Raw genomic sequence first — 72,089 nt, 5'->3', positions numbered from 1 at the left:
CTATGAGGTTTATTTAGCACATGACAACATCTAGAAATGTTTTGTTTTCGCAGGTTCACGCGGAACGCGGCGCTCCATGACTATATATGGGAATCCCGTCACTTTAATTCCAATCTGTCGTAAGTAAAACGACTTCACAGAGGGAGCAGTCTGGAGGAAGAGACCTGGAGCAAAAACGTAACCTGACAGGCGACAATTTAACATTCCGCCATATTTGATGACATCACACTGTATAGGATTTCTATATGTTGTATAGTGTGAGTCGTCGTGATTTCACATATAGTTCTGATGTTCTCTTTGGGTATGTGCACACACACTAATTACGTCCGTAATTGACGGACGTATTTCGGCCGCAAGTCCCGGACCGAACACAGTGCAGGGAGCCGGGCTCCTAGCATCATAGTTATGTATGATGCTAGGAGTCCCTGCCTCTCTGCAGGACAACTGTCCCGTACTGTAATCATGTTTTCAGTACGGGACAGTTGTCCTGCAGCGAGGCAGGGACTCCTAGCATCGTACATAAGTATGATGCTAGGAGCCCGGCTCCCTGCACTGTGTTCGGTCCGGGACTTGTGGCCGAAATACGTCCGTCAATTACGGACGTAATTAGTGTGTGTGCACATACCCTAAGGGTACGTTCACACGGCTTATTTACGGAAGTAATTCGGGCGTTTTTGCCCCGAATTACGTCTGAAATAGCGGCTCAATAGCGTCGGCAAACATCTGCCCATTCATTAGAATGGGTCTTACGATGTTCTGTGCAGACGGTCATTTTTTTTATGCCCCGCTGTCAAAAGGCGGGCCGTAAAAAAAGACGCCCGCGTCAAAGAAGTGCCTGTCACTTCTTCAGACGTAAATGGAGCCGTTTTACATTGACTCCATGGAAAAACAACTCCATTAACGTCCGTAATGGACGCAGCGAAAGACGCCTGCACATGCCATTACGGCTGCAATTACGGTGCTGTTTTCTCCTGAAAACAGCACCGTAATTTCAGCCATTACGGACGCTGCCGTGTGAACATAGCCTTATGAGCCGCACAGTTGTAGGGGCCAAGTTGTGTCTATTACCTCTGCATGCTCCATAGCTGTGGCTCACTGCATAGGTGCTCGTTACAGATGATTAGGCTGCGTAGACTTTGCAACTTTTTTCCCTTTGCTCTAGAATAACAAATAAAGCAACTTTGTAAATACTCTTGATTCAAATCTCCTATTCATTTGTGTCTACAGCTCCTATGCAGACGTATGTGTTTCCATGGCTCCAGACTACAAACAATATCTGAGTAGTCTGATCCTGCAGTCATGTATTACTTTTTTCTGTGTCTTGCTGATGTCCTCCTGGGCTCCGTGGAGGTCTCGGTGGTCGGTTTTATTCACACACAGCAGGTTATGTAACTCTGAGGAGACTTCTGAGCTGCAGCTTCTGCTAGAAATCTCCGCTAGTCAATGTGAGAGGGGGAGGGGGAGGAGACGTGTATATGGGACAAAGCAGGGAGAGAAGGAAGGACTTCACAGGGAAGGCCCACTGAGCGCTGAACCTGCAGCTCCACAAGCAGCATGTCAGAGAAGGAAAAAGCCAAACAGGATCAGCCAACAGCACAGAGCGTATCTCAATCATTATCATGTGCTGTGGTGTTACATGGGACTGCAGGTAACCTACTTTTTTATGCATATACGTCCCTGGGTGAGAGATAACACTTCATACCCTTCACAGCCCTGCTGGTCTTGGGTGACGGGACCTTCACCTTTATACACTTTGGTCTTGGGGTATGACATTGTCCTCAGTGAAGTATCTTGGCGCCAGACTGGTCCTGCCCGGTAATTACTGGAATAGACAGCAGTATATTTCTATTTCAGCAGCTTTGCAGCGTTACCTGCCGCACACACAGCTGCACACGTGAAAATGGCCTCATCGAGACAGGAGCTATTAGGGAAACATATCATTAACTTCTCTCCTGACCCATGACCCCCTCCCTGCAGGTCATTTACAAGCAGCTGCTGCTCAACCTGTGCCTGGTGACCCCCTGTACTGCCTGCAGCTCACACCTGTGCCTGATGACCCCCTGTACTGCCTGCAGCTCACACCTGTGCCTGGTGACCCCCTGTACTGCCTGCAGCTCAACCTGTGCCTGGTGACCCCCTGTACTGCCTGCAGCTCACACCTGTGCCTGGTGACCCCCTGTACTGCCTGCAGCTCACACCTGTGCCCAGAAACCGCCTTATACACAGCTGCCAGGAGGGATTGTAACTGTTCTGTATATCTGGTGTGATGTTCTGCATATTCTGTACTTATGTTGCAATGTTCTGCATATTGTGTATCTGTGGTGCATAGTTCTACATGCTCTTTATCTCTAGTGCAATGTTCTGCATATTTGTTATATATACGGTGCAATGTTCAGCGTGTTCTGTATCTCTGATGAAATGTTCTGTATCTCTGATGAAATGTTCTGTATGGGCATGACCACACATGGCGGAATTCCTCCGCAACTGTCCGCATCAATGCCGCACCTAATCCGGGTTGCGGATTACGGCTGCGGATCTGCACAAAATGTGCAGAAAATTGATGCGGACTAGCTGCTGCGGACTGCGGGAAAAGTGCTTCCCTTCTCCCTATCAGTGCAGGATAGAGAGAAGGGACAGCACTTTCCCTAGTGAAAGTAAAAGAAATTCATACTTACCGCCCGTTGTCTTTATGACGCGTCCCTCCTTCGGCATCCAGCCCGACCTCCCTGGATGACGCGCCAGTCCATGTGACCGCTGCAGCCTGTGCTTGGCCTGTGATTGGCTGCAGCCGTCACTTACACTGAAACGTCATCCTGGGAGGCCGGACTGGAGACAGAAACAGGGAGTTCTCGGTAAGTACGAACTTCATTTTTTTTTACAGATACATGTATATTGGGATCGGTAGTCACTGTCCCGGGTGCAGAAACAGTTACTGCCGATCGCTTAACTCTTTCAGCACCCTGGACAGTGACTATTTACTGACGTCTCCTAGCAACGCTCCCGTCATTACGGGAGCCCCATTGACTTCCTCAGTCTGGCTGTAGACCTAGAAATACATAGGTCCAGCCAGAATGAAGAAATGTCAAGTAAAAAAAGCAAGACGCATCCGCAGCACACATGACATGTGCATGACAGCTGCGGACTTCATTGCGGAACTTTGAATCTCCATTGAAGTCAATGGAGAAATTCCGCCATGAGTCCGCCACTGCTCCGCAACAGACAGAGCATGCTGCGGACACCAAATTCCGCTCCGCAGCCTATGCTCCGCAGCGGAATTGTACGCATCGTGTAAACGAACACTGCTAAATTAAAGTGAAAGTCAATGTAGAAACGGCTCCGCTGCGGATTAACGCTGCGGAGTGTCCGCAGCGGAATTTAAGTGCAATTCCGCCATGTGTGAACCCGCCCTATCTCTGGTGCAATGCTCTGCATACAGTATTTCACCTCCTAAGGGCATGACCACACATGGCGGAATTCCTCCGCAACTGTCCGCATCAATGCCGCACAGAATCTGCGTTGCAGATTCTGCAGCGGATCTGCACAAAATGTGCAGAAAATTGATGCGGACTGGCCGCTGCGGACTGCAGGAAAAGTGCTTCTCTTCTCCCTATTCAGTGCAGGATAGAGAGAAGGGACAGCACTTTCCCTAGTGAAAGTCAAAGAAATTCATACTTACCGCCCGTTGTCTTGGTGACGCGTCCTTCTTTCGGCATCCGGCCCGACCTCCCTGGATGACGCTCCAGTCCATGTGACCGCTGCAGCCTGTGCTTGGCCTGTGATTGGCTGCAGCCGTCACTTACACTGAAACGTCATCCTGGGAGGCCGGACTGGAGACAGACGCAGGGAGTTCTCGGTAAGTATGAACTTATATGTTTTTTTACAGATACATGTATATTGAGATCGGTAGTCACTGTCCCGGGTGCAGAAACAGTTACTGCCGATCGCGTAACTCTTTCAGCACCCTGGACAGTGACTATTTACAGACGTCTCCTAGCAACGCTCCCGTAATTACGGGAGCCCCATTGACTTCCTCAGTCTGGCTGTAGACCTAGAAATACATAGGTCCAGCCAGAATGAAGAAATGTCATGGTAGTAAAAACAATACGCTCCGCAGCACACATAAGATCTGCGGACTTCATTGCGGAATTTTGACTCTCCATTGAAGTCAATGGAGAAATTCCGCCATGAGTCCGCAACCAGTCCGCCACTGCTCCGCAACAGACAGAGCATGCTGCGGACACCAAATTCCGCTCCGCAGCCTATGCTCCGCAGCGGAATTGTACGCATCGTGTAAACGAACACTGCTAAATTAAAGTGAAAGTCAATGGAGAAACGGCTCCGCTGCGGATTAACGCTGCGGAGTGTCCGCAGCGGAATTTAAGTGAAATTCCGCTATGTGTGAACCCGCCCTATCACACCCCAGGATTGTATAAAGCAGTAAACAACACGCAGGATATTAATGATCTTGATGGCAGGATTTCTCCAGGTTGATACATTGTTTGTCTTGGTTGATACTTTGTTGCGCCTGGTTTTTCTGTTGAGGGGGATGAATCTCATCCTTATGTGATTTAGTAATACACCTGCATCATGCATGAGCGGGCACCGAGCGTCCCGGGGGAATAACGGAACACATAGCGAGTAATGAAAGCGGCAGACGGAGGAGGCAGCGAGGAGAAGTTCATTATCATCCCCCGGATATTTTGTGATTAATAGAAGAGCTGCGGGTCCTGCACTGTCCCTGCGGAGAAGCGTCACCTCCGCCAGCCTCTTATCCTTCCTCCATATATATCTATAAGTTGGGGCCATGACCTGGGAATTTATGAGCCTGTCTATAGGGGACTGTCATATAGAGCAATACTGTGAAAGTATCCAGCACTCGGGTCCGCCGAGTAAATCTGACCAGGGGCCACATCTGTATGAAATCTGTATGATCTCACCATGTTCTCAGGTTTTCTACCGCACTCCAGATAAATATCAATAGACTATATGTCTTTTCAAAAGGCATGTGATGTGCTGAAGGGAGGGGGGAGATAAGAGGCATGTAATGTGTGATGTCCTGTACTACAGGGAGCGGGAGAGGGGAGATAAGAGGCATGTGATGTGTGATGTCCTGTACTACAGGGAGGGTGGAGAGATGAGAGGCATGTAATGTGTGATGTCCTGTACTACAGGGAGGGTGGAGAGGGGAGATGAGAGGCATGTGATGTGTGATGTCCTGTACTACAGGGAGGGTGGAGAGGGGAGATAAGAGGCATGTGATGTGTGATGTCCTGTACTACAGGGAGGGTGGAGAGGGGAGATAAGAGGCATGTGATGTGTGATGTCCTGTACTACAGGGAGGGTGGAGAGGGGAGATGAGAGGCATGTGATGTGTGATGTCCTGTACTACAGGGAGGGTGGAGAGGGGAGATAAGAGGCATGTGATGTGTGATGTCCTGTACTACAGGGAGGGTGGAGAGGGGAGATGAGAGGCATGTGATGTGTGATGTCCTGTACTACAGGGAGGGTGGAGAGGGGAGATAAGAGGCATGTGATGTACTACAGGGAGGGTGGAGAGGGGAGATGAGAGGCATGTGGTGTGTGATGTCCTGTATTACAGGTGGGGTAGAGAGGGGAGATGAGAGGCATGTGATGTATGATGTCCTGTATTACAGGGAGAGGGGAGATGAGAGGCATGTGATGTGTGATGTCCTGTACTACAGGGAGGGTGGAGAGGGGAGATGAGAGGCATGTGATGTGTGATGTCCTGTACTACAGGGAGGGTGGAGAGATGAGAGGCGTGTGATGTCCTGTATTACAGGGAGGGTGGAGAGGGGAGATGAGAGGCATGTGATGTGTGATGTCCTGTACTACAGGGAGGGTGGAGAGGGGAGATGAGAGGCATGTGATGTGTGATGTCCTGTACTACAGGGAGGGTGGAGAGGGGAGATGAGAGGCATGTGATGTGTGATGTCCTGTACTACAGGGAGGGTGGAGAGATGAGAGGCGTGTGATGTCCTGTATTACAGGGAGGGTGGAGAGGGGAGATGAGAGGCATGTGATGTGTGATGTCCTGTACTACAGGGAGGGTGGAGAGGGGAGATGAGAGGCATGTGATGTGTGATGTCCTGTACTACAGGGAGGGTGGAGAGGGGAGATAAGAGGCATGTGATGTGTGATGTCCTGTATTACGGGGAGGGTGGAGAGGGGAGATTAGAGGCATGTGATGTGTGATGTCCTGTACTACAGGGAGGGTGGAGAGGGGAGATGAGAGGCATGTGATGTCCTGTACTACAGGGAGGGTGGAGAGATGAGAGGCATGTGATGTGCTGTACTACAGGGAGGGTGGAGAGATGAGAGGCATGTGATGTGTGATGTCCTGTATTACAGGGAGGGTGGAGAGGGGAGATGAGAGGCATGTGATGTGTGATGTCCTGTACTACAGGGAGGGTGGAGAGGGGAGATGAGAGGCATGTGATGTCCTGTACTACAGGGAGGGTGGAGAGATGAGAGGCATGTGATGTGCTGTATTACAGGGAGGGTGGAGAGATGAGAGGCATGTGATGTGTGATGTCCTGTACTACAGGGAGGGTGGAGAGGGGAGATGAGAGGCATGTGGTGTGTGATGTCCTGTACTACAGAGAGGGTGGAGAGATTAGAGGCATGTGATGTGTGATGTCCGGTATTACAGGGCGGGTGGAGAGGGGAGATGAGAGGCATGTGATGTGTGATGTCCTGTACTACAGGGAGGGTGGAGAGGGGAGATGAGAGGCATGTGATGTGTGATGTCCTGTACTACAGGGAGCGGGAGAGGTAAGATAACCATGTGTTCAGTGTACCAAACATCAGACATGCAGAAGATAAACACTATGAGTGTGGTCATGTGACTGCACGTGAGATTGGCTTACAGAGAAACCTCAGCTACAGACAGCAATTAGTGATAAATCTTACTGCATGTAAACCATCTGCACACCATTTTTTTTACATGGGAATAATCCCTTTAATTGTCTTTCTATCACATTGGCCTCGGTGTGTGTTTGGGTCTGAGATTCAGAGATCAGATTTGGAGCCCTTGGGGACAGGGATGATGAGAGTGATACATTCTATTTAACATGGTGAGATTAGATTGTGAGCTTCTTGAGACAAGAATGATAGTAGTAATAGGGAGATTGGAGTGTAATTTCCTGGGAATGATGGGAGTGATACATTGCGTGCGAAATAGTGAATTGAGATAAAATTCTACAGGCAGGGATGATGAGAGTGATACATTGCAAAGAGATTAGGTTGTAAACTCCTGAAAACAGAGTGATACAATACACTGTGTGACATCCTGGGGACAGGGATAACGGGAGCTAAACATTGTGTGTGAGATTGGGAGATTTGATTGCAAGCTCCTAGGGACAGGAAGTGCCGTCCTTGTCACTCCTTTATTGTAAATATCTCCAATACTGACAACCTCCAGAGACATTTCTATCCAGTGGCGGATTATCATATGGGCGATTCGGGCGGCCGCCCGGGGCCCGAGGCTCCCAGGGGGCCCATGGCAGCCCGAACCGCACATTATCGTACAAAACTATTCAGCGCGCTAGCGCTGCTAATTTCCGAAGATGAGGAGGGGAGGAGCAGGGAATTGGCCGGGAAAGGGGTAGGACACGCCTCCCTGACAAGTGCGGGCGCCGCCATGAGTAACAGAACAGCGACGGACGGCTGTTCTGTTGCTCTAAAGCTGCAAGAGAAGACCCGGGCGGGCGTTCACCGGCGCTGAGGTTAGTCGGCTTATCCTCCTGCCCAACTGGTTCCCGACCGCTGGCTGTATTTTTACGGCCAGCGGTCAGGGACGGGTCCTTAAAACCCGAGCCATAGACTTTCTACGGCTCGGGTTTTAACTTGCTGCCCGCGCGATTCGGCAGCTGTATGTCGGGTCTCCGGCTGTCAGTGACTGCCGGGGACCCTGAGGAGAGGATAGAAGCAGCTTTCGCTGCTTCTGTCTTCTCCGATGTCTTCTTACACAGCGTTCAATGAACGCTGTGTATAGGAATAGAGACAGCAGCAGCGGCGCTGTCTCTATTCCTCCCGGTGATCATGTGACTGGTCACATGATCGCCGGGTGCCGTTAGTGGCAGACTGTTGCTGGGTCTAACTAGACCCAGCACAGCCCTATTAGTGACAATCGTCACTATGAGAGGGCTGATTTCCCCTGTAACTGGGGCTGCTGTGCAGCTCCAGTTACAGGGGAAAAGATGGTGTAAAAGAAAGAAAAAAAATATATAAAGTTCCCCAAAGGTCTTTTTTGACCTTTGAGGAACAGACCATAGTAATAAAAAATAATAAAGTAAAGTGCAAAAAAAAATTAAATAATAAATACACATAAAATACCCACCCCAAAAAAAAACGTTCCCCCTCCCGCCAAACATTGTTGTAACGCTAGCGCTGACCCAATTACCCTAATATAGACATGTAATATATTAAAATTTACGGTAAACAATGACGATCACAAATAAAAGGTCTATTTTAGGGTAAAACTATGTTATTACCAAAAAAAATAGCTGAAACGTAAAAAAGCTTATTTTTTTTACTATTATTTTCAAACTTTATGAATAAAAATTCTAAAATAGCAAAAAAGTGTGCATAAAAACGATAAAAAAGGAAACCTGCATTGTCTACGGAAAAAAACGTTGCAAAAATCACGTCTTTTTTTTTTTTCTTTTTATAAAAATGTGTGTTTGGTGCAACTTTGTAATTCCGTTTTATTAAAAAATATTTTCACTTTTTGAGATACAGCTGCTTTGTATCCTGTATCCGTCAGGTCAGCAGGACTGACGGGATCAGTGAAACGGGCCTTGCGCTAAATTATAATCTTAGATGTGATAGATTTGAGGTGGATCCTGCGTGTCACTGATCCTGTCAGTCCTGCTGACCTGACGGATACAGGATACAAAGCAGCTGTATCTCAAAAAGTGAAAATATTTTTTAATAAAATCAATCACACACATACTAATATATATATATAAAATTATGATAACGTTTTTAAATGTGTACATAACCTTGTGGCACTATATACAAGGGGGAGCGCTGTGTGCCACTATATACAAGGGGGATATATACAAGGGGAGTGCTGTGTGGCACTATATACAAGGGGGATATATACAAGGGGAGTGCTGTGTGGCACTATATACAAGGGGGAGCGCTGTGTGGCACTATATACAAGGGGGAGCGCTGTGTGGCACTATATACAAGGGGGAGCGCTGTGTGGCACTATATACAAGGGGGAGCGCTGTGTGGCACTATATACAAGGGGGGGCTGTGTAGTGCTATCCACAGTGGTATGTGTGTGGCGCTCTTTATAGGGGGGCTTTTTGGTGCTATTTACAAGAGGGGGAGGGCTGTGTGGCGCTCTCTACAGGGGGCTGTATGGCACTATCTATATGGGGCTGTGTGTAACACTCTCTACGGGGGGGATGTGTGATATATAGAGGGGGCTGTGTATGGCGATATCTATGGGGGTGTGTAATATCTACAGGGGCTGTGTGTGGCACTATGTACAGGGGGCTGTGTGTATGTGGTGTTTTACAGTGTGTGGTATTATTATATTCAGGCGCGCAGTGTTTGGTGCTATTATATTTAGGGGCACAGTATGTGGCACCATGATAACTTTATTTTCGTTTATAGGTGTGGAAATGTTGGAAAAGTGAGGAGACGTCTGAGTGGCAAATTCTGCAGAAATGAGTCATGGCCGGGAGAAGTCGTCATGAGCGCTGGACCGGATGGAGAAGAAAAGAGGAAAAAACTACTAGAATCTGAGACGTCGTCACCTGTGAGTCACTAGATTTATAGAGAATCTGTCACCTCTCCTGACATGTTTATTATAGGAATCCTTGTATTTCACAAAAAGTCTGCAGTCCAGGACTGATAGACAATTCCCCTTGTCAGGAGGTTGTGTCCCTGCACAGTGTGATACTGTCAGTATGTAGGGACACCGTGCTGTGACAAGGGAAATCGTAACACTGTTAATGCTTGCCCAAAAAGGTAGTGTTAAAAATAGTTACGGCGCGGCAGGGCGGCGGTGAGGAAGGGGGGCCCAAGTTTGGGTAACAGCCCAGGGCCCATGGTCTACTTAATCCGCCACTGTTTCTATCCATAGGTGTGACTGATATCAGCCGCTCCTCATATAATGTTATTGTACTGTTATAAATTGCACTGCAGGGTTACCGGCCCTTTAAAAAATAATCGGCTGTATTGGGCATTTACCGCCCGCGCTTGGATTATTTATACGTTCCTGTTACTTGGTCATTTTTACACAAGAGGAAACTTTTAATATCCTTTAAAGAAATGAAAAGAAACCTGAAGACGCGGCGACTGCCTCAACCACGGCTCTAATTGGATGTCATTTATCTGGGAGAGTAGACAGCGGATCGCGCCTCGGAGGGACAACCCCCATCATCTTGCTGCTCTTTTGTATACGGTTAATCTCATGTCTGCTCTGGATGGAGCAATGCGATTCTTCGGATAATATCTGCCGCACAATTACATAAGAATGTATAGCCTCTCTGCTCCGCGCCGCCGCCGCCACGTACGTTATTACACTCCAGGGCCCTTTATTAATGACGACTTGGAGAAATTCAGGCACAAGGAGCCAATCATTAGAACTTTTCCATTTTGTGTCTTCACATTAAACTTGAAGGCTGAAGCGTAAAAAGGACGACGCGGTTATGAGTCTGTGGATCAATATCGTATTTATAGGGTAGAAAAGCAGATTTAAAGGGAAATGAACCCATTTTAGCAGCTGTGCGAGTCCCGGAGCGCTGACCTGTGCAAAGTCTTATCTAAGAAGATTTCCCCCTTCTGGGTCCTGGAAGAGCTGGGTGAGAACCAGTGTGAGAGTTCTAATAATCATGTTAGATTCTAATATTTTTTTGTTTTCACTCCGCTTTCCTTGCTCCCTGAATGGCAAATCCACCTTATTATATAACGATACATCTTATATATCCTGTATCATTAGGCTATTTTGTAATTCAGGGTCCAGGGAAAGCTGGGTGACAACCCCTGCGGACATTTAAGGATAGCCAAGCCAGCGATCACCCAGCTTTCCCAGAAACAGATAAGACTAAGAAACATCTCAGCCGACTTTTTAACACTCGGAATCGTGATTTTCTTTGCTTGCGCTGGGAGTATTGTGACAGCCACGGGAAAAGTTGGATGATTTAGGCCCCATCCCCCGGGATCGCAGTCTCCGTGTGTCGTGATTTGTCTTTACATTTTATATCTGCAATTATAACAGTTCAGGGAAGTGAGAGGAGAACAGACGACATTTGTAGACTGTACACGGCGCAGATCAATGTGCAGCGCGTAAACATTCAATACGTGTTTAATATGCCAGATGGTAGATTACCCGACTGTATGTGCGCGGCGTAAAGAAACGGCAAATTAAAACAATATATCCTGGCACAGCTGCTTAACAAAGAGCCTCCCGGAGTGGGGGGGGGGGCAGCGGGAGACGATGACAGTTCTGCACCGCACGTGCGTTATGCGGATGAGAGACGGTGATTATTAGTAATGTATTGGGAAGAACCTGTCAGGACTAAATATCTGCAAAATCTCCATATGAGGCGTATCGATAAAACGTGTTACATCCTGTATTATACTCCAGAGCTGCACTCACTATTCTGCTGGTGGAGCCACTGTGTACATACATTACATTACTTATCCTGTACTGATCCTGAGTTATATCCTGTATTATACTCCAGAGCTGCACTCACTATTCTGCTGGTGGAATCACTGTGTACATACATTACATTACTTATCCTGTACTGATCCTGAGTTATATCCTGTATTATACTCCAAAGCTGCACTCACTATTCTGCTGGTGGAGTCACTGTGTACACACATTACATTACTTATCCTGTACTGATCCTGAGTTATATCCTGTATTATACTCCAGAGCTGCACTCACTATTCTGCTGGTGGAGTCACTGTGTACATACATTACTTATCCTGTACTGATCCTGAGTTATATCCTGTATTATACTCCAGAGCTGCACTCACTATTCTGCTGGTGGAGTCACTGTGTACATACTTATCCTGAGTTATATCCTGTATTATACTCCAGAGCTGCACTCACTATTCTGCTGGTGGAGTCAATGTGTACATACATTACATTATTTATCCTATATTATACTCCAGAGCTACACGCACTATTCTGCTGGTGGAGTCACTGTGTACATACATTACATTATTTATCCTATATTATACTCCAGAGCTACACGCACTATTCTGCTGGTGGAGTCGCTGTGTACATATATTACTTATCCTGTACTGATCCTGAGTTATATCCTGTATTATACTCCAGAGCTGCACTCACTATTCTGCTGGTGGAGTCACTGTGCACATACATTACATTACTTATCCTGTACTGATCCTGAATTATATCCTGTATTATACTCCAGAGCTGCACTCACTATTCTGCTGGTGGAGTCACTGTGTACATACATTACATTACTTATCCTGTACTGATCCTGAGTTATATCCTGTATTATACTCCAGAGCTGCACTCACTATTCTGCTGGTGGAATCACTGTGTACATACATTACATTACTTATCCTGTACTGATCCCGAGTTATATCCTGTATTATACTCCAGAGCTGCACTCACTATTCTGCTGGTGGAGTCACTGTGTACATACATTACATTACTTATCCTGTACTGATCCTGAGTTATATCCTGTATTATACTCCAGAGCTGCACTCACTATTCTGCTGGTGGAATCACTGTGTACATACATTACATTACTTATCCTGTACTGATCCCGAGTTATATCCTGTATTATACTCCAGAGCTGCACTCACTAATCTGCTGGTGGAGTCACTGTGTACATACATTACATTACTTATCCTGTACTGATCCTGAGTTATATCCTGTATTATACTCCAGAGCTGCACTCACTATTCTGCTGGTGGAGTCACTGTGTACATACATTACATTACTAATCCTGTACTGATCCTGAGTTACATCCTGTATTATACTCCAGAGCTGCACTCACTATTCTGCTGGTGGAGTCACTGTGTACATACATTACATTACTTATCCTGTACTGATCCTGAGTTACATCCTGTATTATACTCCAGAGCTGCACTCACTATTCTGCTGGTGGAGTCACTGTGTACATACATTACATTACTTATTCTTTATTTATATTTTATTTTGCACTCTTGTAAAGAATCAGGAATAATAAAATAATATTTGTTTGCAGACTCTGGTTTTCTGTGTAGATTTCCGCACTCTTTATATTGCTGTGTGCAGTTTTTTCCCAGCAGTTGGACCTCAGGATACGCAGCAGGTGAGAAGTCATCGCTCCACTGTCTGGGATGTGGGGATGGGAAAAATAAGACTGGCAGCTTCCCGGTCATGTCCAGGTGTTTGGTCTCCTGCTCAGGGGCCACAGTCTCATCTACTGACGCATTACATGTCAGAATTTTTTCTTTTTTAGGTGGATTCACCTTCGAAATTGAAATTTCTGAAAGTGAGTTGTTCCCATTTTCCGTAAAACTGAAGCCGAATCATTGCAGAATTAAAAAAGTTCTGCAACTTTTTAATAGACTTTGGGGGAGATTTGTCAAAACTGGTGCAAAGGAAAAGTGGAGCGGCTGCCGTGACAACAAATCAGCACCTATGGTTTAAAAATGAAATCAGAAAACTGAGCAACTACTCGACGTTTCCTTTGCACCAGTTTTGATAAATCTCCTGCTTCGTGTTTCAATTCCTCACTCTGTTTGCTGTCAGTAAATAGGAACATTGTTGTCCTGACTAATCTCACAGAGTTTGTTACAATGCATCATCTACAATCCTATGTGAGCGAAATATGGACATCAGACTGATATATTTTACCTGCACTGATACACTGTAGCAAACCATCACGACAGGAGAGAGATTTGTGCTGTTGCTGATGTGTTTCGCTCACACAGGACTGTCTAGACTGCATATATTGTACCAAACCCTCATCTGTGAGACTTATTAGTTCAAGAAGGGTTTTCAGCCTCTGGATTTAAACAATGAATGTTTTATTCACTGACTGCAATCAGAGATCTTGAAAATGGTGAGGAGTTGATATACAAAGTTTATTAAAAAATGTCAGAACTTTTTATTCTACCATGATGCAGCTTTATTTATAGAAGACTGGAGACACTTGGGTTGCAGACGATGCGACGTGATGGAGATTCCTGTGAAAATAATTCAGTCACATTTGATTTTTCCCTACAAGAAATAAACTGTCTAGGACTTACATGTCCCTGCGGGAGGAACGTCGCATGGAAGACGCTGAAGTCACAGCCTTGTAGTCGTGTATAACAGATGTGATGTTCATTGTGTCCTGTGTGCAGCTCCGGGAAGAACCAGAGAGAGAAAAATCCCGAATAACACAAAATAACGCAAAATGTCAGCCTGGAAATACAAGAAATCATTTATAGGTTGTTCCCGAGCGCTCAGCACCGTTCTCCATCCCAAATCTCCATATAACACGGTCACTTATAAATCCTTCACTTATCTTCTACTGATCCTGAGTGACATCCCTACATTCTTATACTCCAATCACACCCAGAGCTGCAGTCAACTTTCTGCTGTTATGTCTTAGGGTATGTGCACATGATAACTGCAATTACGTCTGAAATTACGGAGCTGTTTTCAGGAGAAAACCGCTCCTGATTTCAGACGTAATTGCTCGTACTCGCGTTTTTGCTGCGTCTTTTACGGACGTAATTTCGAGCTGTTCTTCATTGAAGTCAAAGAAAAACTGCTCCAATTACGTCCCAAGAAGTGTCCTGCACTTCTTTTGATGAGGCTGTTATTTTACGCGCCATCTTTTGACAGCGAGGCGTAAAATGACAGCTCGTCTGTACAGAACATCGTAAAGCCCATTGAAAGTAATGGGCAGATGTTTGCCGACGTGTTGGAGCCGTTTTTTCAGACGTAATTAGAGGCGTAAAACGCCCCCATTACGTCTGAAAATAGGTTGTGTGAACCCAGCCTTATACTTCAATTACTTTCAGAGCTCAGGTTTAAATTCTGCTCTTACAACATGTCTTAGGGTATGTTCACACGGCGGGGGTCCGTAACGGCTGAAATTACGGGGATGTTTCAGCCTGAAAACATCCCCGTAATTTCAGCCGTACCGGCATGTGCAGGCGCTTGAACGCCGCGTCAATTACAGCCGTAATTAGCGCTGCTATTCATTGGAGTCAATGAATAGCGGCTCCAATTACGGCCAAAGAAGTGACAGGTCACTTCTTCTACGCGGGCGTTTACTTACGCGCCGTCATTTGACAGCGGCGCGTAAATATACGCCTCGTGTGAACAGACAAACGTCTGCCCATTGCTTTCAATGGGCAGATGTTTGTCAGCGCTATTGAGGCGCTATTTTCAGACGTAATTCGGGGCAAACACGCCCGAATTACGTCCGTAAATAGGCCGTGTGAACATACCCTTATACTCCAGTCACATTCAGAGCTGCAGTCACTACTCTGCTCTTACAACATGTCTTATACTCCAGTCACATTCAGAGCTGCAGTCACTACTCTGCTCTTACAACATGTCTTATACTCCAGTCACATTCAGAGCTGCAGTCACAATACTGCTTTTACATCCTGTCTTATACTCCAGTCACATTCAGAGCTGCAGTCACTACTCTGCTCTTTCAACATGTCTTATACTCCAGTCACATTCAGAGCTGCAGTCACTACTCTGCTCTTACAACATGTCTTATACTCCAGTCACATTCAGAGCTGCAGTCACAATACTGCTTTTACATCCTGTCTTATACTCCAGTTGCTTGCAGAGCGGCAGTTACATCATGTCTTATACTTCGGTCACATCCAGAGCTGCAGTCACAAATCTACTGTTACAATATCTGATGTTCCAGTAACAGCTGAAGCTGCAGTCACAATTCATCCTATTACAGCCTGGTATCTGTCAGCTGTGTACTAGTAAATACACCCATAAAGCTGAACTCCTATAATGTACCGATCCCTGCTGCATTGCTTCCTGGGAGATATTTCTAGATCAGACTATTTTTCAGTGATTGGTGTAAACACTACATCTCTCACAATGCAAAGCAGTAGAGCACGTTCTGTACAGACAACAAACTAGCAGGGAGATGGGATGTCCTGCAGCTAAGTTGAAACCAGAGGAATGCTGACTGCTGCTTTGGATGTGAATGGAGAATAACTCAAGATCAGAATAAAATAAGGAAAGTATTAACAATGTTACCAAGCACTACATGGAGAGAAGGCGCTGCAGGGTGTTGCGGGGCGAGCCTGACCCCGTGCTGCGTTTACAGTGACCTGACCCATCCGCCGCGGACACGCGAGTAGTAATGTGCGCTGCGGCCGCGACCAACAAAATCAGACACAAACAATCCTCTCGTTATCATGGCAAACGGGTTCTTATTGTACAACCCTGTACAGAACTTCAGCAATGTTAAAGATTTAAAAAGCAAAAGTTACAAAACTGTTTGCAATGAACTGGAAATAGAAAAGATAGCACTTTTTGTTTTAAATTCCATTATATAGTACACCGTATAAATTACAGAGTATTCCGATGCACAAACGCATCCGCCCAACGTGTCTGCGCTCCACTTCATGTGGCAATGTCCGTCCATTCTGGTCACTCGGCCAGCGCCGGAGCGTCTCGCCATCACGTGTGACAGTGCTCCAGATCTGGAACGCTGCTGTTGTTGCAGAACCTCAGGTTATTGGGGATGTGACAGTCTGTGTAAGTGATGCCCCCATTTGGGGCGTAAATGGGCTGCAGTCTGAAACCTCCTTTAAGGAGCTGGTCATTGTTTAAGGAGACTATCTGGAAGCTGGTTTCCGTCATCTCCAGGATTGAGTTGTCCTTCTTTGTTCCCGCCTCACAATAATCGTCTTTCCGGCGCCCGCGGTTATATTTCCATTTCTGGGATGTGTAGCGACCCTTTTTGTGCATATGCCAACAGAAGATGCTGAGAAGGACAACAAGTACAAAAATGACTGCCCCCCCGATGAGCCCGGCCAGCAGGAAGGGCGAGCCCAAGCTCTGGGTGGTGGTCTGCTCGTGGCTGGAGGGGCTGTTGCTGCCGTTGTTGAGCAGGGAGGCTTTGGTGGTGGCCTCGGCACACACAGTCTCTTCACCTGCTCGGTAGTTATTAAAAGCATCCAAGGGGACTAAACAAATCCTGTACATGGACTTGGGTTCAAGGTTCAATAAACTCAAGTGTTGCTTCTCACCACTCACGATGCGCTCGTGCACAATCCCCTCCACCAAGCTGTGCCCCATCTTGACCCACGTCAGCTTGTAGGACACGACGGTGACAAAGGACAACCAGCTGACCTGGACGCTCGTGTCATTTATAAAACGGATAGAGAGCTGGAGTCGTTCTCGGATGGGTGGCGTCACTTTCTCAATGACCACGATTTCCGGCTCAGGCACAGTAGCGGGTTCTAGTGACGGGGTCGGTGTTGGGGTTGTAGGTGCCTGAGTGGGTGTAGGGATGAAGACCGTTGGGGGCAGGGTGGTCAGAGCTGTTGTTGGAGGAGGTTGCGTAACAGTGGTTAAGCCGGGAGTGGTGGACGGACATGAGAGAAGATTGACATTGAGCTCCCTCACAGCCATGCCCCGGAAATGCTCCGGTCCCTGACACATGAAAGCACGGACATTAATAGCAGCTGGAAGAGATTTAAGCCACTCGGTCACCCATCGAATGCTGCAATCGCAAAACCACGGATTGTTCCGTGCCGTCAACTGTTTCAGATTCGTTAAGTTATCAAAGACGCCTTTGACCAACGCTTGGAGCTGGTTGTTTGAAATATCCAATCTCTCGAGCTTGTGCAGTTTGGCAAAAGCGGACACGGGGATGTGGTTGATTTGGTTGTCCTGCAGGTTCAACTTTACCAAGTAGGTGCCCTGGAGATCAGTGGGAGGACTCGTGAGGGAGTTACGTACCATGGAAAATTCCGTAAGTTTGGGTAAATCGCTGAAGGTGCCATTGGCAATCCTTTTGTTGGTCAGGAGATTGCCGTCCAGGATCAAGCGTTCCACGCTAGTCAGGTTTTGGAAAGCCTGGTCTGAAATGGTAGCAATGCGGTTTTCATCCAACCTTAACTCTTGCAAAACGAACGGAAGTCCAACGGGCACGCTGCTCAGGTGATTCTTGGACAGGAAGAGCAGTTTTAGGCTGACTGCTTCCCGGAAGGCTCCGTCCTCCACTCCGACGGTGGAGATGGAGTTGTCGTCTAAATGCAGCTCTTCCAGTTTTAAAAGCTGAGCTAGAGCCACCCTGGAAATGGTCTGGATGTTGTTTTCTTGGAGGTGAAGCACTTTGACATTCTTCGGGAGGTTCATAGGGAACTCGTCCAGTTGGTTGCCGTACAGATAGACCGTGTGCACTGACTGGACGTTGTGCAGTTCCGCGGGGAATCCGGCATTGTTAATTTGGTTATTGTGGAGGTAGAGCACTGTTACACCCTCCGGAATCCCAAGAGGCACTGAGGTCAAACTCCGCTCGTTACAGTAGACAAAGTTGCGGTCGCAGCGGCACACAGTGGGACATGCCCTAGAGAGACTTATCTGCATGGAAAGCCCAAGTGCAAACACAATCCAGGACTTCAAAAATGACACCCAGTCCTTGGGCCAAGATACTGTCCGAAGGCCCATTTCTGGTTTGGAGAAAACAAAAGGCCCCGGCCAAAACTAGAGGTGCAAAAGCAAAGAAGGAGGAGTGCAAATCTCAGCATTTAATGTGCTTGTGTCCGGCCATCTGGCAAGAAGAGCGCTCCACGCGGCTAAAGGTGCAGTGATCCCTCCATGCCGCCGCCGCCTGCCATTGATGGGGATTCCGGATTACTCATTAATCTCTGTGGAATTATCTTTTTCGTCCCAAGGATAAAGTTAGTGAAACTGAGCAGGATCTGGGCACATCGCTTCTCCCGCAGCGGGACGTCCGAGTCGTGTTACTGGGGAGTCCTGTGTCTTTGGAAGATCCAACAGCCGAACCTGAAAAAGGAAAAATACGTCAATAACCCAAAGTAATAAGATACAAAGCAATGCACAACGTCACAATACTGATATCACTACACCGAGACCCCCTCACTGACATCACTACACCGAGACCCCTCACTAACATCACTACACCGAGACCCCTCACTAACATCACTACACCGATACCCCCACACTGACATCACTACACCGAGACCCCCACAATGACATCACTACACCGAGACCCCCTCACTGACATCACTACACCGAGACCCCCTCACTGACATCACTACACCGAGACCCCCACACTGACATCACTACACCGAGACCCTCTCACTGACATCACTACACCGAGACCCCCACACTGACATCACTACACCGAGACCCCCACACTGACATCACTACACCGAGACCCTCTCACTGACATCACTACACCGAGACCCCCACACTGACATCACTACACCGAGACCCCCTCACTGACATCACTACACCGAGACCCCCTCACTGACATCACTACACCGAGACCCCCACACTGACATCACTACACCGATACCCCCACACTGACATCACTACACCAAGACCCCCACAATGACATCACTACACCGAGACCCCCTCACTGACATCACTACACCGAGACCCCCTCACTGACATCACTACACTGAGACCCCTCACTGACACCACTACACCGATACCCCCACACTGACATCACTACACCGAGACCCCCACACTGACATCACTACACCGAGACCCTCTCACTGACATCACTACACCGAGACCCCCACACTGACATCACTACACCGAGACCCCCTCACTGACATCACTACACCGAGACCCCCACACTGACATCACTACACCGAGACCCCCTCACTGACATCACTACACCGAGACCCCCACACTGACATCACTACACCGAGACCCCTCACTAACATCACTACACCGATACCCCCACACTGACATCACTACACCGAGACCCCCACAATGACATCACTACACCGAGACCCCCTCACTGACATCACTACACCGAGACCCCCTCACTGACATCACTACACCGAGACCCCCACACTGACATCACTACACTGAGACCCTCTCACTGACATCACTACACCGAGACCCCCACACTGACATCACTACACCGAGACCCCCACACTGACATCACTACACCGAGACCCTCTCACTGACATCACTACACCGAGACCCCCACACTGACATCACTACACCGAGACCCCCACACTGACATCACTACACCGAGACCCCCTCACTGACATCACTACACCGAGACCCCCTCACTGACATCACTACACCGAGACCCCCACACTGACATCACTACACCGATACCCCCACACTGACATCACTACACCGAGACCCCCACACTGACATCACTACACCGAGACCCTCTCACTGACATCACTACACCGAGACCCCCACACTGACATCACTACACCGAGACCCCCTCACTGACATCACTACACCGAGACCCCCACACTGACATCACTACACCGAGACCCCCTCACTGACATCACTACACCGAGACCCCCACACTGACATCACTACACCGAGACACCCACACTGACATCACTACACCGAGACCCCCTCACTGACATCACTACACCGAGACCCCTCACTGACATCACTACACCGAGACCCCCACACTGACATCACTACACCGAGACCCTCTCACTGACATCACTACACCGAGACCCCCACAATGACATCACTACACCGAGACCCCCTCACTGTCATCACTACACCGAGACACCCACACTGACATCACTACACCGAGACCCCCACACTGACATCACTACACCGAGACCCCCATACTGACATCACTACACCGAGACCCCCACACTGACATCACTACACCGAGACCCCCACACTGACATCACTACACCGAGACCCCCTCGCTGACATCACTACACCGAGCCCCCTTCGCTGACATCACTACACCGAGACCCCCTCGCTGACATCACTACACCAAGACCCCCCTCGCTGACATCACTACACCGAGACCCCCTCGCTGACATCACTACACCGAGAAACCCTCGCTGACATCAGTACACCGAGACCCCCACACTGACATCACTACACCAAGACCCTCTCATTGACATCACTACACCGAGACCCCCACACTGACATCACTACACCGAGACCCTCACACTGACATCACTACACCGAGACCCCCTCACTGACATCACTACACCGAGACCCCCACACTGACATCACTACACCGAGACCCCCACACTGACATCACTACACCGAGACCCCCACACTGACATCACTACACCGAGACCCTCACACTGACATCACTACACCGAGACCCCCACAATGACATCACTACACCGAGACCCCCTCACTGACATCACTACACCGAGACCCCCTCACTTACATCATATGTGTGACTGATATCAGCCGCTCCTCTTATATCACTCCAGTACTATTATATCCTCCAGAGACATTACATCATATGTGTGACTGATATCAGCCGCTCCTCTTATATCACTCCAGCACTATTATATCCTCCAGAGACATTACATCATATGTGTGACTGATATCAGCCGCTCCTCTTATATCACTCTAGTACTATTATATCCTCCAGAGACATTACATCATATGTGTGACTGATATCAGCCGCTCTTCTTCTATCACTCTAGTACTATTATATCCTCCAGAGACATTACATCATATGTGTGACTGATATCAGCCGCTCCTCTTATAACACTCCAGTACTATTATATCCTCCAGAGACATTACATCATATATGTGACTGATATCAGCCGCTCCTCTTATAACGCTCCAGCACTATTATATCCTCCAGACATTACATGATGTGTGACTGATATCAGCCGCTCCTCTTATAACACTCCAGTACTATTATATCCTCCAGAGACATTACATCATATGTGTGACTGATATCAGCCGCTCCTCTTATAACACTCCAGCACTATTATATCCTCCAGAGACATTACATCATATATTTGACTGATATCAGCCGCTCCTCTTATAACGCTCCAGCACTATTATATCCTCCAGACATTACATGATGTGTGACTGATATCAGCCGCTCCTCTTATAACACTCCAGTACTATTATATCCTCCAGAGACATTACATCATATGTGACTGATATCAGAGGCTCCTCTTATAACACTCCAGTACTATTATATCCTCCAGAGACATTACATCATATATGTGTGACTGATATCAGCAGCTCCTCTTATATCACTCCAGTACTGTTATATCCTCCAGAGACATTACATCATATGTGTGACTGATATCAGCCGCTCCTCTTATATCACTCCAGTACTATTATATCCTCCAGAGACATTACATCATATGTGTGACTGATATCAGCCGCTCCTCTTATATCACTCCAGCACTATTATATCCTCCAGAGATATTACATCATATGTGTGACTGATATCAGCCGCCCTTCTTATAACACTCCAGCACTATTATATCCTCCAGAGACATTACATCATATGTGTGACTGATATCAGCCGCTCCTCTTATATCACTCCAGTACTATTATATCCTCCAGAGACATTACATCATATGTGACTGATATCAGCCACTCCTCTTATATCACTCCAGTACTATTATATCCTCCAGACATTACATCATATGTGACTGATATCAGCCGCTCCTCTTATATCACTCCAGTACTATTATATCCTCCAGAGACATTACATCATATGTGTGACTGATATCAGCCGCTCCTCTTATAACACTCCAGCACTATTATATCCTCCAGAGACATTACATCATATGTGTGACTGATATCAGCCGCTCCTCGTATAACACTCCAGTACTATTATATCCCCCAGAGACATTACATCATATATGTGACTGATATCAGCCGCTCCTCTTATATCACTCCAGCACTATTATATCCTCCAGAGACATTACATCATATGTGACTGATATCAGCCGCTCCTCTTATAGCACTACAGTACTATTATATCCTCCAGAGACATTACATCATATGTGTGACTGATATCAGCCGCTCCTCTTATATCACTCCAGCACTATTATATCCTCCAGAGACATTACATCATATGTGTGACTGATATCAGCCGCTCCTCTTATAACACTGCAGCACTATTATATCCTCCAGAGACATTAGATCATATGTGACCGATATCAGCCGCTCCTCTTATATCACTCCAGCACTATTATATCCTCCAGAGACATTACATCATATGTGTGACTGATATCAGCCGCTCCTCTTATAACACTCCAGTACTATTATATCCTCCAGAGACATTACATCATATGTGACTGATATCAGCCGCTCCTCTTATAACACTCCAGTACTATTATATCCTCCAGAGACATTACATCATATGTGACTGATATCAGCCGCTCCTCTTATAACACTCCAGTACTATTATATCCTCCAGAGACATTACATCATATATGTGACTGATATCAGCCGCTCCTCTTATAACACTCCAGCACTATTATATCCTCCAGAGACATTACATCATATGTGACTGATATCAGCCGCTCCTCTTATATCACTCCAGGACTATTATATCCTCCAGACATTACATCATATATGTGACTGATATCAGCCGCTCCTCTTATAACACTCCAGTACTATTATATCCTCCAGAGACATTACATCATATGTGTGACTGATATCAGCCGCTCCTCTTATAACACTCCAGCACTATTATATCCTCCAGAGACATTACATCATATGTGACTGATATCAGCCGCTCCTCTTATATCACTCCAGTACTATTATATCCCCCAGAGACATTACATCATATGTGACTGATATCAGCCGCTCCTCTTATATCACTCCAGCACTATTATATCCTCCAGAGACATTACATCATATGTGTGACTGATATCAGCCGCTCCTCTTATAACACTCCAGCACTATTATATCCTCCAGAGACATTACATCATATATGTGACTGATATCAGCCGCTCCTCTTATAACACTCCAGTACTATTATATCCTCCAGAGACATTACATCATATGTGACTGATATCAGCCGCTCCTCTTATATCACTCCAGTACTATTATATCCCCCAGAGACATTACATCATATATGTGACTGATATCAGCCGCTCCTCTTATAACACTCCAGTACTATTATATCCTCCAGAGACATTACATCATATGTGTGACTGATATCAGCCGCTCCTCTTATAACACTCCAGCACTATTATATCCTCCAGAGACATTACATCATATGTGACTGATATCAGCCGCTCCTCTTATATCACTCCAGTACTATTATATCCCCCAGAGACATTACATCATATGTGACTGATATCAGCCGCTCCTCTTATATCACTCCAGCACTATTATATCCTCCAGACATTACATCATATGTGTGACTGATATCAGCCGCTCCTCTTATATCACTCCAGTACTATTATATCCCCCAGAGACATTACATCATATGTGTGACTGATATCAGCCGCTCCTCTTATAACACTCCAGTACTATTATATCCTCCAGAGACATTACATCATATGTGTGACTGATATCAGCAGCTCCTCTTATATCACTCCAGTACTATTATATCCTCCAGAGACATTACATCATATGTGTGACTGATATCAGCCGCTCCTCTTATATCACTCCAGCACTATTATATCCTCCAGAGACATTACATCATATATGTGACTGATATCAGCCGCTCCTCTTATAACACTCCAGCACTATTATATCCTCCAGAGACATTACATCATATGTGTGACTGATATCAGCCGCTCCTCTTATATCACTCCAGTACTATTATATCCCCCAGAGACATTACATCATATGTGACTGATATCAGCCGCTCCTCTTATATCACTCCAGCACTATTATATCCGCCAGAGACATTACATCATATGTGACTGATATCAGCCGCTCCTCTTATATCACTCCAGCACTATTATATCCTCCAGAGACATTACATCATATGTGACTGATATCAGCCGCTCCTCTTATATCACTCCAGTACTATTATATCCGCCAGAGACATTACATCATATGTGACTGATATCAGCCGCTCCTCTTATATCACTCCAGCACTATTATATCCTCCAGAGACATTACATCATATGTGACTGATATCAGCCGCTCCTCTTATATCACTCCAGTACTATTATATCCCCCAGAGACATTACATCATATATGTGACTGATATCAGCCGCTCCTCTTATAACACTCCAGTACTATTATATCCGCCAGAGACATTACATCATATGTGACTGATATCAGCCGCTCCTCTTATATCACTCCAGCACTATTATATCCTCCAGAGACATTACATCATATGTGACTGATATCAGCCGCTCCTCTTATATCACTCCAGCACTATTATATCCTCCAGAGACATTACATCATATATGTGACTGATATCAGCCGCTCCTCTTATTACGCTGCTGATCTAGATATAAGGTTACCGGCCCTTTAAGGGCAACATCTAGAGCCGTTTACAAGTTAATTTACAAAGCCGCTGATGTAGTTACGCAGGTCAGTAAATCCTGCAGCGTCTCCTGGAACGTCGCCCTCGTCCTACTAAAGGGGTTTATGATTCTGACTGCGGTGACGCTGCAGGTACAGATAGATCTATCTAGATAAGAAATGGTGGAGATGATCTCAGGGGGATAATCACATAATCATCATCATCATCATCATCATCATCGTCATCAGTAACTATAGGATGTGGATCCCGGATGTAAATTGAATTATCCTCAATTTTAGGTTTAGAAAGGATTTTTTGTAACCATTTTAACAAAAAATTGTGGGGAGGGGGAAAAAAAAGGAAAATTATTGGATTCAGAGGATTAAGGTAAAAGTTTAAAAACTCCACATCATTCCAAACATTAGCAATACAGTATCTATCTATCTATCTATCTATCTATCTATCTATCTATCTATCTATCTATCTATCTATCTCATATCTATCTCATATCTATCTATCTATCTATCTATCTATCTATCTATCTATCTATCTCATATCTATCCATCCATCCGCACAAGGATCCATAGAAAGTAAGTCAGATGCTGTGATGGGGTTGATATTGGTCAATCACTCAGCTTTCCCAGAAACAGATATAACCAAGAAACGTTGATATTGAACATTTTGCAGAGTGACATCAGGAGACGTCTCCAGTGCAGATATCAGACGTTACATGGAAGGTCTTCAGTTTCTGCATTCAGTTCTCCTTGGGTCTAGTTCACATGGACGTTTTTGTCACACAGAAAGAATCTGCTGCATAATTCCTTCATGATTTTATGCCGCTTCTTTTTACACGTTTTTTGAGGCATTTTTTCAAGAAGTTTTTTCTGATCCTTTTTCTTATTAATCAAATGCAAAAACAGTGATCGATTTTTGGTAAAAAAAAACACGTCAAGAAACGCTTCAAAATAAACGGAACTGTAAACGGAGATTGGGACGTTTTTTTTGCGCTGATTCTGACGCGGTTTTGGCATCAAAATCACCACCAAAAAACTCTGTGTGAACTAGGCCTGGCAGAGGTTGGACACAGTTTAGTGAGGGGCATTGTTTGGGGGCTCTTGCTCGTCACCTCTGGAATTCTACACAACAAATGCCCCATGTATGCAACGTCCTGCAAGTCATGTGGAAGCGATAGTCTGCAGCTCCTGGCGTCCAGTCCATGCCGTTGACAGACACTCGCAGCAAAAGCTGCACAAATAAATAATTCAGAGAATTCAGAGAATGCCGGCGGGGAGCACGAATAACCCAGATTTCCAGTGTCACCCAGAACAGGCGCAAAACAACTCCGAGCTCCAGAAGGCGCAGATCTGACGCTCACAAGACGCTTCACACGTCCCAATATATTCCTGTGAAGATAAAACAGCTGACAACTGAAAGCAACAACGGGGGCCGCAGAATGCCTGCAGTCACAGGCAAGGAGAATGTCAGAGAATGGGAATGGAGTCATCTTCACAGTCAGAGGATGAAAAGTCCGAGTCAGGAGAAGGATGAAAAGTCCGAGTCAGGAGAAGGATGAAAAGTCCGAGTCAGGAGAAGGATGAAAAGTCCGAGTCGGGAGAAGGATGAAAAGTCCGAGTCGGGAGAAGGATGAAAAGTCCCAGTCGGGAGAAGGATGAAAAGTCCCAGTCGGGAGAAGGATGAAAAGTCCGAGTCGGGAGAAGGATGAAAAGTCCGAGTCGGGAGAAGGATGAAAAGTCCGAGTCGGGAGAAGGATGAAAAGTCCGAGTCGGGAGAAGGATGAAAAGTCCGAGTCAGGAGGAGGATGAAAAGTCCCAGTCAGGAGAAGGATGAAAAGTCCCAGTCAGGAGAAGGATGAAAAGTCCCAGTCGGGAGAAGGATGAAAAGTCCCAGTCGGGAGAAGGATGAAAAGTCCGAGTCGGGAGAAGGATGAAAAGTCCCAGTCGGGAGAAGGATGAAAAGTCCCAGTCGGGAGAAGGATGAAAAGTCAGAGTCAGGAGAAGGATGAAAAGTCAGAGTCAGGAGAAGGATGAAAAGTCCCAGTCAGGAGAAGGATGAAAAGTCCGAGTCAGGAGAAGGATGAAAAGTCCGAGTCAGGAGAAGGATGAAAAGTCCGAGTCAGGAGAAGGATGAAAAGTCCGAGTCAGGAGAAGGATGAAAAGTCCGAGTCAGGAGAAGGATGAAAAGTCCGAGTCAGGAGAAGGATGAAAAGTGTGAGTAAAAAGAAGGATGAAAAGTCCCAGTCGGGAGAAGGACGGCGCCAGATTACTCTGATACATATGTAACAATATTGTAATGACCGGGCCACGCCCCTGCGGCACAGGAACAGAGAACATTGCCAGCCATGTTTGTATTGGGGGAAATCTGACAAAAGTTTAACTCAGCCGACATAATCAGACCTGATGCATATGACAAACCCATTACTGCTACACTTGACATACTGAATCTATCCACCTCTGAGAAGATCAGCTCTGCTGATACGGCCAACTCAAATATTCTGCATTTGAAAAACCCAACTCCGACCCAACACTATTACATCTGACAATACCAGCTCTACTGCATATGACCAACTCAACTCTGCTGCATGTGACAAAAGCTGCCCTACAGCATGTAACCAACCTAAAACTGATAGATTTCACAATCCTAGCTGTACTGCATATAACCAACTGACTTGTGTTGCATCTTACAAACCCAGCTCAGCTGCATATAACCAAATCATCTCTGCTGCATCTAACAAACCTTCCATTTATAACTGATGTATACAAAATTGCTGTGACATTTTTTATACTATTGTGATCTGTAGATGGCGCCATTACATTAATCTCTATGGAGAACTTCTCTTTGCCACAACTCTCTTTTACATTACGGGGTCAGATACATACGTCCGCTCCAGGGGCAGCTTTAGGGGTGTGCGACTCGTCATTACTGGCCCGGATAGTCTGGCACCTGAAGTTTGGCCCCTGATTCCACACTATTAGGGGGTCCCGAACCTCTGGAAGGACATCTGCACCGGGCTCCATTCCCCAGGTTATTGATTTGGCAGTGTTATATGTGCACATAATGACTATATTATTCCGTACACTATAAGGGGGTCAGTGATAGAAGGCTCCGCACGGGGCACCATCCCACCTGCCGCCCTGGACTGCCCCTGTTTAGATTGTTGGGACCCCCGGGACCAGTCGACCTCGTCCTGTTGTTGGGGGCCCCAGAGCCGCCGCTGTCATGTCACCGCTCGTTATCAGTGCAGCATGTTTACAGGGAAAGTGATGAATTACACGGCACCTACTGATATTGAGGACCGGACAGCTCTGGATGTGGCCCTTGGCTCCAGCGTACAGTGGGGGCCCCGTCTATCAGCCTCATATGTCCTAATATCTTATAATAATTCTTCCTCTGCAGCGATGGGACAAATAACCAATAATCATTTTTTTCACAATTTTCTTCACTCTCTGTCCAGTCCTAGTGCGGCGGCGGCGGCGGCGGAGCGTCACCCGGCGTCACCCAAGCACCAACGTCCTTCAGGGTTTTTATATTTCACGTCTTCCATCTCTAATCTGCAAATTGCTGCCCCTGTCAGAGCTGAAGGCGTTATAGCAGGAGCCCCGATCAATCCAAGAGCATTAACACGGCCAATTAATATTCACTGCCATTATCAACGCCACATGAAATGAAGACATCGTCCACGCAATCACGCCGCCGCCATTGTGGATGTAGTGGATGTGAAGGTGTAGCAGGGCTGAATTTGTCATTTGAGTCTTTGTGGATAAAATATTCTGTCCCAATGACAATGAAACTAAAACCCCACTCTGACAAACACAGCTTTACTACATCTGACAAACCGCCCTAGTCCTGTATATAAATAGCCGGCCAAAGGAAAGTGGCTTGTTGAAACCCGCCTGGCACCAGCCCCCTTAGCTACACCCCTCCTCTGCTGCATCTAGCAAACACAACTCTGCTGCATCTAACATACTCAGCTAAGCTGCATATTGCATACTCAGCTCTGCAGCCTCTGATACAGTCAGCTCTCCTACATTACATCCAACACACTGTGCTCTGCTGCATCTGACAAAATCTGCACTGCTGTATCTGACAAACAAATCACTGTTGCATCTGACACACTCAGCTCTGCTACATATGTCACGTGTCGCTCGCTGAGAGGGGACAGCTTGGCTCCAATTACTGCGGATGACGTGAGGCTGCATAAAAAAATCCTCTAACTGGATTATGGTCCTAACTCAATTGTGACAGTCACAGTTTATCCCGCTTAGCGCGCTGCGCTTCGTGTCTGATCGCGCCGTCTTGTTTTCGAATCTTCTCCTTGTCGTGTGAATTGAATCTCAATGGGGTCTGGGACGTTGTAGAACAGCTGCTCCTGCGGCCTGGCACGTCCGCTTAACCCATTCAGAGCTAGGCGAGGGGGCGTACGCTGTGGATAAAGAATGGCGCAGCTGCCTCCATTGTCATCTATTAGCAAAAATGGCGAATTGTTTGCAGCACTTGACAAGTTAATAACAATCTGTTCTACGGCAGCATGTTATTACATCTCACAGGGGCCAATCAGATGCCGGGGATCGGCGCTGATTACATGGAAATGTCCCCCGAGTACATCACGGCTTCACTATAAGTAACAGGAAGAAATTACAAATATACCCGAAATTCCAGAGACAACCAGATCCCCCCACCATGTGTCCAGTGACGGCCGCCGCAGCGCCATTCGTGTACCCGTGGAGCACGCTGCATAACAACTGGCGAGGACTTTCAGAATTGTCGGACAAACAAAAAGTGAAGTTGCTGTATGGATGAGAAGGTTTGTCCGCCATATTTAAAGAGTGAACCACAATATGTTCCACCATCGACAGCAATGGTGTAACCACCAGGATGGCAGGTGGAGTAGTCGCCATGGGGCCCCGAGGTGAGGACCAATTAGTGATCAGGGTGGATAATGGAAATGACAGACACAGAGGACAGAGGGGAGGCCAGCGGAGCCAGGTGGAGGTCATGGTGGGGGAGGCTCCATCCCAAGTGCTGTGTAAGGCCTCACGGCTACTTGGTACACCCCTGACTGACACTTTTTCTACATGAGCCCCCAATATTTCAGGTGTGGATTCCTATGGAGCACTGTCTCTAGTGGCCACAAGGTGGAGGAGGAAGAAAAAAGAAGAAGAAGAAAAAAGAAGAAGAAGAAAAAAGAAGAAGAAGAAACAAGAAGAAAAAAGAAGAAAGAAAGGCCAGGATGATGAAGAACTTGGGTTATATCCACTTCAGATTTGCTGAGAAGCACAGAAGAGCTACATGGAATAAAAAAGCCATTTTTGAGGCCACATAGAGACTTTACTGGAACCTCCTGCCTCTCCGTACCTCCTGCCTCTCCGTACCTCCTGCCTCGTCGTACCTCCTGCCTCGTCGTACCTCCTGCCTCGTCGAACCTCCTGCCTCGTCGTACCTCCTGCCTCGTCGTACCTCCTGCCTCGTCGTACCTCCTGCCTCTCCGTACCTCCTGCCTCGTCGTACCTCCTGCCTCGTCGAACCTCCTGCCTCTCCGTACCTCCTGCCTCGTCGAACCTCCTGCCTCGTCGTACCTCCTGCCTCGTCGAACCTCCTGCCTCGTCGAACCTCCTGCCTCGTCGTACCTCCTGCCTCGTCGTACCTCCTGCCTCTCCGTGCCTCCTGCCTCGTCGTACCTCCTGCCTCGTCGAACCTCCTGCCTCGTCGTACCTCCTGCCTCGTCGTACCTCCTGCCTCGTCGTACCTCCTGCCTCATTTGTCACCCAGGCCCCTGAATTGTAAATCTGCTGAGTTGCACAATGATTGTATGACCGGGTGACTGTATCACTCGGGGGATGTGACGTTGAGGAGTCCCAGGAGAGCTGAGGCCATAATTTTGAACAACCCGGCAGAAGAAGACGACTGAAGGACTTTCATGGAGATTTCTTGATTTTGGGGCGAAATATCAGATATTGAACCCCTGGACACAGACAGCACAGAGACGACTCTTCCGTCATCGATGTCAGGAACACATAAGCCGGGGAAGATAAAGTATCCCGGACTGACTACACCCCACTAAAGCCTTTAATAGCAGGGGTGGGGGCCGGGAGCTCAGGCTGCAAATCCAGATTGGGCGCACACCTCTGGACCAGCGCAGCCGGATAATCCCTGATCTCAGCCGCGAGGTAAGAAGTCCACGCAGATCTGGAGATATAAGTCACAGGACCCCAATGTGAAGTCTGTACCAGGAGCCCCTCCAAACCCTATGTGACCTGTATGGCACTGCTGTGCGGTGTGTAGAGGATCCCTCCGCATTACTGATCGCCCAACCACTGGTCACATGTAAATGACACGGACAGAAAAAGGGCGCAGCTATGCTCGAAAATATGGCACCCAAAAATGTGTCGCACCTTTTAACTTCAAGTAACAAGTTTTCTTTACATTTAAAGGAATTCTCTACTGACCGGCCTCTTACTGCTCCTCGCTTCCCAGTTGGGACAACACAAGAAAGTCCTTTTGCTGATGTCACCTGACCTGCCGCGTCTCTCCATGGTTCTCAACATGCCTGACGGTGATGGTGTCAGGCTCCTCCCCCTGCTCTGCTTTACACATGGGAGGGGGTGGAGCATGACACCATCATCTTCAGCCAGGGATGTGGAAACTGGTCCCTAGGTGTGGTCACATGAGTTCAAGGATTTTACGCTTTTGTTTCAACATGGCTACCAGGGGCAGTATGAAAACGGGGCGTCCGCCAAATGTGTAGAAGTGACGGAATGCTGGTGGTAGTGACATCTCATGAATGAATCCCAATGATCACCGGGGATCAAAATACAAAAAAAATTAAAAATAATAGAAATTAACTCTTGCTGAACCCCAATATCCATAGTGTCTATATATATAGATATATATATCCAGCACTGTCCCTTTAACAGGAGCAGCCCCGAGATTCATGCCGTACATTTGCTGAGATGACACTTCCTAACAGTCGCCCGCAGGAAGCTCTCAGTGCCCGGTGTCAGGTTTGGTGCCCGGATCGCTGGTAACCGTAGCACTTCCACCCGGAGAAGGTGAATGGCGGAGGCCTATTAGCCGAGCGCACTTGTGGTTTTGCTTACACGCTCATAAAGCTCCTTGTTCCCCCTCCCAATCTACATTTGGAAGCAAATTCCATCCCCGCTTAATAAACAGAGGTCATTAAAAGCTCAGCTTAGAAAATCAGAATTGTCTGTAAGCACCGCCGAGCGTTTTAAGCAACTGCACAGACAAATGCAATAAGAATTTTATGGCTCCAGCGCTGAATGCGGAATGACAATTTGGATATCACAAGGGCTTTCTGACATTGTAGGGGAAACACCGGCGGAGGGAGCGATCAAAATCTGTGCTCTGATATCTGCCCTGGTATATCTGCCCTGGTATATCTGCCCTTGTATATCTGCCCTGGTATATCTGCCCTAGTATATCTGCCCTGGTATATCTGTCCTAGTATATCTGCCCTGGTATATCTGCCCTAGTATATCTGCCCTGGTATATCTGCCCTAGTATATCTGCCCTGGTATATCTGTCCTGGTATATCTGTCCTAGTATATCTGCCCTAGTATATCTGCCCTGGTATATCTGTCCTGGTATATGTGCCCTGGTATATCTGCCCTAGTATATCTGCCCTGGTATATCTGCCCTGGTATATCTGCCCTGGTATATCTGTCCTAGTATATCTGCCCTAGTATATCTGTCCTAGTATATCTGCCCTGGTATATCTGCCCTGGTATATCTGCCCTAGTATATCTGTCCTAGTATATCTGTCCTAGTATATCTGCCCTGGTATATCTGTCCTAGTATATCTGTCCTAGTATATCTGCCCTAGTATATCTGTCCTAGTATATCTGCCCTGGTATATCTGCCCTGGTATATCTGCCCTGGTATATCTGTCCTAGTATATCTGTCCTAGTATATCTGCCCTGGTATATCTGCCCTAGTATATCTGTCCTAGTATATCTGCCCTGGTATATCTGCCCTGGTATATCTGCCCTGGTATATCTGCCCTGGTATATCTGTCCTAGTATATCTGCCCTAGTATATCTGCCCTTGTATATCTGCCCTGGTATATCTGCCCTGGTATATCTGCCCTGGTATATCTTCCCTAGTATATCTGCCCTGGTATATCTTCCCTAGTATATCTGCCCCAGTATATCTGTCCCAGTATATCTGTCCCAGTATATCTGTCCCAGTATATCTGTCCCAGTATATCTGTCCCAGTATATCTGCCCCAGTATATCTGTCCCAGTATATCTGTCCTAGTATATCTGTCCCAGTATATCTGTCCCAGTATATCTGTCCTAGTATATCTGCCCCAGTATATCTGTCCCAGTATATCTGTCCTAGTATATCTGTCCTAGTATATCTGCCCTGGTATATCTGCCCTAGTATATCTGTCCTAGTATATCTGCCCCAGTATATCTGCCCCAGTATATCTGTCCTAGTATATCTGTCCCAGTATATCTGTCCTAGTATATCTGCCCTGGTATATCTGCCCTAGTATATCTGCCCCAGTATATCTGTCCCAGTATATCTGTCCTAGTATATCTGCCCCAGTATATCTGTCCTAGTATATCTGCCCCAGTATATCTGTCCCAGTATATCTGTCCTAGTATATCTGTCCTAGTATATCTGCCCTGGTATATCTTCCCTAGTATATCTGCCCTGGTATATCTTCCCTAGTATATCTGCCCCAGTATATCTGTCCCAGTATATCTGTCCTAGTATATCTGTCCCAGTATATTTGTCCTAGTATATCTGCCCCAGTATATCTGTCCCAGTATATCTGTCCTAGTATATCTGTCCCAGTATATCTGTCCCAGTATATCTGCCCCAGTATATCTGTCCCAGTATATCTGTCCTAGTATACCTGTCCTAGTATATCTGCCCTGGTATATCTGCCCTAGTATATCTGTCCTAGTATATCTGCCCCAGTATATCTGCCCCAGTATATCTGTCCTAGTATATCTGTCCCAGTATATCTGTCCCAGTATATCTGTCCTAGTATATCTGCCCTAGTATATCTGCCCTAGTATATCTGCCCCAGTATATCTGCCCTAGTATATCTTCCCTGGTATATCTTCCCTGGTATATCTGCCCTGGTATATCTGCCCTGGTATATCTGTCCTAGTATATCTGCCCTAGTATATCTGTCCTAGTATATCTGTCCCAGTATATCTGTCCTAGTATATCTGCCCTGGTATATCTGCCCTGGTATATCTGCCCTAGTATATCTGCCCTAGTATATCTGCCCCAGTATATCTGCCCCAGTATATCTGCCCCAGTATATCTGTCCTAGTATATCTGCCCTGTTATATTCATGATCCGTTTCCGTACTCTAATATTACATCTACGTATTGTATCATCATATACATATACTAGTTAGGTAGCAATACAAAAGGTAGTGGCCCTTTAAGTAAGGTGAGCGCAGCCCAGAGGTCGTCGTGTGGCATTATATATAGTAGATTCTATATATACAGGAGGGATCATATACATTTATCTGCTTCTCCCCTCGGGGCGATATATAAACACACGCCTGACGCAATAAGGAATATTTGGGATGAAACGTTATCCGTGTGGAATCTCTCGCTGCCGCCTGCACAGCAGTGTCACAGTTACACACCGGATTAACCCTTCACCCTAGGACAGGAGTCTAATATCCAAACAGGACACAACGCTGACAATTCATTCCAATGTACAGGAAGGACAACCGACTGACAACTATCGCTGACAACCAGGGGTCAGACATTAACCGTCTCTCTATACAAGGTGTGGGAACTTGGTTGTCAGCGATAGACATTAGCCAGTTTAGCTCTACCTTCAGAGCTGATGGTCGTCACTGTTTACCTCCACTCCTCTATCAGACCTGTAACTGTTCCCTGACCTCCCACAATGCACTGCTCTCTGATAACAGGAAACCAGTAGCAATGTAAATGCAGCTCTGGCTGTGACTGGAGTTTATATGTCTTTTAGAATCAGTACAAGAGAAGTAAAGCGGTAAAGGATTTATAAAGTTACCAGGATTATAGGCAGATTTATATTGTAACTGTAAATGGATAGAACACGAAATGCAACGTAGAAATGCAGGTGAACCACAATAGAGTAGACACATCCAAAGTCAAGAAGCCTGTGGTGCCATCTCCTATGCAGCCCAACTGTAGTCTAGACATAGTTTTGCGCAGTTAGGGGCGCTAATCACCTCCGTGCTACAGAGTTTACATTTTTTATAAATCATTAAAACAGCCATTTTTTTTCCGGTGGCAGTGATTCCTCATTTGACCAGCAGGTGTCACTAGAGATTTCCAGGCTCGGACCAGTCCTTAGCATTGGGCTTGGCCCTGGGATGGATGAACCTGTTCTCAAACCTGTTCTACTTCCGTGTCACCTCGAATATTTAGTTACTGGTAGAATTTCTGCGCATTCTTACAGGACAAGGTCAGATATTACACCGCATGACTAATAACGAGCGGGCGCAGCAGTCGTTGTACCGTCTGTGTTACTAAAACACTCAAATCCCTCCTGGAAGATCCAATGAATCAATTTAAATATTAAAATGAAAACATATTTTTGAACTCAAATTAAAATTGAAAAAAAAATAATTCTTGTGTAACTGCGACGTGTATATCGCCACCTAGAGGATAATTTGTTGGGAAGCAGGTGACAGTGTTGAGAAAGGATAATCAGAAAATGATGAAGAAGTAGGAATTGCGGTTTACGGGGAGCTCCGTTATTTAAAGTGATAGTGCGCTTACATTCCGTGGGGTCTAGGGGCAGCTTTATAGAAGTGGCTCCGGCAGCCATTGTTTTCTGAGCTCCGCCATTGCCGGTAAGAGCTTCCTGAAGGGATGTGAGGCCGCTGCACGGGAGTCCACACCTTGATTAATTAGCAGATATGGCCGCCGGCTATGACCCGCAGCGGAGGACTTGACAGGCGTGCGTCTGATGAAGACTTAGCAGGATTACAGGGACAGTTCCTCAGTATTCGCGGAGCTGTCAGTGTCAGTATCAGCAGATCAGATATTAATGTGATAGACTCCGGCACGTAATTACACCGCGCTCTGCTGTCCTCGCCGCATTTCAAGCATTCATAGATCTGCCATTGTGTGGTATCGCAGGAGACGTGCGCCCGGCTATTTATAACCTCCGCCTCACAATAAGATCACAAGAGATTTCAACTTTTTCTAGGACTTCCAGGAATTAGTCCTGAAGAGGAGCCGAGAGCAGGAGCCGCCGGCGACACAATGTATTCCGGTAATGACACAGACGGGGCGAGTCCAATGTCAGGAGGCGCCCTAAGAATACGAAAAAAGAAAATGTATTCGAGATGGGGGCAACATACACATAATGATGAGAGTTGTGATACCTGTGCGGACACATAATGATGAGAGTTGTAATACCTGTGCGGACACATAATGATGAGAGTTGTGATACCTGTGCGGACACATAATGATGAGAGTTGTGATACCTGTGCGGACACATAATGATGAGAGTTGTGATACCTGTGCGGACACATAATGATGAGAGTTGTGATACCTGTGCGGACACTTAATGATGAGAGTTGTGATACCTGTGCGGATACATAATGATGAGAGTTGTGATACCTGTGCGGACACATAATGATGAGAGTTGTGATACCTGTGCGGACACATAATGATGAGAGTTGTGATACCTGTGCGGACACATAATGATGAGAGTTGTGATACCTGTGCGGACACTTAATGATGAGAGTTGTGATACCTGTGCGGATACATAATGATGAGAGTTGTGATACCTGTGCGGACACATAATGATGAGAGTTGTGATACCTGTGCGGACACATAATGATGAGAGTTGTGATACCTGTGCGGACACATAATGATGAGAGTTGTGATACCTGTGCGGACACTTCGTCCGGGGCTACACACAGACATTCTGCGGCACTAAAGTCACAGTCCACAGGAAAACGCAGCGACAATTATATCCAGATGGGAATAAATCTGTGAACATCAGTCACATTATATATATATTATTATATATGATATAACACATGTAAACTATACAGAAAAAGTATATACACACATACAATATAACCATATACAATATACACAAACTATACACACATACACAGTATATACAAACAATTACACTATCTATACATACACACACTATACACACATACACTGTATATACAATTACACTAAACATACACACCGTCCATACACATACAAGACACAAATACAACATATACACACATATATACACTCACATACAATTTAACCATATACAGTATACACATATAAACAACTATACACAGGCACATATATATATTTATATACACACTCACATAAAGTATACACACGTACAATATAAAAACATCTACACTATATACACACACATACAATATATACACAGATATAAAGTATACATGCACAGATACAGTATATGCCCTCACACACTATTTATACACACACATATATATATATATATATATACACACACACATCAGCACCGGGGTAATATATATAGCCGCCCCAGCTGTCCCACCACTAACAGCTGAACGTCTCTTTGGTTTCCAGCCTCTGAGACTTGACAACGACCGCAGCTCAGACCCCGACATAAACAATCACTCAACGGGCCCAAGACATCGCGGCCGCCATCGTCTCCAGCAGAATATTCCATGTCACACGTCTAACACAAAAATCATAATCTATAGATACAACAGCTCAATAGCGGACATTATGTATCTGCAACCCAGGATGGAAAGAGTTACATTTTATCACACTTCACAGTCACACACAATGACGGTATATACACAGAGAGTGGATGTATGAAACAACCATTGTCTATAGGACCTGAGGACCAGGCTGCTGCTCTGACCACACCCACCCCCTGCTTTACACTGCAGCTCTGCTTCATTAGGACAAAGCTATGATCAATGACTCCAGCTCAGCTGCATTGTCCATGGGGGTTTCAGGTAGTCCGAAATCCACTTAATCAGAGTCTCAGTCCTGTCCCTCTGCCATGCTTTACACTGCAGTTCAGATTGGCTACTGTGTAGAATCTCAGCAAGAAGTCAGTACACGGAGAGATGATTTTCATTACAGCGAGGACCAAAGATTATAAACCCCCAGTGAGAAGAGGATTATTAGGAAACTGCAGCACATAGACTGAGGGGAGGGGCCTCAATATGGGGGAGGGGCCTCAATATGGGGGAGGGGCCTGGAGAGCGACTTTGAGGAGGGTCTTCCAGTTACCTATGACCAATATCAGGAGGAATGGACGTTGACATTTGTAATGTTTCAGACTATCGCTGTAGCACATTTTATTCTTTTTTTGAGGATTATTTCCAATTTAAAGGAATTCTCCGAAATTGTACAGAGATGAAAGCACTGAGCGTGCAGAATGCTTCACCCCCATAATAAAGACTGTTAGGAGGGGGAGGGGGATCACGTGTTACCTGTAGGATCTATAGGTCCGCTCTGCATGGACCGGTCATGTACAGGACGCTCTATAGAGAACATACAATGAACATGGAAGCAGTGACGTCATCAGACTGGTGTCTCCGGGAGGTGAATACTGGTGGCACTGGGAGGTGAACACTGGTGGCACTGGGAGGTGAATACTGGCGGCACTGGGAGGTGAATACTGGCGGCCCTGGGAGGTGGATACTGGTGGCACTGGGAGGTGAACACTGGTGGCACTGGGAGGTGAATACTGGTGGCACTGGGAGGTGGATACTGGTGGCACTGGAGGTGAATACTGGTGGCACTGGAGGTGAATACTGGTGGCACTGGGAGGTGGATACTGGTGGCACTGGGAGGTGAACACTGGTGGCACTGGAGGTGAATACTGGTGGCACTGGGAGGTGGATACTGGTGGCACTGAGAGGTGGATACTGGTGGCACTGGGAGGTGAATACTGGTGGCACTGGGAGGTGGATACTGGTGGCACTGGAGGTGAATACTGGTGGCACTGGGAGGTGGATACTGGTGGCACTGGGAGGTGGATACTGGTGGCACTGGAGGTGAATACTGGTGGCACTGGGAGGTGGATACTGGTGGCACTGGGAGGTGGATACTGGTGGCACTGGGAGGTGGATATTGGTGGCACTGGAGGTGAATACTGGTGGCACTGGGAGGTGGATACTGGTGGCACTGGGAGGTGGATACTGGTGGCACTAGTCTCCGGCGTCTTACCTTGGGTCAGGTGAAGACACATTCATCAATACACGTATCAATGTATAGAAGAGAGAAGATAGGGGTGGTGGTCAGAAATAGAGGAACGTGGGCGGGGGATGGGAGAGACTGTGGAAAGGATTTACAATAATCTCCCTTACAATAGTCTGTAAGCTGCAGCTCGTATTGTGTCTTATATTCAGCCGCGGCCCCTTCTGCCTCTCAATGGAAGTTCTGCAGTTTGCAAATTGCTCTTCTCTATATGAATTGTTCTGCACGATGAAGCCGGCGTCGCCTTTCATGAGGAAAGATGTGCAGAAAAAAGAAAAACCTCTTTGGGTCATTTGAAAAGCGCCTTTCACTAAAGCCGGAGAGCGTCAGCCGCTCGTGTATCACCGGGAGGTGGCGGATACATTATCCTCTATATGGAGTCATGTTCCTGAATGCTCTATACACCATACATGGGACGGTCCTGAGATACAAGACACAGACCCCCTGATCGTCCACAGCGGTACAACCCGGCGCATGGTGACACTGCAGGAACAGGCACAGGCACAGTCAAATTCTGAATGTGCTCTATGAAAATGCCCCCATACTAGTGGTGGACCATGTAGACCAGGCGGCTGCACATCCGCCGTCTACCAAGGGTCTCAGAGAAGGAGCTCGGGCTGAAACCATCAGTGGAGTGGATGATCTTCCATAATGACAGCGTTTGATATCTGGCTATATGAATGGCTGGAACTTATGACATCACAGTCATTGTGGCGACATCACTTAATGACTGTGATGTCATCAGTTCCAGCCGGAGTTCAGTCTTAATTTGTTCCTGCTCCATAGATACTAGAAGAAAATGGTTGGGTCTGCAATGTCCAGGGAGATTAGTATGTGATGGGCTGAGAAATGCCCCGCGGGACGGTGCATGTGCGGTACAATATCTCATCTGATGGTGTAGAAGGAACATTTCCCTGTGAAGAGCAACCATTGGGGGCTCCTTGGCCGGTGATTCGGACTCGAGGTGAACAGTCCTCACACACGCTCATTATAGCTCTGGAGATTTCCTAAACAAACTGAGTTTAAAAAACGAAAAGAAAACGAAAGTCTGGAGTCTGGGGGTGGAAGGAAAGACATTAAAACTGTTCCACGAGAAGCAGTCAAGACTAAGACACTATTCATCCGCAGCCGCAACTCTGCACTGACTCCCAGTCTAATTCCTTACAGATGTGACCAGCGGGAACATGTTCTGTAATGTAGAAAAGAAGGAGAAAAAGATGAAGAAGAGGCAAAAAGAAAAATGGAGATGAAGCAGAAGAAGGAAAAAGGAACAAAAACTGGAAGAAAATATGAGGAAAAAGAAGGTGAAAATAAAGAACATAAGACAAAGAAAAGGAACAACCAGACAGTAGAGATGAAGAAGAAAATGAAGAAGAATCAGGGCAAGAAGGAGATGAAGTTAAAGATGAAGTAGAAGAAGAACCGGGGGAGGAGGAGAAGGAAGAAGAAGAAGAACCGGGGGAGGAGGAGGAGGAAGAAGAAGAACCGGGGGAGGAGGAGGAAGAAGATGAAGCAGAAGAAGAACTGGGGGAGGAGGAGGAAGAAGAAGATGAAGTAGAAGAAGAACCGGGGGAGGAGGAGGAAGAAGATGAAGTAGAAGAAGAACTGGGGGAGGAGGAGGAAGAAGATGAAGTAGAAGAAGATCCGGGGGAGGAGGAGGAAGAAGATGAAGTAGAAGAAGAACTGGGGGAGGAGGAGGAAGAAGATGAAGTAGAAGAAGAACTGGGGGAGGAGGAGGAAGAAGATGAAGTAGAAGAAGATCCGGGGGAGGAGGAGGAAGAAGATTAAGTAGAAGAAGAATCGGGGGAGGAGGAGGAAGAAGATGAAGTAGAAGAATCGGGGGAGGAGGAAGAAAAAGAAGAAGTAGAAGAAGAACTGGCGGAGGAGGAGGAAGAAGATGAAGCAGAAGAAGAACCGGGGGAAGGAGGAGGAAGAAGATGAAGTAGAAGAAGAACCGGGGGAGGAGGAGGAAGAAGATGAAGTAGAAGAAGAACCGGGGGAGGAGGAGGAAGAAGATGAAGTAGAAGAATCGGGGGAGGAGGAAGAAGTAGAAGAAGAACTGGGGGAGGAGGAGGAAGAAGATGAAGCAGAAGAAGAACCGGGGGAGGAGGAGGAAGAAGATGAAGTAGAAGAAGAACCGGGGGAGGAGGAGGAAGAGGAAGAAGAAGATGAAGTAGAAGAAGACCCCCGGGAGGAGGAGGAAGAAGATGAACTAGAAGAAGAAGAAGAACTGGGGGAAGAGGAGGAGGAAGAAGGAGATGAAGTAGAAGAAGAACCGGGGGAGGAGGAGGAAGAAGAAGAGGAGGAAGAAGTAGTAGTAGAAGAACCGGGGGAGGAGGAGGAAGAAAAAGAGGAAAAATGAGAGGAGGAGGAAGAAGAACCGGGGGAGGAGGAGGAAGGAGAAGAGGAAGAAGAAGCAGATGAGGAAGAAGAAGCGGAGGAAAAAGACGATGATGTAGAAGAAGCACCAGGGGAGAAGGAGGGGGAAGAAGAAGACGAGGAAGAATGATAGGAGGAAGAAGAAGAGGAGGAACTAGTAGTAGAAGAACCGAGGGAGGAGGAGGAAGAAAAAGAGGAGGAAGAATGAGGAGGAAGAAGAGGAGGAAGAAGAAGAATCGGGGGAGGAGGAGGAAGAGGACATAGAAGAGGAGGAAGAATGAGAGGAGGAAGAAGAAGAGGAAGAAGTAGTAGTATAAGAACCGGGGGAGGAGGAGGAAGAAAAAGAGGAGGAAGAATGAGAGGAGGAAGAAGAATAGGAAGAAGAATAACTGGGGGAGGAGGAGGAGGAAGGAGAAGAGGAAGAAGAAGCAAAGGAGGAAGAAGAAGAAGCGGAAGAAAAAGACTATGATGTAGAAGAAGCACCAGGGGAGAAGGAGGGGGAAGAAGAAGAGGAAGAAGAAGATGAACTAGAAGAAGAACCGGGGAGGAGGAGGAAGAGGAAGAAGAAATTAGGTAAGAATAACAACAAGGATAAAATAGAAGAAGATGAAGCAGGCAAGAAAAAAGGTAGGAAAAGAGGACGACGATGAAGAAGATGCGGGGGGGGGGGGGGGTTACGATCTCTATGAAGGACGTGAGAAGCGCGCACAACGTCCGGAGACCACGAGCCGCCTGCAGCAATGATAATTTCTGCCCATAACGGGGGGGGGGCTGCACAGGTGTTTCCAGGTGTGTTGTCCACAAGGGAATCCCCCTGGAGACCTGTCCCACCGCTCACGTGTCAGAACTTCTCCAACAATCGGGTGAGAATTTCACATGAAGGGCGATGCAAAGATCATCCCCGAGATCTGGACCATGTCCAGGTCTGGGAGGTCTCCTCCAGTGGGGGCCGCAGCTCTGCGTCTATGGTGGTCTTCAGCGGAGGTCACATCTCCACCCACATCTTCTGCCTCCTCTTCCTCATGGTCTCTGCTGATAGTGAAGAGTGGACACAAAGTCGCAGCATCACCTCTCAAATTCACCGAGCGGAGGGGGAATGAATTATTTATCTGTCCATTACAGCCGAGCGCTGGGAACTTATGATTGTTCTTCTTTAATTTCAGCAGAAGTCAAATTATTCTCTTAATCTCCATCTGAACGTGCCGGAGAACAGTTTGCCTGCCCCAAAGGATGGAGTAATTGTAGCGAGCAGATGTGGGCGGAATGAGCGGCTGCAGAGCTGAAATCCACATCACAAACACGTTTACCGCAAATCACAGCCCTGTAATCCCACGTCTGCATGATCGATGACTTAAAGGGACAGCGCTGCCCTGACTGTAATCTACTCCGATCATCTCCAAACCTCAACCACCCTGCGACATGGACATTTATATGGAGCCTCCTGCAACATTTACTGAACAGACTGCAGCAGATTCACCCACGGGTCTCAGCGTTGGGTCCTGACGTCACCAGTGATTCCGCAAAGATGTCAAACTATTCGAGACGCCACTTACACCTCCCAAGATGGGTGTGGCAGGGGTGGGGCCTAACGATGTAATTTGCATACACAGCACAGATCGGAGCTCACACAGAGCTTGCACTGGCCGTCACATGATGTTTTTTCTTCTCCATTCATGTCTAAAGCTGCATTCTGCTGGATCCTGTTCCCAGAGCTCAGTGCATTGTGGGATGTCAGGTAATAGCTGCACATGGGACATGCCTGACCGGGCAGAAATATTGACATCTGTTTCCAAAGACATGCAGAAATTTGATAGCAGCTCTGGATGTGACTGGAGTAAAACAAGTTATAACACCAAATTGGTACAAAAGCAACAAAGCAAAATATTTCTAAAGTTCTCAACTTCTTAAGACATTTAAGCTGTGACATGATGTTTACAGTGGGAAGTTCCTGGGTTATCGGCTTTATAGACACAAAAAAACGAATAAATGAATTAATCGCGCCCTTCACTATAACGTAGTAGACATGCGGGGAGAATGACACGGCCTGGACCTGCTGACAGCGGAATCAGCGCTTGTAGGAGAAGTCACATTGACACGGTCACAAGTCTCTCGGCAAACAAAATAGAAGCACAACAAAAAAAAGAAGAAAATAACCAAAAATGCAACAAGAACGTTCCAGGTTCCGGATAACACAGGTCACTGCTCATAATGATGTCGCCACAAGTCATCGCCATCCAGAGAAACACCTCCCCCATCTCTATCACTGCGGCAGCGCTGCCTGTGTGTCAGTCTTCACTGCACTTCTGGAATTCTATTCATGAACCAGGAAGTTCAGGATGAACAGCGCATATAATGGACTATAAATTATAAGATAAAACGAATGATATAAACCAAGCCCTGCGGCTATTGTGGGTCAGAATGCTGCGTCTGTGATGGGGCTCCTTGGCGGAGATCTTTAAGAATTGTCTGGGAAGGTTGGAAGCCGCGGAATTCGCAGACGGTGATGAAGTTTGGCGTTAGCGACGATTTAGTGTTTATCAGATGAGAAGTGAAGTGACAGTCGGACAGCGTGGGACGTTCTGTGTCTGTTGGGAGACATATGAGCGGGTATTGATGGGCGTGCGGGCAGTAAGTGGTGCTCTTGTATCTGTGCAGGCATGCGTTGCTGCGCTGCATTGTTGGAGATGTAGTGTTTGCATCAGGTACTGTGCAGTAGAAGAAAGCACACCTCCCATAATACAATGAGGAACAGTGCAGTGCATTATGGGATCTAAGATGCCAGGGATGTGTCTTACAGCAAAGGGATGATGGATTCCAAGCAGCAACTATCAGAATTGTGCCTGCAGCTGTGGATGTGACTGGAGTATAACAAGTGATATAACAACAGGATTGTAGCTGCTGCTCTAGATGTGACAGGAGTATAACACAATGTAACACCAGGATGTTAGTTGCAGCTCTGAGTGTGTCTGGAGTATAACACATGATGTGACAGCAGGATTGTTACTGCGGCTCTGGATGTGACTAGAATATAAATAGCAATGTAACAGCAGGATTCTGACTGTAGCTCTGGATGTGACTGGAGTATAACATGTGATGTAACAGCAGGATTGTGACTACAGCTCTGGATGTGACTGGAGTAGATCGCTGTCCCTGTCCATTGATTTGCATCATTTCCAAAATGTAAATAAATTAAATGAAAAAAAGTTCCTAAATTTCTTGGTTTGGTTTATGGGATGTCAGGTTTATACTGCTCTTTGCGTCACATGATCGGCCGGTCCGGGGGCTACATTGTAACAAATCACTGGAAGCCCGAAAAGTAACTAAGTAGCAGGTTCCACAGTGGAGCCGCCTGCAGGAGTGTCACCTAATCCCTGTCAGCGGGACAATGGCGGGTGCGGTCCCTGCGCCACCCCGAGATCACATCGCATCACATATCACATCGCATATCACATCGCATATCGCATCACATATCACATATCACATCGCATATCACATCGCATATCACATCGCATATCGCATCTCATCACATATCACATATCACATATCACATCGCATCACATATCACATCGCATATCACATCGCATCACATATCACATATCACATATCACATCGCATCACATATCACATCGCATATCACATCGCATCACATATCACATATCACATCGCATCACATATCACATCGCATCACACATATCACATCACATCACACATATCACATCACATAGCACATCACACATATCACTGCACACATGTCACATCACACATATCACATCACATCACATATCACATCACGCATATCACATCACATCACACATATCACATCACACATATCATATCACACATATCACACCACACACATCACATCACACATATCACATCACACATATCACATCACACATATCACATCACATCACATCACACATATCACATCACACATATCACATCACACATGTCACATCACACATATCACATCACACATATCACATCACACATATCACATCACACATGTCACATCACATCACATCACACATGTCACATCACACATATCACATAACACACATCACATCGCATCACCCTCAAGAAACGTGGAAACCAGAGAAACCCGACGCCATCAACCTGTCTCCAAAATCAGTGAAATCCCATCACTGGGGCCGCAGGGAACTACAACTCCCAGCAAAACCCCAACTCCTAGTTTACCTTGATGGACAGGAGTCGGTTTTCAACCATTATAAGAAGTAACAGCAGAAAAGATGAAGCAACAACGTGAACCGTCCTGCGGGAGACGGAGGAAATATATAAAGGGCAGCTACGAAAGAAAACCCCCACGAGGCTGCGACCCCCCCCCCCACGAGGCTGTGACCCCCCCCCCACGAGGCTGCGACCCCCCCCCACGAGGCTGCAACCCCCCCCACGAGGCTGCAACCCCCCCCACGAGGCTGCGACCCCCCCCCACGAGGCTGCGACCCCCCCCCCATGAGGCTGCCACCCCCCCCACGAGGCTGCCACCCCCCGAGGCTGCAACCCCCCCACGAGGCTGCGACCCCCCCACGAGGCTGCGACCCCCCCCACGAGGCTGCAACCCCCCCCCCACACGGCTGCCACCCCCCCACGAGGCTGTGACCCCCCCACGAGGCTGCCACCCCCCCCACGAGGCTGCCACCCCACGAGGCTGCAACCCCCCCCACGAGGCTGCAACCCCCCCCCACGAGGCTGCGACCCCCCCATGAGGCTGTGACCCCCCCCACGAGGCTGCAACCCCCCCCCACGAGGCTGCCACCCCCCCACGAGGCTGTGACCCCCCCACGAGGCTGCCACCCCCCCACGAGGCTGTGACCCCCCCCCCCACGGGGCTACAACCCCCCCCCCCACGAGGCTGCCACCCCCCCACGAGGCTGCGACCCCCCCACGAGGCTGCGACCCCACGGACAGAACACGCTGCAGATTCTACAGAGTGGAAAATCCGCAGCGGAATCTACAAAAAACCGCCAGTAAATCAGTCCCAGAAATCCGCAGGAAATCTCGTGGTTTTCATTGCTGATCGTTGTGGATTTTCTGCAGATTTCCTTTCACACACTGATTATAGTAAACGTTTTGTGCGCCTGCGGATTTGCTGCGGTTTTTAATGCATTTCCGCTGCATTAACGCCGTTCACACTGCAATAAAACTCAACGTGCAGATTTTAGTGCAGAATTTCTGCTCCCCATTGAAGTCCGCGGCCCCCGTCCAGAGTACGCGCCATAGATTGACTCCCTGTGGATGTGAAAGCCGCACCACAGAACACTTTCCGCACGACTTTTCTGCGTTTTTTCCGCCAGCGTGGGCCGCAGATTAGCGTAAATCTCATCCACTTTGTTGCTGCTGTAAATGCTGCGGAATCTCCGCTGGGAACAGAACGCCCTCCGTCATCGCAGTGTCCTCTTCTATTCAGACTTTTCTCAATTATCTCTTATCTGGGAAAGCTGGGTGACAACTAATATGGCCGCCATTACAGCGCTCACCCGTGGGTTGTTCTCAGCTTTCCTGAGGCCCTGAACGGCAGATCTACCTTGTTACACAGCGCCACGTCTCCTGCTCCCATATTGATAGACGATCAGTCCTATGTATCTAATCACTCGGAGTGACAACCAGCTCCAACATGGATAATCACCCAGCTTTCCCAGAGCCCTGAGTGTCATATCTACCTTATTATGTAATGCCATGCTCCCAGACCACTGCAAAACTGCACAGCTTGCCTCTCCACACATAAGGAAAGCTGAGTGACTGTAAAGTGAGACAATCACCCAGCTTTCTCAGGAACTGATAGAACTGGGAGATGTGAAGAACCTGAGCGCAGAGGACGCCGCCTTATACTGAGGATTTATCCAACTTATGGGGAAATACAGAATGTTAATATTCTACCGCCGGATAGAACAGCGGCGCCTCCGAGCAGCGGCGCCCAGCGTGCCCTGGTGTAGATGGCGGCTCATCGCTTAGTGAGAGGAACCTTCACAGGTAAAATAAAGGGCTCCCGTCTCCTTCATCTAATCCTCTCATAATTAAGACGAGCGGCGCCGGGGGCGGCCACTGTATAAGAACACATTCTAACAAAGGCCCGGGGCTTGCTGCATTCCCGTCGTTAATGTGCGCCACTCATCGGCCGCCATTTTGGCGCTTGAATGCAGGTATATATCCGTATAACCGGTGAGTCTAATATTCCGTATGTATGAAGAGTCGGATACAATGTATCCTCCGGTGGAAACTATGCGGAGGTTAAAGGTCACTTTCCTCTGGCCGTGAAGTTAAAGGGCCGGTGTCCAGTCTTATTTCATCAAACCTTAATCATTGTATAAGGCCTCGTGCACACTTCAGTTCTTTTCTTCAGGGCTCTATCCGTTTTTGACGGAACAGTCTCGGCCTTTTCATTGATTTGGTCCATGAAACAACGGACTGCACACAGAAGCCATACGTGCGTGGTCCGTGTTACACGGATCCGTCATTAACGGCCGTACGACGGCCAATGGAAGTGTGTATGAGGCCTTACGCAAAGTTCTCCAACTTTCTAATATGTTTTCTGTTTCAATTACGCCTGATTCAAGATCTCTGCTTGCTGTCATTAAATGGAAAAAAAAATATCTCGGTTTACATCCAGGGACTAAAAACGAGTCCTGCTCTAATATATCTCACAGCGGAGGATTTGTTACAATTGTATCCAGTCTACACAATCCTCCTGTGAAGTGAACACGTCAGCCACACAAATCTCTCTTCTGTCCTGATAGTTTGTTACAATGTATCAGTCTGGAGTCCAGGCTGTTTATCATACAGAGGATTGTCTGGACTGGATACATTGTAGCAAACCTTCAGCTGTGAGAAGTATTAAGTCAGGATGGGTTTTCACTCTCTAAATGTAGACAAAAATGTTCCCATTCATTGGCAGCAAGCAGAGATCAATAAAATAGTGAAGAGTTGAAGAGCAACAGTATTATTTGTTTGCTATAGATTGTACCTGTTGCGGCAACTTCCATGCTACAACAAAAGTCACATTTTAGCGTCAGCGACCGCGGCGGTGGAATGCTGCGGTGCGTCTGCAGATATATTGTTACAGTGAATGATGTTGAGCAATGCAAAACTGTGCACGGGACACGGTTATGAATCACGCACGGGCGCAATTTAGGATTTTTCTGAGATGATTCATTTTTGTGTTGAAGATGACAATACGTTTACTGTGCGAAAATATTTATCATCACAGGAACAAATTCCGACAGGCCAGAAATAGAGGAAAAAATGGCGCACAAGCCACTGAGATAATACTGACAGCCGTAACCCAGCAACACTGAGAATGTAGCGAAGCGCCGTCCTCGTACACACGACCGCAGCGTCTATCACCAGGCGACAGTCCAGGCCTCGCACATACGGATATCTCCGCGCAGAAGTCTCGGCTGGGAGGGAGCGCGGCGGAGCGTGGCGAGGGAGGATTCTGGGACGAGCCGATGATTCAGGCCTAGTGACCAATTCACACAAACAAGCGCCGAGCGGTTATACCCCCTCCCCCGTCGGGGAGAAGACTTGGCAGCGGCCGCTCTGTTCCTTAGTTCAGATCCTCGGAGCCCCCGCTAGAGAAGGAGATGACCCCAAATTGACAGAGATTAAAGTCAAATCTGGGGATTAAATCACAAGTCACAAAGGTCACGAACGGGAAAAAATAGACAAAGTGACTTCAGCGCCTGAATCTGGCGACTCCGGAGACCCCCGGGGTCAGGGCAGTATTAGGGGGATCAGAATGAGGAGATTTCTGCAGCAGGTGCCGGGATTTCTACAAGTTCTGCTCCGGTGAACGGGACAGTCCCTGAAATTTCTGCATCAAATCTGCCGCGTGTGAATTTCCCCTTTAAGGGCCAGTCCAGGCTTGTGTAGATAAAGTTCATCATTGTATCATAGAAAGGTCTGAATATCGGATATTCTTTGTGTCTGACCACCTGATGGTTAAAGTTACAGAACTAAACCCTGAGCGTTGTGTAGATCTATATCACCATCCACATCAATGTCCACGCATATTCCCGTCAGTTCAGATGTAGATATTGATGAGGATGGTGAAGGAGACTGATGGGATGTAGTGTCCTTAGAATGTCTCAGTAGTGCAGCCTCAGGACCAGTGATGAGATCTCAGCAGGAGATAGTAAAATAGCAGAGTAAAGAGCGTTTTGCGGAGGTTTTATGGTCGGTCACTTTCATTGTCATTGCGGGGAAGCAGCGGCGGTGGAGACGGTGAAATCTTATTACAATAAGCAGCTGATGTGACCCTGACCCCTGGAAGGCCAGAAATACACGGCGGATTGCAGGAGCTGAGAGGCGTTTACGAGCGTTTCTAGAGACGAGCGATAAAATCTGACAGCAGAACAAAGCGACAATGCGATGACGGCGCGGAGGTCATTGCCTGCCCGACATTACCGGACATCAGGGAGTATATAACACCGGGCGGCGGTCAATGAAATGATCACGGAGCCGAGGAAACGGCGACTTTTATTATCACATCACAGACACCGGGAAGTACAAGACACGCAGAGCGAGAATCAAACATGGCGGATCCTGCGAAGATTCTACAAGAGGAGGCCGAGGGGCAGCGGGGAAAATATGGTGACAACCGATACCTGCAGCGCTCTGCGAGAAGACGTTATATCCAACTATTATACACTGAGAAGCCCAGGAAAGCGAGCCGGGGTATCTAAGCCGATCATGTGTGATACGGTTTGCTGCTGTATCTAATCCTGTCAGGTGTGATACTGTTTGCTGAGCCGTGTATCTAATCCTGTCATGTGTGATACTGTCTGCTGAGCTGTGTATCTAATCCTATCATGTGTGATACTGTCTGCTGGGCCACTGTATCTAATCCTATCATGTGTGATACTGTCTGCTGAGCCACTGTATCCAATCCGATCATGTGTGATACTGTCTGCTGAGCCGTGTATCTAATCCGATCATGTGTGATACGGTCTGCTGAACTCTGTATCTAATCCTATGTGTGATACTGTCTGCTGAGCCGTGTATCTAATCCGATCATGTGTGGTACTGTCTGCTGAACTCTGTATCTAATCCTATGTGTGATACTGTCTGCTGAGCTGTGTATCTAATCCTATCATGTGTGATACTGTCTGCTGAGCTGTGTATCTAATCCTATCATGTGTGATACTGTCTGCTGAGCCGTGTATCTAATCCGATCATGTGTGATACTGGCTGCTGAGCCGTGTATCTAATCCGATCATGTGTGATACTGGCTGCTGAGCCGTGTATCTAATCCGATCATGTGTGATACTGGCTGCTGAGCTGTGTATCTAATCCTATCATGTGTGATACTGTCTGCTGAGCCGTGTATCTAATCCGATCATGTGTGGTACTGCTTGCTGAGCTGTGTATCTAATTCTATCATGTGTGATACTGTCTGCTGAGCTGTGTATCTAATCCTATCATGTGTGATACTGTCTGCTGAGCCGTGTATCTAATTCTATCATGTGTGATACTGTCTGCTGAGCTGTGTATCTAATCCTATCATGTGTGATACTGTCTGCTGAGCTGTGTATCTAATCCTATCATGTGTGATACTGTCTGCTGAGCCGTGTATCTAATCCGATCATGTGTGGTACTGCTTGCTGAGCTGTGTATCTAATCCTATCATGTGCGATACTGTCTGCTGAGCCGTGTATCTAAACCTATCATGTGTGATACTGTCTGCTGAGCCGTGTATCTAATCCGATCCTGTGCGGTAGAGCTCAGACGCTGCCCTGTGGTTGTATACCGGCTTCTCTCAGGTGAGCCCCCGTCACGTGTTTGGCGCAGTCTGGGAGTTCCCGGGCAGCAGATAAAGGCGCAGGCTCATCACGCTATTGGAATGCTTTTAGTTGGGGAATTAGTGCTTTTGGGTTAAGTTGCGGAATGTAGAATGTGATGCTTCTGTGGCCCCCGCGCGGCAGCGTCTGGGGCGCGTTGATTTGATTTCAGATACGAGGCTGCCACTGACGAGTCTGCGAGCAGAGAATGAGACGCTTTGTGTTCACCCGTCACCGACACGTTCCGCAGCTCAAAGCAAAAAAAAAAAACCTGCGTCTCTGATATTAGAACGGTGTCGAATTTGCATTTACAATTTCAAATGGATGTTCTGCCTTGTTGTCAGAGATCCGGCCTCACCTCAGCCGTCCCCGGGAGCCGAGGCTGCGGGATTTACTATCATCTGCACAGACTGTGGGAGAAAATGACGAGCGGAGAATCTGCGCCAAAGAGCCTCGGAGTACAAGGACAGCGAAACGACAGCAAATAACATATACTGGGGGGTATGAGGGGACATGTCATGTCGGGGAGGGGTCACACAACAAGCACAAAACAAAAGTACCCCTAAAATGGGTCATTACTAATATATGGAATCAGTAAAGAACGCACATTTATTTTCCATTGACGTCAATAGAGTGTAAGCTCCTAGGACTACAACTCCATGTCTATCATTTTACAGGCTGGATTCACTATCATTGGCTTTAATACGTCTAAAATAAAGAAAACCACTGAAACACGTTTGCAAATAGTCTTGATTAACAATCTCCTACCGTTTTGTGTCTACAGCTCCTCTGCAGAGCTATGTGTCTCCATGGTTACAGACTACAAACAAGCCCTGTAGTTATGCGTCACTCCCTTGTATCTGCAAGAAGTCAGACATCAGGGACTGCGAGTCCTCCCAGCCAATCAGTTTGGCCAAAAGTAGTCACCGGGAGGGGGGGGGGGCTCACTTCTTCTGGCATCTGGCTGGGTCTTTGGGGGATCATTTAGTGGGTGCAGTTACGTCTTGTATATCAGTTGTGCTAATTTAAAAGCAGCGCGTTGTGGTGAGGGGTCCCCTGTAATAACATTACCAAATGTAGGGAAGTGCAGGGGCGTAGCTAGCAGGGGGACGCCGGGGCATGTGCCCGGGTGCTGGGTGCCAAAAAGTCATTTTGCCGTGGTCAAGATATTTAGATACAGAGATGGTGGCAGCAAACTGAACCCTTGGTGAAGGAAAGCCCGGCTGCAGCTCTGGGGCAGTGTATCTGTGCCCGCAGGTTAATTGGCACCCCATAAGTGAGCCCTATTATCAGTGCACACCTGACATTACGTAATTAGGATTTGCGCCATACAGAATAAGATGGCATCAGATAAACGATGTACAGTTAATCGCATCTCCTGCCAGATGATTACCCCGGATTTCTGGGCGCTGGTGACCTCGAACCTCCCAGAACAATCCATCTGAAGGACTTCATAGTGTTAATAGCGGCTGCGGGGGAGGACGGGAATAATACAGAGAAGACGCAGAGGACATGAAGTGTAGGAGGAATAAAAAGGAGAAGCGTCAGAAACAAGAGGAACATCAGCAAGAACAGAAAGTCTGGAGGAGGGGGCCTGAGGCGTCAGGGGGGTCACTATGACCGACATCAGTCAGTGACTAGCTCCAGAGAGAATGGGCAATGATGGGGCCTGCGCTTCCAATAATCATGAGACCATTGACCTGTGCCACCCAACACCCCCACACGTCACCCGTCAGTCATGGCATCTCACCTGTGCAGATATTTGGGCTGGGTCAGGGCTGTGAGAAGGGGAGCTGAGGATCTGGCGCTCTGTAACAGAAGATTAAAGACCTCCGACCTTTATAAGATTTATTATGATGTAATGACACAGAATTTGTACATATTTAGAAAAAAAAGACTAAAAATCAAACAAACAACCTGGATAAACAAACAAACTGGATAAACCTACCGCCGGTGTCCTCACCACTAGATGGATAAATTATATATTATAGCACATCAGATATGGACTCAGAAATGTCTCCGCCACGTAGCACAACCCATGCCCTCCGCCTGAGCTCTGACGCACAGCATTCCGGCTGCTCCCCAAATCTGCGGTCATAGAAAAAAACGTGAAAAAAGATAAAGAAATCCTGATGAGTAGCAGTGGTGGGGAGATCCCTGCAGACTATCAGAATCATAAGCGGTTTATGTCAGCCCGTGTCTGCAGAGAGAACGCATGGGGGGCAGAGAGAACGCATGGGGGCAGAGAGAACGCATGAGGGGCAGAGAGAACGCATGAGGGGCAGAGAGAACGCATGAGGGGCAGAGAGAACGCATGAGGGGCAGAGAGAACGCATGAGGGGCAGAGAGAACGCATGAGGGGCAGAGAGAACGCATGAGGGGCAGAGAGAACGCATGAGGGGCAGAGAGAACGCATGGGGGGCAGAGAGAACGCATGGGGGCAGAGAGAACGCACGGGGCAGAGAGAACGCATGGGAGCAGAGAGAACGCATGAGGGGCAGAGAGAACGCATGAGGGGCAGAGAGAACGCATGGGGGCAGAGAGAACGCATGGGGGCAGAGAGAACGCATGGGGGCAGAGAGAACGCATGGGGGCAGAGAGAACGCATGGGGGCAGAGAGAACGCATGGGGGCAGAGAGAACGCATGGGGGGCAGTGATAATGTATGGGGGGCAGTGATAATGTATGGGGGCAGTGATAATGTGTGGGGGGCAGAGATGATATATGGGGGCAGTGATAATGTATGGGGGGCAGAGAGAACGTATGGGGGCAGTGATAATGTATGGGGGGCAGTGATAATGTATGGGGGCAGAGATGATATATGGGGGCAGTGATAATGTATGGGGGGCAGTGATAATGTATGGGGGGCAGTGATAATGTATGGGGGGCAGAGATGATATATGGGGGGCAGTGATAATGTATGGGGGGCAGAGATGATATATGTGGGGCAGTGATAATGTATGGGGGGCAGAGATGATATATGGGGGCCAGTGAGAATGCGGAGTGTTTCTGTGAGGGGCTTCTCTCTCTTCTGCCTCTTTCCCTCATTTCATCCGTCTCTTGCCCTCCGGCGGATCCGCGGGGAGTCTCGTTACGGTTTGTTCTCCGCTCTGCAGCCGCACAGGATAAATTATTGGTAAATAATTCAGGAGCCGGAAGAAAAGCGCTAAATCCCCAATATTGTCCTCGTCTTCCTGGAAACCTGCAGCTCATTACACATCACAAGAGACACCGACAAGATGTCCCGGGATCCACGAGACGACCCCGGTATAACCAGTTCCGGACTGCTAATAGGGGGCAGTGACCCCTCAAACCCCCGACCAGATATCCTGGGGGTCGCCTGTCATCTGATTGGTCGCTTCTTGCACCTGACTCTTGTCCAGACTTGACCTGGGCCAGAGATGAACGTCATAAACTTCATAGTAAATACGGGCCTGTATCTTCTCCGGTTCCTCCCACGGTCCAGAAAGAGACAAATACGGAAAATGGCTTCTTGTGTGTGGGTGGGATAGAGATTAGATTGTGAGCTCCTGGGGTCAGGGATGATGAGAGTGATACATAGTGTGTGAGATAGAGAGATTAGACTGTGAGCTCCTGGGGTCAGGGTTGATGAGAGTGATACATTGTGTGTGGGTGGGATAGAGAGATTAGACTGTGAGCTCCTGGGGTCAGTGATGAGAGTGATACATTGTGTGTGAGATGGGGAGATTAGACTGTGAGCTCCTGGGGTCAGGGATGATGGGAGTGATACATTGTGTGTGGGTGGGATAGAGAGATTAGACTGTGAGCTCCTGGGGTCAGGGATGATGAGAGTGATACATTGTGTGTGGGTGGGATAGAGAGATTAGACTGTGAGCTCCTGGGGTCAGGGATGATGAGAGTGATACATTGTGTGTGGGTGGGATAGAGAGATTAGACTGTGAGCTCCTGGGGTCAGGGATGATGGGAGTGATTCAATCTGTGTACAACGCTGTGGAATATGGTGTAGCAGTAGTACTGAGACATTGGAATATTCGGCTGTAACGAGGTCGCCGCATGTTGGTTTGCACGTATTCTGCAGGATATTGCGGAGTTTATTCTACATTACAAATTCTTAGTGAAGGCGACTAATCTGGGATAAATCCCACAATTCTCCTGGATTCACAGTACAATTCCGGATAGTGCTCGTTTATCAATATTTCTGGATTAGCAGATTCCAGATTCCGCGCAGGGCTACATCTTGCTACATTGTATCAATTCTGATGAAAGGATAATTCTCAGTGTTACCAAAAGGGGGAGACAGTGAGTTGAGAAGTGCTGAGCAGATGCCACAGGGAGCTGCATGCTAATAATCAGATTATGAGTCAGTGTAATAACAAGGAGACATGGGGCCGGTGACTCATGAAGGGCTCGACTTGCTCCAGATTCAAAATAATGGCAAAATGACTAAAAATATCCGGATCCGGGGTAACGTCCTGTGTCAGCTCTCGCTTATTACATCTGTTTATTGCATCATTGGGGATAATCTTGGTTTTCTCAGTGTAGTGACAACTTCTGACTACAAGGATTCACGTCACATGTTCAGTCCGACTTTCGTTACTATGGCGGCCCCAGCACAGCTTATTAATGACATCATAAATGACATAGTCCTGACCTGCGGCTCCTTCACACCCCCTGAGGGTCACAGATTAATAATGTTAACATATTTGTCTTTGCCGTGTACACGAGGCCTAAACCTGCCCAGATACTTGTCGCCCCTTCTTCGCTTTGCTCCATGTTGGTGACTCCTTACAATCCCGATCATCACCATTGGGAACATTCATCATTGTAATGACTCTAGTTTTCTGCTGCTGTGTCTATGAAATGCGCAATTATAACGTAAGATCTTCATGTCATGTCCATCACAGGGCGGATTCAAAGCCGGGACCCCAGCGCTGCAAGACAATAGTGCTAACCACTGAGCCACCACACCGCTAACCACTGAGCCACCGCACCATAAACCACTGAGCCACCGCACCGTAAACCACTGAGCCACCGCACCGCTAACCACTGAGCCACCGCACCGCAAACCACTGAGACACCGCATCGCTAACCACTGAGCCACCGCACCGTAAACCACTGAGCCACCGCACCGCTAACCACTGAGACACCGCACCGCTAACCACTGAGACACCGCACCGCTAACCACTGAGACACCGCACCGCTAACCACTGAGACACCGCACTGCTAACCACTGACACACCACACCGCTAACCACTGAGACACCACACCGCTAACCACTGAGCCACCGCACCATAAACCACTGAGCCACCGCACCGTAAACCACTGAGACACCGCACCGTAAACCACTGAGACACCGCACCGCTAACCACTGAGCCACCGCACCGTAAACCACTGAGTCACCGCACCGCTAACCACTGAGACACTGCACCGCTAACCACTGAGCCACCGCACCGTAAACCACTGAGACACATCACCGCTAACCACTGAGACACCGCACCGCTAACCCCTGAGCCACCGCACCGCTAACCACTGAGCCACCGCACCGTAAACCACTGAGACACCGCACCGCTAACCACTGAGACACCGCACCGCTAACCACTGAGCCACCGCACCGCTAACCACTGAGCCACCGCACCGTAAACCACTGAGACACCGCACCGCTAACCACTGAGACACCGCACCGTAAACCACTGAACCACCGCACCATAAACCACTGAGCCACCGCACCGCTAACCACTGAGCCATCGCACCGCTAACCACTGAGCCAACGTGTACATATCTATCTATCTATCTATCTATCTATCTATCTATCTATCTATCTATTGTTATTATGCCAGGACTTGTCAGTAACTTCAACACATGCCATTGTGCAACATCTTAAGTTGCAGAACAGTTACGGTATTGCACTTATAGGAATGCAGTGAACACTCGATGTCACTATTACACTGGGTCAGAAGACGGGTAAAGGTCACATGGTAGGAACAGAGTGAATGTTCTATCACATGATATGAGGTAAAGTAGCCGTGCAGCGTTGGGCCGAGTTCACACGTTGTGGAAAGTTACAAATTTGTCACCGATTTTGTTGACGCAGATCTCAGTCTTTTGCATCACAAAGGGTAAAATCTACAATGAAAATTTTTGATGCAATTCTGGCCAAAATATATTAGACTGAAGGTTTAGGTGGGTGTCAACTGACCCCCATCCAGTACACTTATCCAGATCCAAATCCATTTGTTCTATTGATTTATCAGAGAGAAGTAAGAGACACAGAGACACTGCTTTGTATCCCCACAAATATGCACTCCTCGTCAAATCTGCAAAGTGTGAACTCAGCCTTAGTGTTGCATTGTGAGCTGGAGACGACGCGTTTTGCTTCCACGCGATTCATCAATTCAGAGAATTTTATAAATGTCTTTTCTTCTGCCTTAAATCTACTCACAGTTACCTTGAGACTTGAGTGTGGGGACTACAATGAATGCTACTGAGAATATATACACATATAGACTGTGCTGTCTGACGAGCGCTGCGGCCTTCACCACAACCATTCACACACTCAAACCTGCTACACCTGTCTCTTCTGTTCAGCAATAAAACTGTCAATTCATGTTTTACAAAATGTTTATCTTTAATTCTATTTTTATTGAGTTTTTACAAGTTCAAAGATAAATAACAAATCCAGAAACGCGGAGCGGAATCAAAAACAGGATCGTCTGAGCGATAAAATATTCTTGTATTATGATTATTATTATTTATATTATTAGTTATATTATTATTATTTATATTATTATTTTTATTATATAAGTGGTTGTTATTTTTTATATTATTAGTTATATTATTATTATTTGTGTTATTTTTTATATTATTATTTATATTATTGTTATTTGTGTTATTTTTTATATTATTATTTATATTATTATTACCATATATTTGGTTTCTCTTTATCTCTCATGGGATCTTGTTTCATTTAGAAAATAAATTTTCAAAAACCCTATTAGGGGATTCTAGGGGTCCACCATTCAGGACTTTCCTCTATTAGCAGACAGCGTCTCTTGGGGCCCCAGGATGTCCCGGCATTACAGAGACCGCCCATTGATTTAAATGATAACTGTGTAATACTTCATTTTCCCTGTGGTGGCGCTGCAGTGGTGTTGAACACTTGCTTTAGGTTCCCCCCACAGATCACGGCTGATTAGGGGGGGGGGGTATACTGTGTTTATTATAGCTTCTAAAAAAATAAGTTCATCATCATAACTTCTAATAAAAAGGGATTGTCCAAAGAAGAAAACCCCTTTAAGTAAATGATATAGTCACTTTATGTTGCCCATGTTGTAGCATGTTATAGAGGTCACAGTCAAACCCGGGACATGGGAGTCTGAGGAGGCCCAAAGGGAACGCTGCCACATAAACGGACCCCAGTACCATAGATGTCACATGACAGTGGGGGCCCCAAACACATACATTGGGGCCCAGGAGCTTCATGCTGCCCAGCCTCATGCTGCGGTGCAGAAAGTAAAGGCTTCAATAGTAATTCACCCCACGCTATCTGGACCACTAATAGATGCAGACTGTCATTTTTATGGAACACGTGTTGATTTGTGGGTCATGTCCAGGTAGCGAGCGGTCTGAAGGATGAAACAGGTGACAACTGCTGTGAGTGCCATATTGCAGCCATATTGTTGTCACATCCCTTCCCCCACACAGAAGTGAAGGGGAACAGAGCCGCCCCAGCCCAGGAGGATCCGCACTGACTACGAGTTTATAGAGGAGGACATTTCTCTTCCCTGCGTCCTTACAATGTCTGTCCTATGGACGATCTCCCTATAGATGGACATAGAGGCTCCATAGAGGTTGTAGTCCTATAGGGTGAGGCGTCACGTTGGGTCGGTGTGTCTGCTCTGGTCTTATATATATATCTATTAATAATTGACATTGTATATGTGAGGCGAGCGAGGCCTGACTGTTTATATAATGGATATAATGATTGATCAGAGGCATCAGATTCATTCATAAGGCTTCATAGATTATTTATGGGCGGTTGGGCCGGAGTCATCGCTGTGTATCTCTGGTGGACATAATACCTAATGTTACATTTACAGGAGGTTACAAGGCCGCACATGATTGTTTATGGCAACGACACGTCACAAACGTAAAACCAACCGAGCGCGAGAATTATGACTTTAATAAAGTGGACGAGTCATCTGTACACCGAGCGGAGCGACGGATATGAGATAAAACAATATTCATAAGTATGTGGCCTAGCACTGGAAGCGCGCGACATCACAGAGGCACGAGGAACGCAACACAACACACAAAACATGGTTATTATTATTTATATTATTATTATTTTATTATTATTATTGTTATTAGTAGTAGCTAATAATATTATAATAAAATAATAATAATAATAAAACATAACAATAAAATAATATAAATAATAATAATAATAATAATAATAATAATGATGATGATGATAATAACAATAATAATAATAATAATAAAACATGACAATAAAATATAAATAATAATATAAATAATATTAATAATAATGATGATGATAATAACAATAATAATTAGAATATAACTAGTAATAATAATATTATTAATGATAATAATGATAATGATGATGATGATGATGATGATAATAATAATAAATGATTAGTATTGACGTATGGGACAGATATGGGAATTAACGTTACAAGGACTTCATGTCCGCTGTTAATGGGAAACCTATAAATTGCTGGAGTTTACAGAAATAAATGTAAAAAACAAAAATGTTCTTAATTCCAGTAAAAAAAAATCCAAGCCCTTTTGCAGTGAATGGAGAAGTGAGAGGCTGCAGAACAAGCGGAGTAAATCACCCCCATCATCCAACCAAGGAGCCAACGCCTGTGGACGAGTCTCTGCTCTGTCGGACGCTGCAGCTCAGGCATGTATACAATGTGCACATCAATATTATATTATTATGTTATTCCAGTATACTACATGACATGATATATTTTCTAACACTGCATTTAGTAGCAGACAGACAGCAGAGGACCCTGTGTAAGAACGGTATATAGGCCCCCTGCTCCCCTATAGCTCAGTATATAGGCCCCCTGCTCCCCTATAGCTCAGTATATAGGCCCCCTGCTCCCCTATAGCTCAGTATATAGGCCCCCTGCTCCCCTATAGCTCAGTATATAGGCCCCCTGCTCCCCTATAGCTCAGTATATAGGCCCCCTGCTCCCCTATAGCTCAGTATATAGGCCCCCTGCTCCCCTATAGCTCAGTATAGAGCAGCCACTTATATCACCAGCCATGTAATTCATTATCTTAGTCCCTTACATCTCAGACAGCAGGAAAGTGTTCTGCATACAAGGTAGGTTTGCCCCTCTGATGGGACTTTTGCCTCCAGCTTCGCTCGGCCTCTTGTGTATTTCCCCCTCTTATTACTTGTATATACACAGCACAGGCCTCGCATCCCCCAATCAGACGAGTTACATCAATTCCATATTCTACAAACCTTTAGAATGACTTGGAGCTGGAGCTGCTGTAATAAAGTCTCTGTCCTGATTATAATGAAGATGTCGCCCGCTCATTCTTTACTAAGTGACCCCCAAACTCTAAATACCAACATAACAGCCGGGAGCGGGGTCCTGAGGGGCAAAGTTATATTCTGTCCCAATTGTCCCCCCCCCCAATATTAACACATTAACAGAACACTATAGAACAATGCTATACTATAATACTATATCAGAACATTATAACACAACACTGCACCATAAAACTATATGAGGACACTATACCATAACAGAATATTTTATAACACTATACCATAACACTATACCATAACACTATACCATAACACTATACTATAACAGAATATATTATAACACTATACCACAACACTACTATAACAGAATATATTATAACACTATACCATAACAGAATATATTATAACACTATACCATAACACTATACCATAACACTATACCATAACACTATACCATAACACTATACCATAACAGAATATATATAACACTATACCATAACACTATACCATAACAGAATATATATAACACTATACCACAACACTACCATAACAGAATATATTATAACACTATACCATAACAGAATATATATAACACTATACCATAACACTATACTATAACTGAATATATTATAACACTATACCATAACACTAACATAACAGAATATATTATAACACTATACCATAACACTATACCATAACAGAATATATATAACACTATACCACAACACTACCATAACAGAATATATTATAACACTATACCATAACAGAATATATATAACACTATACCATAAGACTATATAAGAATACTATTATTCACACCATACCATAACATTATATCACACAACTATATAAAAGAACTACATCAGGAGACTATACCACAACACTATATCAGGACACTATATACCATAGCCCTAAATAGAACACTACACCATAACATATATAATGACACTACATCATAAAACGATATCATAATACTATATAAGGACACTATATTATAACACTACTTATTAACATTATAAAATGACACTACATCGAACAGTAATGCAACAAACTTGAGTCACAAGTACAAGTAATAAAAAGTCAAATAAAACTCACTATCATCACAGTCATCATGCAGATATTATATTATATATATATATATATTCTGGCCTTTTCCTATTAGTTAGAATATATAAAAGTTATATTATTGTCTCTTCTCAGGAAACTCTTCAGACTGAAGCTTTTGTTTTGTTGAAATAATATAATTCTATTCTAGCAGAGAGTAGATAAGCAGATCTGTCGTCTTCCATCATCCCCCGAGCCCTGCACTAGATGTCAGGGGGCAGCTACTGGCAGCGATTATCACAATATAAAGAGTCCCTATAATAAAACACTGCAGGGTGTAGATCATATCATTGTATTTGGCCTATAGTAAGAACTACCAGTAACAACTTATCCAGCAGAAGAAGGAAACACACAATGATGAGGATCCTGAGGAGGATAATGAGGATGATGAGCCTGATAATGACATATTAGATTATTTATATTGTTACTTTCTCCATGTTTTCTTCTTCACTGTTTCATGTGAGTTTCTCCTCCACATAATCCCCTCATCTCTTCTCCACACTTGCAGTAATCCCATTAACCTCCACATTTTCCTGCAGCTGATCAGTAATGTAAGTTCTAAAATATGACAATTGGTAACATAATGTTGTTGTTTTCTCGCGTCCTGCGCAGTGATCTGGACGGGTGAAGTTACAGCCGCTCCTGACATTATATTCTCCATTTATAATGTGCAATTTGTCCAGATTTATGGAGGGAATAAATCGCGGTTCCCCCTGAGCTGGGAGAGAGGAGAAGCTGTGCAGAAAGCCGGGCTCCACCAGACAATGGCTGCACAGTTCTTACAGATAGAGGTCAGTAATGGACTGAATGTCAATCAACTCTGCACAATCTGCTCAGTCAGGGCTACACTGGGGGGACAGGGGCTACAATGTGAGGGGGCCACCCTGCTATATGAAGTGCCATCAGGTGGGGGAGCAGAGGCCATATAATCAATGTCTCCAGAATCTCATACATCACTCATGTGACAATCACTTCTAGGAGGTGAAGTCCTGGAGCCCATCAACTCTCTACTGAAGGAATTTTTGGGATCTTGATCGTTCCTAATAAAACCCCAAGTCCTCATATCACCAGGGACGTGTTGTCACTAAACATCAAGTCATATAACATGATCCTTCAGCCAACAACCAAGATCTCTGCAGATCTCACAGACTCATCATCCTATGGGGAGAACTAGGATTTCATGTTTACATTTCATCCCTGTCCATTCACTGGTATTCATGGAACACAACTCCCATTCATGAATAATAGGAGCTGTAATGAGTAATTATGAATGGATGTCAGGACCAGCAGGCCACAGTGATGATACCTCACACCTCACACCCCATACCTCACACCTCAACCTTTTACAGGACAACTCATATTTGCTGCCCTCTTCCTACAATCTCCTTCTGGTTCATCTGCTGCCTCCAACAGGATTTATTGATCATTTATTCCCAATCTACAGGAATGCAATGCGCTGCAGGGCAAAGTGAGATGTTCTGCATTTACCTGTCTAGTTTCTGTGGACTGTTAACCCTTCTTCTACCGTCACCTGGCTGTAAGGGATCAGCTTCAGGATTGCATGCACATTCTGGATAATATGGATTAAACGTTTGCTGCTCCTGCCCTGAGCCTCATAACCCGTAATAGCCTCATCTAGTCAATTTGTACCACTTAACCATAATGGAAGAATTGCCTTCAACCCCATCAGTTAATGAGCCTGCTGTCACCGCATATAAAGACCCATATGCTGCTCCATTCTGGAAATGGTTTGACTGTGACTATGATGTGCCCAAAAATTGCCACAGTTCGGACTGTAACAGGGGAGAGGAGCAGAGAGAGATCACAAGGTCCTGTATGTAACACTGGGCACCTTGGAAGCAGCACCCTGGGCAGTGATGGCAGCAGTGGAGCTGAAGACTTGTCTATCATGTGAGACCCAGACAGGGCGCAGGGTGGCATCACTGCAGTAATGTGGGCAAATGATGACTTAGTTACAGTAAACACCTCAGTCCCTGCTCACTGTACAATATCATGATGACTTCACCATTTTATATGGGATCTGGCTCAACCCTGGTCACCCATCCCATAAACCTGACATAAATGTCACCAGTGAATAATCCCATTTACTAGCATGGATAATCCGGGAGACTAGAGCAGGACTGAGAGGGTTAATAGTGATCTGGAGAGCAGCTATTCTACTTTTTTCTATCACATATTGGGCTGTGGACTGTCTGATTTTGGTTTCTACCTATGATCAGTGTCTACATGATGGACACCTAGACAGGTAACAGCTGCCGGGTGAGCCTTGTACTGGAGAAAAGTGACCCCAAAATGTAGCCTGGGGGTGTCGGAGCTGCCTGTTCTTTGTGGGTCAGTGGGGCAGAGATCCCAGATACCCCCCATAGATTGTGGTGGTGACATCTTTATAGATAATGTCACTCCAGAACATTGATAACAAATACCCTCCTGTGATTATAATCGATTTCCCGCTGAGATTGAGGATTAACAAATCCTGGGAAGAAGCTGGAGATTCTACTTTATAATACACTGACACTGAGCCCCAAAGAGCTCTCCATAAAGATACCTGTCCCCAAATAACTGAGCCCCTGGAGATCCGTCACCAAAGACCTGATCCTCTATGTCACTTCTCTAAATAACTGCCCCCCTACAGATCCTTCATCTAAGACCTGATCCTATGTAACCTCTTCCCCAATGATCGGATTCCATTGAAAGATCTGATCCTATATAGATGGTTCCTATAGGGTATGATCTCCTAAGGATCATTGGGTAAAGATCTGATAGAAATTTTTACCCCAAAAAAAGATCTCATATGGATCCCCTAAGAACTGATCCCCTATAGATCCTCGATCAAAGATAAAATATATCAGTGCACAAAGATGTAATCCTCTGTAGATCCTCCGTAGAGCTTTACCCAAAAAATGTGAGCTCTTTAGCGTTCCCTAAATAAACCATACATTATACTCACATTCCCAGAGATTTGAGCACCTATAATCTAATCTTAAAATATATAATCTCCTAAATCCAACAAAAAGACCCCAGTGGGATGATCCTCTATATGAGCAGCTCTATAGCCCGTTACCCCTGGGGCAGCAATAAATCAATCTCCTGGTTGTCACTGCTCACCTATAGCTCCGTTTTACAAGTGTTATGAATCATATTAGGCTCATGTCAGCAAGTGACAGCAGCTGCCTATAGACAGGTCACTCCACGACTGACACCTTGATAGTTATAGATAGGGGCCATATAGATACTGAGAGCTATAGATAATGACATTTATATATTGAGAGCTATAGAATACTGCACGCATGTATACTGAGAGCTATAGAATATGGCATATATATGGAGAGCTATATAGAGACGCCTATAGATACCGAGCGAGAAATAGCGGCCCTTATAGATACTGATATCCATATATAATGGCACCTATAGATACGGCGAACTAGACATGATGGAACCTATAGATACTGCTAACAGCATGTGATGACACCTATAGATACTGCGAGATAGAGATGATGGCACCTATAGATACCGAGTGATAAATAGTGGTTGCTACAGATATCCATAGGTAATGGCACCCATAGATACACTGAACTATAAATAATGACACCTATAGATACTGGGAGCCACACGTGGTGACACCTATAGATACAGAGCGATAAATAGTGGCCCCCGATATTGATATCCTGATAGCCATAGGTAATGACGCCTATAGACACTGAGAACTACTTATAGTGGCACCTACAGATACTGATATCCTGATAGCCATAGCTAGTAGCACCTATAGATAGTGAGAGCTATAACTTGACACCTATAGTGACATCTTTCTACCCCTCTTACCTGGCACACTCTCGCCCTCCTCTCTTACTTCTCATCATGAAGACACTTTTTGGTTCCTCTCTTTGTGCATCCAAAATCAAGAAATCCAATGAAACTTTGGGGGTGGGGGGTCCGGTTCCTGCAGCTGCTCAGGGGTTCAATCCAATACTTGGGGTATCAGAGCCGGGCCAGTAGCGGGGAAATAGTGCCCGGTCCCCGGCAGACTCCAGCAGCTCCTCCCGGGGGGTCTCCAGCGCTATCCGAACCCCCTCAGGAGAGAAAAGCATCTTCCACCGTGCGCCTGGTGCCCGACTGGCACATCCCGGGGTCCCGGCTCCTCAGAGGGGTCACTGCTCCCCAATATCACAGTAATCCTATAGGTAAATGTTGCCGCTGTCCCAGCCCGGATCTCCTGTGAGCCCAGATGCGGACTCCTGTGCGCCCAGATGCGGACTCCTGTGCGCCCAGATGCGGACTCCTGTGCGCTCCGGGCGCAGCTGCTGACTCGTCTAGTGCAGTGGAGCAGCGCTCAGTGCAGCCCGGAGAGCTCCGTGCAGGGGATGTGAGCGGAGCAGCCGCCTGTCCTCAGTGTGATCGCAGCTCCTGATCCTGCCTCCTGCTCCCAGCACTGCAGACATTAAAAGATCCTGGGAGGAGCCATGCAAATGAGCACAGGCAACGCTTCACTGGGGTCCTGCCTGGCCCCTCATGCACGCGGCAATGCCCTGACACCCGTGCCTGAGAGATGCACTGAGCAGTGGGGACACAGGACGGGCAGCTCTGCCCCTACATCCAGGATCTGTGTCCTCTGCACCTCACCAGCTCCTTCTCTCCCCTCCTCCAGTCACCACCCACATTTTAGGCAGCAGAGATCTCAGACAGCAGCTACAAGTCCAACTCCAACAACTGCTGATTAACCCATTCCATGCTCGCCCTGCATGCAGCACCCAGCGCAAGACTCTGCATCAGAGGGGCATGAAGGAGGCTTAACCCTTCCACAACTGCACCTCATTGCTAAAAATCCAGCCAGCGCAGAATGGGTTAACCAGATGCCCGGAGGGAAGGGATCTTCACCATAAGGATTTTGGATAAAAATGGGTGAGATAAGGAATTTATATTGGGGACCCTCAGGTTGAAGGGGCCACCAGCCTGTGTGATAGTGCTGAGTATGTGGTGGGATATCGGCTGTGTGTGTGATAAGGACTTTATATTGGGGGTCCTAAGATTGAAGGGGCCCCCCAACCTGTGTGATCTGGAGGCTGCTGGCTGCACAGTACTGAGTGTATGGTGGGATGTCTGCTGTGTGTGTGTTATGTATGTGTGATGTGTGTGTGTGTGCTATATGTGTGATGTGTGTGCTGTATGTGTGATGTGTGTGTGATATATGTGCGATGTGCGATGTGTGTGTGTGTGTGTGTGTGTGTGTGATGTATGTTGGTGTGTGTGTGATGTGTGTGTGATTAGGACACTGCTCCTGGGTCACTGGACTCCAGATTCTCTTCTCTAGATGAACAATTTTCCAATCACAGAATGTCATCAATCATATTTTCTTTGTCCGGGTCCCAGCAGCAGATCCCCCCTCCCCTCCATATGATGTGTGATGTATAGAGGACCATGGACATTGGTCAGTCATTTCCCACCTCCTTATATATAGGCTCAGGTGACCCTTCAGCGCTCAGAGTTAAACTAACCCTTTCCCTGCTGGCACTGACAATAAATCCGCATCATGTTCTGTGCAGTGAAGATCAAATCTGATACCATAATTATTCCCAGTAACCAAATATTAGAAGATGTATAGACATATTCTACAGTCATTAGGACTCGGGAGGTGATGACCTGTGGCACTTACTGCCCTGCTGGATGGATAGGACCCTGCCTGGGAAATCATCATGGGGAGGGGGTGACCTGGGGAGCCAGGAGGATGCTGAGGGATTGACTAGCTGAAAAGGGGAGACAGATATGGGGTCTCCAAATCCTCCAGGTTTAGGAGAAATGTGTAATTATTCTACAGAGCAGCACGGGACGTTATACTCAGAGCAACAGGGGGCAGTATATGTCAGCAGAGCAAAGTATAGAGGAACAGGTCAGAGTATAGGCTACAGAGGACCCCCCTGTAATGGCCACCTCTGTATACATGTATATGACTGCTCGGGGCAGGGAGACTTTTAATGAGCTTCTAATGTCTGTACACTAATTAGGTCATTACACGTTTTTGGAAAGGATTCAGCATCAGGTCCCTCATTAAATGTCTATTGAGCCTCAGTCCCCCTGTTACATTGTATCACAGATCAGTCAGGGGCCGCCAGGTGATACAATGTTGCTGATTTAGCAGAGTATTTGTTAAATATAAAATCCACAACACATAATATTGTGATACAACAACTTCCTTATGTAAAGTTTGTGATTCTGATGGAAATACCTCACAGCCCTCCAGTTTCACAGCAGCCCCTGGACCTCACCTCATCAATCACCCTGACTGCCTCCTCCTCTGGGCCCTGCTGCCGGCCGCAGGTGATGTCCAGTGTGTGAATGGGCCTCACATCACCCCTCCTGGCAGTGGATTGATGTCTTGGACAGGCAGAGAATGTGTCTTTAAAAGCCCTTTCTCCAGATTACAGGAAAGCGAATGATCTTATCAGCTGCAATGAATCACTCAGGGGTGACAGCTCTCCAGGCCTGAGCCCAGAGCACACAACCCCCTGACAGGGGGAGGACAGTTATATATCTGTGGATCAGAGCCAAGAATGTCTGTGTCCTAATAGATTGTAAACCCAGAAGTCCAGTCATTTAGTCTCTATTAAATCCGGACACGATTTACAGCTTCATGTATGTAACATATAAGAGCAGCGCTTCTCCTATGCTGGGAATTAGAGTGCAAGCTCCAGGGTTCTGTTACCTGGTATAGTGCACTAACCTGACATTGATTGGAAGGAGGGGGGGGATAGACCCCATAGTTCAGATCCTCAGATCATTTATATTGTGTACATTGAGGGGGATATTCGGGATATTGAGCTGGTGCAGAAGAGCAAAGAAGATCCATCAAGGTTCATTCATAATTTTAAGGTTTGAACTGCTGAGATCTTCAATGAGAACCAAGAAAACAGCAAAAATCATAATAATAATAATAATAATAATAATAATAATAATAATAATAATAATAATAATAATAATAATAATAAAATAATAATAATATAATAATAATAATAATAATAATAATAATAATAATAATAATAATAATGATGATAATAATAATAATAATAATGATGATAATAATAATAATTAAAAAATATATATAATCATATTGTTTGGACTCCTGCCAATCATAGGGACCTCTTTATTTGAACATTTCCATCCTTTTCCACCTTATATGTTGAATATTATTAAGTTAAAACTCCAGATTGTTCAAACCATGTCCAGTGTCTGCCTGAATCTCACACGAGCAATAAACCAGCACCAGAAGCCTGTACGATATTAATATGAAGAGCTTGTCTGGGATTATTAGAAGCATCAATCTGTTCTGCTCAGAAGCTGCAGACATCCTGCAGAGATTGTCAATTACCTGCAACAACCAATCCAAGATACTCTACCTGCATTAAGATGCTACAATAAATGCTGCGTGACTGTATATTGAAGCTGCTTTATAACTGCATTGCACACAATATTATTTACAGCATGTATTCTACAGTAATACTGTATGTGAGGGGTGCAAAAACCCAGAGAAGAGAGGGTGCAGTACCGATTGTTTAACACAGGTGGCGCTCTAGCACAGGGAGAGTTTTACTGCAAACAGAAATTCTGCCAGATTCATTTTAACTACTTTTATACTAAGTTTGTGTTCAACTAATTGATTTCAGGTCTGTCTGGTTATAATATTCCTAAGGCCTTATTTACACGAGTGTATTTCATGTCCGTGATATACGCGTGAAAATCACACGCGTCGCACGGACCTATGTAACTCAATGGGGCCATTCAGACATTCCGTGTTTTTCACGTAGCATGCGTCCGCTGCGTGAAACTCACGACATGTCCTATTCTTGAGCGTTTTTTGCGCATCACGCACCCATTGAAGTCAATAGTTGCGGGAAAATCACGCGCAGCACACGGACGCACTTTCGTGTGTTGTGTGTGATTCGCGCAACAGTTGTTCAGGAAATTATGGGAAAAATTAAACGACCTCCTTCATTTAATTTTCTAAACATCAAAACCGCGTGTCATAAGGATGCCATACGCGCAAAAATCACGCAGCCACGCAGCAAACACTGATGACACACGCAACTGCAACGCGCAAACCACTGTGTTTTTTGTTGACGCAAAACGCACACGTTCGTGTGAATTTCGTCTAAGTGTTAACCAGTTGATGTCCCTAGAAAACACATGTGGCCTCCAGGGGCCGGTATACTTGTCTGGGAGATTTGTACCATGTTATTAAAGTGCAGAATATTTAGAATCCAGTTAATGACCAGAAGAGCTAACAATCTTATTATCATGCAGGGAGGATTTAGCAGTGTGCTCTGGTGTAATACGCTTGGCTGGGGGTTATAGGAACAGTCTGGTTGTGGAGCTTTATACAGTAGGATCTCATGGATGAATTAACCAGTGATTGCTTGCAGACAGTCTTCAATCTCCTGGCTGTAAAACACAGACACAATCTGTACAAACAATAAATCAATAGGAACAGGACAGTTACACAATGTATTTAGGTTCAGTTATCCCTGTCAGGGCGGCACCTGGGCTGGAGCGGAACAACTTACCCGACTGTATATATATATATACTGGAGATCACACAGGCCTCCATACATCCCAGGAGCTACTGGGGCAGGGAGTGCCATTTATATCCTCAGGGAATGACACTTGTCTGTGCTGGGCGCCCGCACTGTGCCAGTCTACAAGTGTTTCTATAAGACCTGGAGTGTCCGGGTTCCTGTACATGAAGCTTCATCAGTGTAGAATGAAAAGTTCTGCAACTGTGTGATAGACTGTGGGGGAATTTATTAAGACTGGTGTTTCACATGCCACAACCGTAATATAAACAAAGTTGGAGTAAAATGCGCCTAATTTATTCTAAATTGCACGCCTCTTATTAATCTCTGCCCCTCCATGCGCCACAGAATCAAATCTACTCCAGCTATGACCCGGCATAGATTTGTGTCATCATTTTCCGGTGTAAATCATGGTAAATTTGTCGGGCTGTGGGTGACCCTGCCCACTTTTGCAAAGCCACGCCTACTTTTTGAAAAATTGGCCGACGCAACGGGAAAGTTTAAAAGGTCACAAAATTTTGCACAAATCAGGCGTGCTCTAAAATTTGCTACTTTTTTTTGGTCAGAATACTGGCGTTCTGTGAATTCCACCCATGGTGTTTTAATTCCACACCATTTTGAAGATCTCTACTGGCTTTCAGTGAATGGAAACATTATTGTTTACATTCAGGAGCTGAAAAGCTGTACAGATGGAATAATTCTGAGGGTTTGTTACATTGTATCCAGCGTAGACAATCCTCTGTCAACTATATAACCTGGACTCCAGACTGATACATTGAAACAAACTATCGGGACAGGAGAGAGATTTGTGCTGCTGATGTGTTAAACTCACAGAGAATTATCTACACTGATACATTGTAATAAATTCTGACCCATTCATTCACAGCAAGCAGAGATCTAGAAAATGGTGAGGAATTGTGACACAAAGTATATCAGAAACTTGCTGAACTTCTCATAATATTATAAGTGTCCACAGTATGAGGTAGTTCTATCAAGAGGCCTTACCCCATCCTATCCCCAATCTCTACCACTCACCTTCTGTCCCTCCAGGCCCCCCCCCCCCCCATCCTCTGCCACCCAACTCTACAG

General features: G+C 46.4%; 1 protein-coding gene across 2 annotated transcripts; it reads right to left on the bottom strand.

Annotated features, from left to right (window-relative positions):
- Positions 1–16,409: 16,409 nt before the first annotated feature.
- Positions 16,410–68,811, bottom strand: FLRT2 (fibronectin leucine rich transmembrane protein 2). Of its 2 annotated transcripts, none has more exons than XM_075844403.1 (2): positions 68,700–68,811; positions 16,410–18,997 (listed from the first exon to the last, which is right to left on the bottom strand). In XM_075844403.1, exon 2 carries the CDS (start codon positions 18,656–18,658, stop codon positions 16,661–16,663), a length of 1,998 nt encoding a protein of 665 aa, XP_075700518.1. In that variant the 5' UTR covers positions 18,659–18,997; positions 68,700–68,811; the 3' UTR covers positions 16,410–16,660. The 2 variants fall into 2 exon arrangements, with proteins under 2 accessions (XP_075700518.1, XP_075700517.1); XM_075844402.1 differs by lacking the exon at positions 68,700–68,811 and adding an exon at positions 66,262–67,215.
- Between the last annotated feature and the right edge of the window lie 3,278 nt (positions 68,812–72,089).

The sequence above is a fragment of the Rhinoderma darwinii genome, chromosome 12 (assembly GCF_050947455.1).
Source record: "Rhinoderma darwinii isolate aRhiDar2 chromosome 12, aRhiDar2.hap1, whole genome shotgun sequence".
Classification (NCBI taxonomy): domain Eukaryota; kingdom Metazoa; phylum Chordata; class Amphibia; order Anura; family Rhinodermatidae; genus Rhinoderma; species Rhinoderma darwinii.
Note: the sequence above shows the minus strand (reverse complement) of the source record. Positions and strands in the feature narration are given on the sequence as shown.

Coding starts and splice junctions, on each gene's coding strand:
- FLRT2 (XM_075844403.1), bottom strand. CDS start 18,658: ATGGGCCTTCGGACAGTATCTTGGCCCAAGGACTGGGTGTCATTTTTG.